At 38.6% G+C, this 60,948-nt stretch overlaps 1 protein-coding gene across 6 annotated transcripts; it reads left to right on the forward strand.

The window, feature by feature from the left end:
* The first annotated feature begins 12,674 nt into the window (after positions 1 to 12,674).
* On the forward strand, positions 12,675 to 60,676 carry TAB3 (TGF-beta activated kinase 1 (MAP3K7) binding protein 3). 6 transcript variants are annotated; one of them, XM_080377624.1, is made up of 9 exons: positions 12,684 to 13,135; positions 24,564 to 24,644; positions 40,623 to 40,813; positions 43,803 to 44,937; positions 45,082 to 45,255; positions 48,397 to 48,557; positions 51,770 to 51,863; positions 53,442 to 53,525; positions 56,128 to 60,676. In XM_080377624.1, the coding sequence occupies exons 3-9, from the start codon at positions 40,712 to 40,714 to the stop codon at positions 56,274 to 56,276; spliced, it is 1,899 nt and encodes a 632-aa protein (XP_080233750.1). In that variant the 5' UTR covers positions 12,684 to 13,135; positions 24,564 to 24,644; positions 40,623 to 40,711; the 3' UTR covers positions 56,277 to 60,676. The 6 variants fall into 6 exon arrangements, 5 of the variants coding, with proteins under 5 accessions (XP_080233750.1, XP_080233751.1, XP_080233749.1 ...); XM_080377625.1 differs by having other exon boundaries at positions 12,685 to 13,135; positions 45,118 to 45,255; XM_080377623.1 differs by lacking the exon at positions 24,564 to 24,644 and adding an exon at positions 13,693 to 13,785 and having other exon boundaries at positions 12,689 to 13,135; positions 43,803 to 45,255.
* The last annotated feature ends 272 nt before the right edge of the window (positions 60,677 to 60,948 follow it).

Below are 60,948 nucleotides of genomic sequence, written 5' to 3' on the forward strand. Positions count from 1 at the left end.
TACAGCCCATGACCCCCTTCTTGTGGATAAAATGCACTATTATGTCTCCAGTCTTTGTCAGAATAGTCATAAACTGGTAGAAATCAAAAGAAGAGAACCTAGTTGCCAGGAGACTCTTGGAGGTGACAAATAAACAAAAAACAATCTTTCCTTCCTGCAAACATTTAAAATCTCCAAGACAGATGTCTCTCTCACAATATATAGGAGGATGGTATTTCAGCCTCTTCCTTTTCACTGGAAGCCTGGCTAATCTCTTGGGCACTGCTCCTCCAATTCTCTTCAAAACCTCCTCGACTAATACTTCAAGTTTTTGATCACTGAGATACGGTGAATTAGAAAGAACAAGGAAAGAAACATATGTGTGTAGGAACTAATGTGACAGAGGAACTCAGAAAAGATGTGATTATGATAACTTAAGAAGGATCCAATTGCTTTGCTACACAATCACATGGAAGAGAAAGCCAAATTCACAGATTTCTTAAAGCAGAGACAAAATGACCACTGGACAAAGAAGTGGCACAGCATTTATCTACCATGATCTATCCTAAGAAAGAAAAATTGAGTAAAGCCAAGAAGAGTAAGAAGGTTTACTGAAATGACTCATAAGTATCAAATCATCTGACGTGCCAGGAGCTGGCACAGAGTGTAAGACATTTTTGGAGGGTCATGGCTGAAATAATTTTGAGGTGCCATACACAAATGGCCTTCTCTCCTCTTCTGGGCAACACAGTTCACCTCAATGAATTATCAAAAACATAACCAAAAGTAATTAATCCCCATCACAAAAGCATTTGACATTAGTGCCAAGCTCTGCTGCATTTCAGCCATCTGAATTTTATACAGTTATGACTTTAAACCCTTGAGCAAGCAGACCCATTCAAACCCAGACAGCATGGGGACAGCATGAAAATACTTTTGTCCACATTATTCCCTGTTGGAACCTCATGCCAGGCTAAATACTCAATATGGCCCACCGTTCTACATGACGTGAATTAGATTTGTTAACCAACCTGATGTTCACTTAGGAAACATGTTCTTATTGAAAGTATTTATGTTAAAACAGTAAGACAGAAACAATGTAAATATGTTAACATATGAACTACTTTTTGTCTGCATTCACCTTACAATTTTATCAGAAAATGGATGCTAATATCTCAACAGCTTACTTATAATACTGGTTTTTTTAATGAAAATTATCAAACTGCATTTTTTGTTTTCATGTAACACATTAGAATGCAGTGGCTGCTCATTACTTAGAAGTCCATTCTGCAGAGCCAAACCTGCACACTGTTTTAGATTCATGCAGCACACTGGCAATAAAACTACCATGGCTTACTAGGGGTAGTGAAAGGCAGGGTTTTTTTCAGAGAATATACAGAAACCCATGATGGGAAGAACAGAAGTGTCAATATTCGACGCTTTCTGTAAAGCTGTGAAAAAAGATACACACGGCTCTGTCTTCACTTGCTTCCTTTTGCTAGGAAGCAATGACCATGGAATTGCTCCCTTTTGGTGTGCAATCTATAAATTGAGGGCTGTGTTGCTGTGCTGGAGGTTTAGCCCTAAGGATAGTGTGTTTTCTAAGTCCTATAAAGGATTTCAGTGAGCAAAGGGTACTCAAAGCTGTGAATCCGCCTGAATTTGTCTGTTTAGCCTTGTGACTAATTGAGCATCTCACAAAAGGAAGGCAACTGAGGGAAGGCAGTACCAACTAGGCATGGAAATTAAATTGCTACAAAGACATGTGTGGAACAACTTAAAATAAAATGAATCACATTACTATGAAAAATTATAGGCTGTACAATTACACAGACTAAAGATGCTTCTAATTACCCAGTGTTAATTATCTACTTAAAACACTTTGGGAAGGATGAATGAATAGGAGATCTGTTAGAAACTAAATTTCTGCTGTTTATTGTTCACAAAGCAATCATAGCATATGAGCGAAACTGTCTGTTTTAAATGAACACTTAAGAGCAAAATAAAAGTCTTGTATCTTGGAAAGTAAATGTCTTAGTATAACTATATTTTAACTGTTCTGGCAAAATCACATGTAAGACAAAATTCAAACTACCTCACCATTTCTAGGCAAAATTCAGGACTTGGTGATATATTATGAATGCCCTGGTGTCACTGAAGGTGCAGAGATGTAACTGAGGCAGGTACTTTTCACAATATTTAAAGAAAAAACATCCTGTGTAGTTATTTTTGCCAGTGTCAAATGGCTATGAAATGCTATTCCAGCCCAGTGTCCCCTACACACACTTTAACCCTGTTCTTCACTGTTACAAATGATGAGACGTGGTGCAAGGTAGTAAGTGCTTACATGCATTGCATGTCAGTGTACTGACCCTTCCACAGCTGATAGACATCAACATTAATAAAACATTACTTATCTTAGAAACAGCTGCAGAACAGAATTAGGATCTAACAAAATTTAGCGAGATGCTAAGGTCTCGCAGAAAGCAGCAGGAACTGTGCAGGAGCAACAGTTTGCACAGGAGTGGAGATTTCTGTATCATGGCAGTAGTGTAATGTAGAAAACATAAATGGTCAAAGATGAGAAAGGTAAGACACAATTCAGGCAAAAACCAAGAGTTTGGAGAAAGTTATGTATATAGGAAGAAGATATTAGACTGGAGCTACCATTTCAGTTTTAATTTTGAAGCTCATCCTGTAACCACTTACCTAAACCGTGCTGACAGCGCCTTTATTTCAGTTAGGACTCCAAGTTATCATGCTGCATGCATGACGGCAAAAGGACAGTGATCGAAACAGATGTAATTATAGACTTTTCCTGTTCTTTGGCTACATGGAATCAAACTTCAAACAATTTAGCCTCTGGTAATCCTGACCTGGAAAGCAACTGCTTTTCTGTTCTGCTAACAATCTTTAATGAGGGTATTGCCCTTCTAAGAGACCCTGGGTAGTCACTTGGTTTCAGGGGTATTAGGCTGCCATAGTAAATCTAGATAGGACTCTCAGCTTACACGGACAACAGAGAGGACTCAAATGGAAATACAAATTGACAGTAGAGGTTTCTCTGATGTCTGGGGATCCTGTCATTAACAACTACACAGCAACGAAAATTTGCATATTGTCCGAAGTCATGGAAAAGAAAGGCCAGGGAAAAAAAAACAAAAACAAAACCCCCAAAAACTTACAGGAAGAAAGATATGCATGTTAAATTCTCTTTCAACTGAGTATGTCTTCCTCTTTATTTTCTTCTCAGACGTTAAGGGTCTGAGCCTGTGTACACCTGCTCAGGGGAAAATCTTCTAGCTACATTAGGTTTAAGTGCACTCCTTAAAATCTAAAAATCAAACCAGCTGTGATGGGTTTAAGAGTTAATTTCTGTATGCTATATATTTTTATATGGTTACTTGAAAAATAAAAAAAATCAATGCTCATCCTATTTGATTATTGTCCTAAAATCTGTCTCATGCTTAAACAAAACCAAACCAAACTAAACAACGGCTCACACAGCTTTTATATGTCCTTGCAAGCTTATTGACTTCAGTAACGTTTTTGTCTGAGTGAAGTTGCAGGGCTGACAGAATTCAATAGCACAAACTCACTCCTGGAACCATACCAGCTCCCTCTATGTACACCTTGGCAGATACATCTTCTGGCTGAAAGACTGCAATGAGATAGGAAATAGAAGCAGCAAAAATCAGCGTCCCCTACGCTCATGGGCCCCAGAAGATTTATGGTGTTGCTAAGAAAGGCAGAGGGCCAGGAATCCTACAAACCCTCCACTCCGGGGATACTAGTGGAGTTTTGTCTGTGCTTTGAATCTGGCTGCCTTCCCATGCAAACAGTGCGTAAGGATTAGCTTCTGTGCCAAAGTAAAAGCAAATAATCTTGCCTTGACTTGAATGTTAACAAGTAGCAGACCCTCTGTAAGTGAGGTTTGAAAGATAATTTTAAAAAGCAGCTACGTCTTTAAGCTTCACCGTACCTTCTAATTACTGTAAAGCTGAACGGCTTTCACTTGAAACCAGATTCAATATAGCCTGATAACTTCAGGTGACAGTTTTGGAGTGGGGTCCTTGTTTCCAAGGTTGAATAACATCATTCCAGCTATCATATTGTTGAAGGTACATTTTCACAGGCATATGTAGACTCTGAAACAAAACATTTTCTTGGGGACAAGGCAGAAAAGTAAGTAACTTGCCATACCTGCAGACCATTTAAAGCACAATCTTCAACAGCAGTGCTATTAGCCGCCATCTATTGTGAAAAATGTAACCCATGTCAATAACCTGCTTCTGTGTTTTACTGCAATAAAGGATCATGTGGCTCTCTTGTGGCAACATAAATTAAAAACACACAGCTATCTGGGTTTGGAAATGAGTAGCCACCTCACTTTACATATAGTTGAAAGTGAGTGTGAAGAAAACAATTCTAGGGAGAGGTTGAAAAGTATGATTCTTTATAGTGACACTACCATTAATTAGTGAAGTATTTACCTTAATTTGTTTACCATTTCATCTAGCTCCCTGATATTATTTGTCTGAAATATGGAGTATTCAATTTCTCTTCTCCATTAATTTCAATGTAATAATGAACATTTTCATTCTTTTTAACTTGCATTCACTGTTTTTACTTACTGTTGTGTTGGAACAGACTTTGACACAAAGGAAAATATGTTGCTTGGAAAGGACATTCCATTTCTCCAATGGAAAGCTGCATGTCAGATTAAAGGGTTATCTAAAAGGTTTTAGTTCCCCAAGTAGTTCCCAGAGTTATGTCTTTCTGATACTCAGCATTCAGGGTTTTTTTTCCCTCCTTCCCCCCTGTGAAGTTTGCCTTGCTTTTCAAACTAGTGGCCTGAAGGAAACCACCCACCCTGATTTCACCTGGTCATATAGCTCAGGAGAATTGCTAGAATTATCTTTCCTTCCTCTTGCTTGCTCTTATTCCTGCACTACCTGACAAAAGGTACAAAAGGTTAGTCAGAACTTTTTTCCACACTCTTCTAACCTGTGTAGAGAAAAATACACAAGGCTGGACTGTGACAGTCTCGAATAGTACAGAACAAATGTATCTAAGCCATGCATTTTAGAATACTTGCCCAACTCTATAAATAAGTCCTCCACACAAAACCAGCAGCAATAAGTTCTTCCTTGTCTTCTGAGAATCTACTTCTTTTCATTAAGGAGAAAAATGGTGGACTAAGTTTGATAAGTGTTTAGCTTTAAAGAAGTGGAAGGTGTTGAATCTTTATTGCAAGTGTCTCAATGAAAAGAATTTTCCATAGGAATACTCAACATTCATCTAATTCTGCCTGGTGACAGCAGTGTTTGTCTCCAGTTTTCATATGCTTTATATTAGGTTCTGTAACTAGCTTTCCCTAAACAACCCGTGGTCAGTGGATCAAACCAGAATCATAGATACTTGATGTTGTGTGGCTTGATGCATTAATTGCTTTGAAGTTATTAGCAAGGAATATGTAGCAGCTAGCAAAAGGACCTCAGCAGTGAGACAAATGTAAGGAGAAGTGAAAACTTTTTTTGCATCAGCTGTCTTCACATTTCACTTCAATTAGAGTAAACCACATTGGAAGCACCCGCTACTATTGACCACAGCATCAGGTACAAAGAAGGGACAATGCTTTTCATCTAGCTGGGGCTGAAAGAAGTCCCACTTGGAAACTAATACAACTCAGCAAGCAAGTTTACCAACAACTCAAACACCAGGTATGACCTGGTATGACTGACAAATAGAAGCTGTGCCCCTAGTTGTACATGAGGCAAGTTTGTAAGTGACAGCAAAATCACATGGCTGCATACAACAGTCCATAGTGCCAAAGCTGCAGAAGGACATGGTATTACAAACACTGAAGGCATAATGTGCATAATGTTCCTTGGGAACCACCAACAGTCTTGTGCTCTGCTCTGACCTTAGATTATCATCAGAACTTTACAATATTCACAGACATCAAAGGCTGCTGGGAGTTTAGTACTTTACTGATCATTGTCCTGAGGTCCTGAGGTGGAAGATCGGAACAAGGAATGCAGTCACAGATACCTTCAGAGTTAAGTGTTAGCTTCCCAAGAACTATTTCAATAAAGTATTGCAGCACAAACCAGGATTTAAAAAAAATCTTGGCCTCTGCTCTCCCTGAACTACCCATGCTCTTCAAGAATGCCACCCCTCCCCTACAAGTTGTGCTGCTGACTTACAGAACTACTCTGGCTGTAAGGTGTTATGCAGGACTAGCAAGATAATCATACACTGAAAAACAATGATCAAGACATTTTAAAATATTTAATTATGGGGATCTACCTTAAAGCTTCCTTTTCAAGGCCCAAGAAGTTACAGGCTTTATCTACTGACCTGAGACAAAATCCTCTGTTACTACATAGTGACATATGCAGGTCATAAATTACATTAATCTCTGGCTACCAACCCAGGCTATGTACGATGACACCACCACAGCCCCTGTGCAAACATCTCCGCAACAAGAGTTGGTTGTAGTGTACCTGAGCATGCTCATGCTAACTTTTGTCCAGCTAGAAACAGCAACAGGAGTAATACAGACTCAGCAGCACACACTTCATCACTGACTGTACAAACCTGCAGAAAACCCTGCGTATCTATCCAGCTATCTATCTGTAAGTGCTAGCTCAATAGACTGAATGCTAACAGTGTTTTCTGCATATCTTATGCCCTTCTAAAGCAGTCTTACTGCTGTCCCAAAATATTGGGACTGCTGAAACTAAATATTCCATAGTAGGCTGTAAAATACAATCCAAGCAATCACAGAATGAGATCTATTGTATTGTAGTTAATGAGTAGGAAACCTCCCAAATATCATTTAAGTATTTGTGTTTTATTTGTACCCTGCAGCGCAGTTGCAACTTTCTGCAGTATTACAGAGTATGGCTTGAAAATAATTTTCCATTATACTTTCCAGGAGTAACAAGAGGTATCAAAAGGAAGCATTTGCATCACAGTAAAAACACATGCTCCTCCCCTCTGGAACAACCCACACAGCTCTAACACCCTTTATGTCTCTCTTACTCAACAGATGTGAGTAGGAAAGCAAGAAAGAAAGTAAGAAACGTGATCCTCAGGTAGCAGTGCTTTCTATATGTTGCACAGAATTCTTATGCATTCCCATAAGGCTGTGTATTTCATTTCTACAGATTGGGGTGTTTTGGCCAATCATTCTGACTGCTTTTACCAGCAACAATATCTAATATGATGTGGTAATCTGCTATCTGCCTGTATTCCTGTTCACAGGATAAGCTGACACTGAGCAATGACTGGGCCACTGACAGTATGTGATGCTGAGTTTAGAGAAGCAGCCAGTACAATTCAGAAGTACTATCTCCCTTTCAAATGTCACACCTCAGTGAAAAATCTGGGAACTGGAAATACCACCCTGATACTAACAGATCTGATTACAGGAATCATGACAAAAAAATTACTGTCATCTTGAACGGATTGCAAAACACCAAATCATCCGAAGTTAAGAAAAGCACATGTGATCTTCTATCATGGTAACTTATAAATGTATCCCTTTCATCCCTAAGAATTTTTAAACCCTTAAAAAGCAATTTTACAAATAACCTACCAATCTAGGTATAGCTATGTAACACATGAGGTTGTAAACAGTAAAATGGATTTACACCACAGTCATTGTGTCCACTGCGGAAGTACAGCCACACCTAAGATTAAAAACTACAGCTAATTTTATAGAATACAGTAGTCCCACACAATAGCACTGGCACAGAAGGAGCAAATGACATCATTAATTTAAATTCCTGCTACCACAGGGAAACTCTGGGTATTTAGAAACTGGAATTGACCAGAGCATCAAAGTTACTTGTAATGAAAATTGCCCCCACATGAATCAATTATATATATTGAATTATATAAATTATATATATAAAAATCCAAAATATTAATACGGTCTTCATGTTGCTTTAGAAAAAAAAATAAAATCACAAATCTTCCTTGAGTTGTATTATTAAAGCCTTTGAATCCTAACAACAAAAATGCATAAAGGCATACATGCAAGCATATCTTCTCACTTCTCTCACACTACATATCCTACTCAAAAATTCAGAAAACATGCCATAACACCTACTGTACATGTTATTACCGATTTGTTTCATCAGTCTTTCAGCACCATGTAGCTCTAGTGACAATGACTATGCCAGGCCTGCAGCAGTTAAGACTCTGCAAAGGAACACTTGAAACTTTTCATAACTTTTTAAGCATGCTTATAGAGACCTGTATTTCTTACATGTAGCATCTAGTTCTTCCAAGTCACAGGCTAGAAATTTGTAAAGCGGCAAACAGCTATGGAAATTGCAAACAGAAAAATGGGGACTGCTCCATAGCTTTTGTTCAAGGAGAGTGAAAGCCAACTAAACAGTGCATGCTGGCGTGAGCTCTACTGCTCTTCCCAGTGTCTGCATCGTACTTTGTCAAAAGACAAAAGCAGCAGCCGAGTTCTGTCCCTGCTCACTCAGCTCACTCCCAGAACTTGAGAACACAAAGGCACACCTTGACACCTTGAAAACATTCTGGTGTATACAGATGTGATCATAGTGTTGTACTTCTGAAGTGGAGAACACCAGACACAGAACAGCTAATAGTGAGGGATACCACCTTCTCATTTACCGGGCACCATGTACATAATTATGTACACTTGTACATAACCAACAGGTTCCCCAAACTGTGTTAGGTAGCCCTTCAGAGGATGTAATCACTGACAGTTGCTTAGATCTACACTTCATAAGGTAGAAGAGATTCCATCTTAGGACAAAGTAGTAATATTTTTTGAGTGCTCTCAGGAATCTTTTCCATTTTCTCTGAGATTTATCTTCACTTCTCAACTTGTGCATACTCGTAAGTTCCAAGATGTCTTCATTTTTACCTCAACTAGTTGATCTGTGATCCCTATTAAAACAATAAACATTTTATACTATTCTCTCAGAGTCATGTGGCTGACACCAGTTTGAAATGGAAAAATACTTAGGGTACCTAAGTAGAGTCAAAACCGCTTTACTGCAAAAGGAAAACTACAAAGGGTGATGCATAGGTCCAAAACATTTTGACTAAATTTGGAATCTAGTAGATGAATTGTGCTCTAGAAATTGTTTTTCAGGGCACAGAATTCACCTTCAGATGAGGAAAGGCCAAGGATACATTCCTTAAAATGTAATTAAAGACAGAGAATTGAGGTGTTCTCATAAACCCATGACACAGGATTTATTACAGAATAGCTGGACAATTTGAGAAGTTCAAACTGACATATCAGGACTAAATCCTATAGGCAGAATTAAAGTTGTTATAGAAAAAGATATCCTTCACTGTGAGCTCTGGTTCTATAGGCTTCCATCTAAATAACTCTGCTTAGATCCTTAAGTCTGCAACTTCTTGACACAAGTAGACTATCACAGGAGTCAGCAGGATCTCACACCAACACAAGATACTACTACAGGCCTATAGATGACTCTGCTTAGACTTCATCCCAGGTCAATTTCCTTTCATATAGAAAATGATATGAAAAAATGGTATTTCCTTACTCTAGACACACATTCCTGGCTTTTTGATAATGATGCTCATTAAGTACACAAAGACCAAAAAAATGTTACTATTTTTTGTAACAAAATCTGTGACCAATGGATGCATACTGAGTTCTACTTTATGCATCACCAAATAAAACCACTAGGCATATTTCAGTGACAAGACACACATTACTGACCACAGTGTAACAAAGAGAAAGAACTCAGTTTTGACTTTTTAGAATCAAGACTCAGTTTATAGTGCTTACATTGAAAAGTTATGGTTTTGATTGGTAAATGGAACCAGCTCAGTATAGGAACTATTCAGACAGAAAACATGTGGAATACTAGAGGGTTGCTTTATCAAGATACTTTTCTGGCTGCAGTTCTTAGGCACAAACATGCAGAAAATTGTGTTCTTCCAAAACAGGAAAATGGGTCTCTTAGGTTGCTGTTCACAAAGCAAAAAGGGGAGCAGAAAAAAGTACATTTTTTTCTGCCTAAAAATGAATGTAGCCGGGAATTTCAATCCCAACCTGAGGCCTTTCAAAGATGGGTAGTAATAACTGCCATAAACATTAAATTAGGGGGAAAAAAAGATCACGCAAAACCCAGGGGCATTTTCATCTAGAAGTTATTACAGAAAGGGATTTAACAATGAATACGATTCTACTTTAAGTTACTGTCTGAGCTGCAAGTATTGAGGGCTAGTTTTCAAATTTTTCATTGCATATATTGCATTTTTTAAAATACAGAAAATGGTGATGTATTTCAGAGCCTTGATACACTGGTTCTCACACAGCTGTCTAAGAACTGCCCTGATTACTCAGTGCCAGCTCTCCTGGTTTCCAGCTGCTAAAACCCATTAGAAGCAGCTAAAAATACATTAAATCCTAATATTACTTTTCCATATAATCAATTGCTGTAGCTGTCATACGGGTAAGAGGAGACAAAAGAACTGAATGAGCAATAAAATGAACTCCTTTCATAGATTTCTTCAGCAAAGTTAAAACATATACAATCTTTGATTTCTAGGGTAATCAGGCACCTAATACCCATAAGGATATTTTTTCTAAATTCTTGAACAGAGCACTGGCTTTGCTACGATTAATTGTGAAGTTTCAAGACTGATTAATTTGCCAGTAGCATAATCCTGCTCTCAAACCTATGACTAGCTACAGGCAGATGAAAAATACAAAGTCTCTGCAATTTCTGTTAGAACACTCCTGCTTTGAAAGTGGGATGGGTGCAGATAAATCAACCAATTGCTAGATGACAGTCCACCACGGCAGTCCATTGCAGAGGAAAAGCATCATTTCCAAACAAAGATAAAGGATTGGTTGCTGCCAAGCTGAGATGGAGCCATGGAGCTCACTTGTATGATGAATGTACTATACTGGTTAGCCGAGACATGCTGGAGCTGTAGTACAGGGAGTTTACCAAGAGTCAGTGAGAAACAGTAGAGGGAAAGGTTTGTCTCGGATGTTAAATTTGAAAGATCTGGAAGCAACAAATGACAGAATGAATGAAGATAGTAGCTAGACATCATAAAAAATGCTGAACAAGCCAGAGCCAGTATGTGTAATTCAGGGCACAGCACAGAGACTCTAATGTGCATAAGGATCAACAACTATACAAAAAGGGCCGTTCCTTACGTTTTAAGAAAGTGGGAGACTAGATAGAGCTACTGGAACTATTCATTGGGTCCAAAAGCACATACTTGTATTTGGAAATTATGGATTTTTTCTGAGGAATGTGTATTTGGCATCTTGATATTAATTCCAATCACAGGATAAGAATCAGTATCTGTTAGAAAACAGCATTGATGCAGCAAGATCCTGTTTACTTCTGGTTTTGCAACTTGCCTCTCCAGAAATGCCAGTCAGGTTTGGCTTGTTTCCAATACAGGGATTGGAATACAGGAATTCCTTAATTAAATTCATGCAACTTCTGACACAGGAGCCAAGGCCTCCACATACAGAAGATAACATGGATGAGTGAGTAATGGCACTACAAGATACATGCCCCCTCTTTTCACCCCTTCATGCCTGCACCTCCCAGCTCTCTACCAGAGTGAGATAGGTCATTAGAGGAACTCTGCATCTGCTTTGATTAATTTCAGTGCAATAGTGTTTCTGTGGCTCTGATGAAGACCAGTAAGTAAGAAGAAAAAAAAATAAAATCTACGCAAGACAGATGCTAGCTAGAAAAAAAAAATAGTATTTGAACACACACATCCACACACACACACCCCAAAATACAAATCATGGTCTTTACTTGGGAGGAGATGCTTTAGACCAGCTTACACCAGCATTCAAACAGAAGAACACAATCTCAAACTAAGGCCCAGCCTGTGGATGAAAAATCAGTGTACACCCACTAAACCGTCTGCAAGGCTCTGCCTCAACGCGAAGATCACAGCCTCTGCTGACGTCAATGAAAAGTCCACATTGGATCAATCTGTATCATTACAACTGCCTGAAGCCTGTCCTGCAAGCAAGGGACACAAAACCACTGCTTATAACGGCACAGGGTGATGACAGCTCCGGGCAGGAGCGCAGCACATGGGCATTTTTACGCCGGTAGTGATCCCCTTCTACTCGAGTTAAGCACTGTGCTGTGCACTTTGCTTCCACACACCTTACTGTTGCTGTCAATATCCAGAATATACAACGCCCAAGTTTCGCTAAGCACCTACCCATGCTCGGGGAAGCACCTAACCTGCCCAGGGCAGGAAGCCCTCACCCTCAGGGCGGGCCCCTCCCGCCCGCCCGCTGCCTCCGGCTCCGGGGCCGCGGGTGCCGGCCCGGCAGCCCGACGTCTCCTCCGTCCCCGCCAGGCTGCGCCGCAGCACGGCGGCCCGCCCGCGGTCACCGCTCGCGTGGGCGCTGCCACGCACCCCTCTGGCGCGCCGCTCGTGCACCACATACGGCTGGCAGCGCCCTCACCAGCCCCCGGGGCCGGCAGCCAGCCCTCGCGGCCCCCAAAGGCCCCGGGACGCCGTGGGGGACGGGGATACAAGGGGTCCCCCGGCCGAGCGCCCCCCCGCCCCGCACCGCCGCCCGCACTGCCCCCGCTACCGTCCGCTACCGCGCGCGTTCAAACCCCCGCCCCGCCCCGCGCCGCCAAATCTCGCGAGGGTGTGGGGGCGGCCGGCGCGCGGGCCGCGCCATGTCGGAGCCTGGTCGGCGCAGGCCGGGCCCCTCCCCCCGCCGCGCGCCCGGCGGCCTCAGCGCCCCGCACTGAGCGTGCGGCGCGTCCCGCCTATCCCGGAAGCGCTTCCCGGCCGCGCGGCGCGCTCCGGGCCCCCTCCCCCTCTCCCCCCTCCCCTCTCGCGGAAAGCCGGTGCCGCCCGGCGAACGCCCCCCCCCGCCCCGCGCCTCCGCGCGCCCTCACCGGGGGGGGCACCCGCCTCTCTCCCCCCTCCTCCCCCCCCAACCGGTTCGTGCCCAGGAGGAGCGGGGGGGCCCGCGCGGGGCGCCTCCCGTGTGTCCCCCCGCTCCCCCGGTACGGTCGCCGTCCCGGAGGCCCGGGGCAGAGCCGAGGGGCCGGGCGGGCGGGTGGGCATGCAGCCGCCGCCGCTGAAGCCGAGCCCCCAGCGCAGCACGGTGAGGGGGCAGGCCCCGGGGCGGGGGAGGGGGGACGGGACGGGGACACGGGCGAGGGGGAGGTATTCGGGGGCGGGCAGGGCTGCCCCGCTGCCGGGGGCGCCCCGTCAGGGAGGGAGGCTCCGGGCGGAGTAGGGGGGTGACACCTCCGTGCCCCCCCCCCAGCCCCGTTGGGGTGACCCCTAACCCCCCCGGCCGAGGGAGAGGCGGGGTGGGAGCGGGCTGGAGCCGGCGGCCGCCCCGTCGGCGGTGCGGGGGGAGACGGGCTGCCCCGGGAGCGGGGTGGGGGGCTCCGCCGGGCGCGGGCTGCGCGGGGGCGGGGGTGTGGTGACGGGAGGCTGCCCGTGTTGATCCTGCCGCTTGTTTTGCTGCCGCACTCCCACGCACCGAGCGGAGAAAACTTTGGGGTTTGTTTCTGGAGCCCTTCGGGAGAGGGGGGCGGGTTGGCTGCCCGGGGATCCCGTGCGGGCGGCCGATCGGCAGCGGCTGCGGTGTCTGCTGGGCCACAGATGCAGCCCTTGCTGTGTGAAAAATAAAAGCAGCAAATAATTTCACAGGTGAAAGAGCTGCCGCTGCCTCTTTGACGTGTTGTCTGCAGTATGATGCTGCTGCTGTTGTGGCTTGGCTCTGGAGATAGAAGGCCCCCAAAGGTAGCGAGGCCTTAGTTGTGCTCTGGCCAGAGTCTTGTCTTCGGGTCAGGTTTGAGATCTTACCGATTGCTTGTGTTGGCTGCCGGCAAGAACAGCTCGGATTTTCTTTTGGTTTGTTTTTTAATGTCGGTGAATATGGTGGAAGGATGCTACTCTTATTTATGGTTTGATACTGTTCCAGTGTTAGCATTTGACTATGCAGTTGGTGTGTTTTCCCCTCATTCAAACATGATGTGTAACGTGATGTTGGCTGCTCTTTCCCTTGCTTTAGCAAGGAGAAAGCAGGGAGATGAAAGCAATTGCTTACATGGCTTGACACTAACTATATTTTGGAGTTTGCTAGGGAATCCCTGTCACCAAAAAAAATGGAATGTCCCAGGTATGCCACACTGGAAGTTAATTGAAAAACTTTGAGCAAGACACTACGTTCAGGCAAATATGCTTAAACTGTCTTAGAAGGTTTCAGTGGTAACTAATGTGAAGATGCTGTTGGTAGTCTGTTAATATCTTTATAGCTGATGAATACAGTAAATATTAGCTAAATAAACAAACTGACTAAAAAGATGGCTATTTGTAATGCTTTTATAATTACATTTCAAGATTTTTCAGCTTAATGTTGTAGGGTAGCTTTCCTTTCTCTCTCTTCATCCATTCTAAATAAATACTGAGAGTGGATAGGCCAACCCAGTTCTGCTGATGTATTGATAGGCATCTGTTATTTTTAGTGCTGGTGTTCACTGGCATAAAATTGAGTCGTAGTTGTTTATAGGCTTATGTTCTGTAGTAGGTCCACTTGACCAGTTCTGATTTCAGAGGGCTTAGTATCAAAGAACTCCTAAAACTTACAGGTAAAGCCTTCATGGTTGAAGGTCAGTGTCTGTTCTGATAGCTTTGTTTTCCCAGATGTGTGAGAAGAGCAGTACTTTCTTCTGCCCCTTCTCAAGTATATTTTCAGTTAACATATTTCATTTAAAAAGAAGAAATGTTAAATTCATTTCCTCTTAGTACTGAGAGAGGAACAGGCTTCTTAAAAATAAAGTATTTCACAACATTTGTTAAAGCCTGCCCTTTGTCCTGTCTTGTGAATGGTGTCAGTTGATAACAGCAATCTGAAAAATGCCGTAACAGCCTCTATTAATGTATACATAGACTGTCTCAGTTCATCCATAAAATTACTAACGTATCACATTTTACACGCATTAGTAAAGGATAATAAAGACAGCATTTAAGTCTGCCTTTAACCTTAAATCGTTTAGGTACAGTGAGTTGGGTGTGATTGATGCTTATTTTGAAACTATACTTTTATGATGTATTTTTATCTGGCTTGGGTCATAACCTTTAGTGTAAGTGATTACAGTTAAATGTAAAGAGGGTATTGTGAGTTCTGTGTCCACTCTCTTGTTGTTTCCTGGATCTCATCGAGGCTCCTTTTTCCTTCCATTAGTTGTTATCTTGATGAAGACAAGATGGGTTGAATAGGTGTTGTGAAAGTGTGTCCTCTTTTCCACCCAACTTTGGTGGTATTTCTGTGCTGATGTCTGTCCATTGAGTTGCAAAGGAGTAATGGTAAATGATAAACCTAGTGGTAAAGGGTTTCTTTCATGTCATCCAAGAGAATAATACATTAATGTGATTCTTAAGGTTATCTGGTACTAGCTTGTCTGTTTCTGTCCCCCTTCAAAAATCATGTAGTACTTAAATGAAGTTAAGTTTTTGGTTGCACTGGTCTGTAGATACCTTCTCCTGACTTTAAACCTGTGATGATTCATTTTGTATGTTATTTTAAATAGCATAAGTAGCCTGAAAGTATGACCTGCAGAAGTATTCTTGGTTAGGGTCAGAGTTAGGTTTTTTAATGTACTGCAATACGTAATAAATACGCAACTTAAGATGTTTTATTGAGTTATTTTTCAAAGAGCTGTATCCTCAAGTGGAATGATAGTTCAGCTTTTTACTTTTACAGTGGCAATGTTGTAGCAAAATTGCTAACAATACAAGCAAAAGGCTTTGATTTACTTCTTTAACGCAAAAAGTATTTTAGCGATGATCCAAACATTAAGTAAATTATCAAATCTAATAAAGTTTGGATAATGTCAAGTCTCTTATGTATGTGTAGTCATTCAACTCAACTATAGTATGACATTTTGTTCTAGGAGTGTCTGTAGATTGCTCTTTCCACTGCTGTGAGCTGAAGTAGGTGCAGTGCCTGGTGTGTGTGTGTACCTATGTTGCCCACATGAATGGAAGTAAAGGTATTTGCAGTGAAAAAGTTATTTTTGTTACATGGTACATTTAAAAGGCAGGTGACACATGGAGAGTGAAACTAAGAGAGAGTTTATGCAAAGCCTCAAACTTTTTCGTAAGCACGTTTTGGACTACTTTGCAAGTGTTTTTAAGTTACAAGGTAGAAATATGTGACTTGTGGTTTTGCAATATTTTTTCCTGTCCCTATTACTGTTTTACTGAAACAGAAAAATAAAGCTAAACTGGAAATTGGTGGTGCTGCCCAGTGCAATAAACTGATATTAGGATATTACTTTCAAATCCCTGCCAAACATTTCTGGTATTATTTGGCCCTTTTTGCAAGTTGGAGCTCTCCTTCAGTTATCTATATAATGTACATTTTCTGTAAAATGTTTTTTCTCTATGGGCACAGTAGACTAAAATGTTGTCTGAAGGGTGATATCAGCTGTCATGTTCTTGTGAAAGACCAGGAATCGTTTTGTTGAGATTGAATGTGTGGTGATGTCATGGTGCCAATTCACATGTGTGGAGCATTCTTTCTAAATGGAAGGATGAGAGTTTTGAAATACTTGTTTAGACTCATGTATGCAAATGTTGAAGGTGTTGGTTGAAAACATTCTAGAATAGGTTCTTGTACTCTGCCAAACCTTGAAGTATCGAAGTTGTCCTTTGAAAGGCTTTCAATTTGTGCATATGCTAGTAATACTATGCAAATTTGTCTCTGCAGCTTCAGACAAATGATGTAAATCTGACCTGAAAGTGCAGATGGTTCTGTGGTACTGAGTATCCGTTCCACGTATCTCTTACTCTGTATGAGGTGGATAATTGGTCAGTGACTTTGGTGGTGTGTCAGTCAGTGCTGAAAAGGTGGCACTGTGGTATTAGTATCCAGGAGACTCATGTGCACAACTACCAGAAAAAACATCACTAATACCTTTTTATCAACATGAGAAGCTGAAATACATCTGGCAAAATTCAGTATGTACAAGACGGTGAAACAAAGTTACAATACCACTAATAAACCAGACTGATCAAGATGGGCAGCAAGTTCTTAATGGTTGGGTTTTTCCTTGTTCTTTTTCTCTTTTTGAAGATTAATTATGCTGGATAGATCACACTCTGTGTCTGTCTCAGCTTAATGTCGGACTGGAATTACCATTTCAGTATTCTTACACCCCATTGATTACTACATTGAATGTTCTTCAAGTACTCTTTCATAACAGCCAGCATAGCACTACAGTATAAAAGTGGAAAATCTCTGTAAGGTTATATACAGCTTTGTGTTCTCAATAAGCATTAGTTCTCGAATTCCAGGTGGGGTTTGTTTTATTCAGGGCCTGAATTTAAAGTAGTGGTGTTTTAAAAACACCTTCAGTGCATTACCAGGTTTCTTCCTAACCTAGCTCTATTGTAAGGAAAACTATTTCTCCCTTTGCTCTTTTCAGAGGGTTGTATAAAGCAGGGTGGCTTTGTAAGCAGAGTGAAGATAAAGAACAAAGAATAGAGATAAAGGTCCTTCTGCTATAATAGTATTCAGCAACCTGATTGTCAGAGCTTAATTATAGATGTTTACCTACCTGCATGTGGGCTTGCTGGTGGATAATTAAGAATGTTTTCTTAAAAACACCTTTCATCAGATTATGTTAAACCAGTCATGTTCTAGATGCAGTATGTTTTCAAATCAAATTGCATATCCACAAAATGTATATTAATTTGAAAAGTGGATCAATTTCTGTGAAATCATGGTGGTTCTAGGGATACTTTTAGAAAAAAAAATGATACTGTCAGTATTTTCTTGGATGTTGTGGCAGAAAAAAATTGGATGCCTTGATTGTTTATCAGATTCGATAACAAGATCCACAGCAGTGCTAGTATTTCAATCTCACTGCAACTTTCCCTTCCTTGGTTATGCTCTGAGGTAATTTGTCCTGAAGTCACATCTGTTTGAACAATTTGTACTGGTTTACAATGTCACAACTTCCTGAATACAGCTGGTGAAAGGCTTGTTTTGTTCTATGTATGTCATAGCAATTGTTACATTTGTATAAACCTTGAAGTATAATTCTTATTGTTCTGTGGGAGCTTTATGTACTTTGGCTTGACTCAAGCTGTGGACATTTATTCCTAACACTTGAAAGAGTAATGGTCTTGTTTTCTTTGGGTTTTGGCATTGGGCATGGGATCAATAACAGTTCAGAGCAAGTAGAGGGGGTTGTTGGGTTTTGGTTGGTTGTTGGGTTTGGGTTTGATAGTGGTGGTAGAGGTGTTTTTTTTTTTTTACCTGGACGTTGTGCAAGTTATGAAGGAAATGTAGAACTTGGGTTTCATGTTGATGTTCTTGAAGATCAGCTTGCAGAAGTAGTAAGACAGGTGCTAGGTCTTTTGTAGAGTATTGCTGTTGAAATGTATCTGCTGCCCTTCTTTCATTAAATTCTTAAGATTATCTTGACGGAATAGTAATTTTCATTGTAATCCTGTTGATGTCAGATCAGAAATTGCATGTCCAGATAAGGCAAAGTGTTAATTTGGCACAATTTCACTCAGTTGCTTCATACTTGATCAAAAAATGTTGTTAGGATAAATTTCTACTAGCAAGCTTTTCTACATCAAGTACCATTTTTCTTCTTAGCTCTGACCTGAAGGTGGTAAAAACTATTATTTTCTGGGTAGTTCTGCTGAAATGCCACTCACTATATGCCCTTTTCTGGTACAAATCGGGTTTTAGTTGCTAGGTGATCTGGTAGTGTACAGATGTGACTTGAATAATCTTGGAATTGCTGAGTAAGTGTAACTGAACTCAGAACACTCATATGAAATTGTGTTCAGAAAGAGACATATTTGTCAGTGCTTTTTTAGATGAGCGTGGGTTTTGCAATTCATTTGTAAGTTTCAAATGGATACCATGGGGTAAGAGTTACTTTAGTTCGGATCTCTGCCTGGTTTCCTGCTGTTAGGACAGCATTTTGAAAATGTGGTTATAAAACCTTGTTTGGTGTTCCTTCTTTCATGAGCATCAATGTTTTATACAGGTGTTTCAAAACAGATCTCACTGTTGGTCTGAAAATGCTTCATGTGTTATTAGTTTTTTGAATAATTGTGCAGGATGATGTATACAGTTTTGTACTTTCTCTTGCTTTTATACTGAAGATGTTAGCCTTCAATGTGTACTGGTTTCAGTAGCAGGTGGTGACTGTGAGGTAAGTCCCTGTTCACATCCAGTTTCCTTCTATGTTGGTTTGAGCTTATTAGCACTTTCTGTAATAAATATATTCTTTTACTATTTACTTGGAATATCCAGTTTAAAGGAAGAGAAAGGGAAAGCAGTTTCTACGATATCTGTTGCAGCAGAGTTAAGTTTATAAATGGCAGAATGTAGACCCCCTTAAATGAAATCTGCCCCTGCTTTTGAAGCCCTTTCTCTAGATACAGTAAATGTTTTTGCTTTAGAGAAAGTTCCAAGTCAAGTAAATGTCCTACCTGCCAGTCCTTTTCCAGATTCGGGAGTTGAGGTAAATGAGGCTGAAGGTAGCCTTAGGCCTAAGAGAGACTGAAATAAGATCAGCTTTTGCAATCTGTCTTCAGAAATTATCTACTATATTTAAAAAAAAGTAAAAAACTCACGCAAGTGTTGAAATAGAGTTCATTCATCTAGGAAGCAGGGGTCTATGAGAAGGAGATGAATTAGTGGCTTCTGTAGAGGACAGCTTTAAGTTTTTTCAAAGACAAACACGAAAATTGCTCTCAGCAGCTCTGTACAGGAGGCCTTGATATTTTTAGTACCATTAACTGGTTGACAGCTTCTTATAGTAATGTGGACATTGAGGGATCTTCACTGATCTTTCCTATTGTTACTCAGCGAGGTGCTAGTACCAACAACACAGACATTGCTGGTACTGTGATGAACAGGACTTCCGTTTCTGGAGCAACACCCAGTCACTTGAAAGCTGCTTTTCCCTAACTGAAACCACTTTCTGCAAAAGTTGTAGCAAAAATATATGACAGGTCTCCTAAGAGCATATGTTACCAAGATGTCATCAGAGCATGGAGGCATGTGTTGTTTGTTTCCTATTTGTACAGTCCAGTTCTGGACTTCTAATTTTCAGAAGTCCTGATGCAGTTTGTTCTCATGTACATCTGCTTAGTAAGAGGTCAAAACACAGCATTAGTGGACTGGTGTTTCCAGTCTGATAGAGAATTCCCCTCCTAGAAACAACAGAAAAGGGGAGGGGAGAGCTCCTACTTCTCTCACCTTTTAAGGAATCCATATCTTCTCAAAGAGAAGATCATTCCGCTTACTCTTCTGGTGGTTGAGGAAGGTGGACAGAGCTTTTTATTGCTAGTCTTGGACTCACTGAAGCAGTCCCTGTGTGGATTGTTGTTCACAGACTTCATACCTCTAAGAACTGGATGAAAGGGAAGTGGTGTTAGGGAACTGGCAGGAAAATTTCAAAAGCTGTTCGGCTCTATTCTTCTCTGAATTCAGTTAAAAAAAGCCCACAAAACCAAACTAGAAAAAACCCCCAGTCTTTTCCCCTTCTGTCTTGTCCCCCACCCCTCCTTCTTCCCTGTTAAAATCTACATCATAGATCATTGTTTAGTCCGTCTTTCTCTAAAAGAAGTCTGAAAAGTTCTTTCAGTGTCTTTTGGGTTTTGAAAGGTCCAAAAGGTAAGGGTTTCATAAATACTTAGAGGGCCAAAAAAAGAGGCGGGGGAAAAAAAAAAAGAGAGAAGGTTTTAGTATTTTTCTTTGATTCATAGTCTTTCATTCAGGAGGGAAAAAAGTAGTCATGACATAACATTTTAGTATCTCTTTTTGTTATGTTTTTATTATGTGATAGAACACAGATTGAAGAAAGTACAAACGTGTCTCACAGTAAAAGTTTTGGTCTCATGACAGTGGCAAATTTCTGCTTTGGGGCTACTCTGAATAAATTTGCCTGCCTATAATCATTAGTTTACTGTATCCACTTGTCCATTTGTAGAATATTTGAGTTTAAACTTTTTAGTAGTAGATTACAGTAAAAGCTACTGATATTTTGAATTAGACTCTAAATGCTGCTTTCTGAGTGGAACATGTTTATATACTACTTGTGTCACCGTTGGTTGAATTGCCATCAGTAAAAACGGTTAAGATGACTGCCATGTGCTTATGCAAGCCGCACTAATTTTTAAATGAAACTATTTATGGTACAGGCTATTTAGTCTGTTCAGAAAATGAAAACTCTACATGTTTAGGGGGAATGCATTTGGACTTGCTTAAGCCTTTCTTTTGTCTGTTTGTTGTTTTTTTTTCTACTGCACTTTGGTTTTTTTGGGAGTTTGTTTTGGTTTTGCAGCAAGTGTATGGTATACTTGTAGGGCAAGCTATTTCTTTGTATAGTGAAATTTGTGAATTATGTAAACATGTTACATAATTGTAAAATTTAATTTTTTTACCAAACTAGAAGAAATGTCAAACAATTAGAAGAACTCGATGTTTTGGATTATTTGTTCGTGAGTAGCAATGATCCCCTGTTATGTAGTATGGGCATCTTAAGTTGCTTGTTTACCTGGTAGTATGTATAGCATGACAGAATGCTACTAGAAAGACTATCCATTAGATAGGTACTCTAAAAAATTGCTAGATGTTTTGCAATATTCTGAAAGTATTGTGGTTATTTCAGGAGTGTGTTCATAAAAAGCAGTAAAATAGTTGTATTGCATTTGTATTAAACAGTATTTAACTAGGGGTACTTTAATGGTTAGTTACATTGCTAGCTATGAAAAAAATGCTTAAACATTAAATGAGTTTACTAAGGTGTAAACCTCAAGATTGAATTATAGGCCATTATTATGCATGTATTTGAGTACATGTAATTTGTGTTAGTTTTATGAAGTGAGTCACAGATATTCTAAGATGAATAACTCCTGAATATATTAATGTAATTGTAAAACATTCTGCTGAATAACTTTTCAGGAGGGATCTGTGAGGATTGCAGACTTCTTTTTAGGTGTGTGTTTGAATTCTTTCGTGACACCAGAATAAATTCATATAATTCCTGTGCATCTCATATTAAAATACTAGCGTTATTCAAGCACAGTATAGGCATTTCGCATTGTTTGCCCTGTTATTTGGGTCATTTGGACCCATAGCTTTGTTTTTCCTGTGATCAAGGCTAAGAACTCTTTGTAATTCTTCCAAATAAAAAAGAATATGAAGAATCAGGAAGGTTTTCAGGGAAGCTGGGAACAATCAGTCGTTCTCCAGGATTTAGGTTCCTGGCTTGCTTGAATGTAGATCATTTGGATTTCACAGGGATACTGATTGTTTTTTATCATTTGATCTTGAAAAGAAGACTTCCAGAAATGTCACCTGTTTTTCTTCAATGTCTAAAACATTAGGTATCACCAACCAGATAACGTTGGTTGCAACCAGAGCTATTGGTTGCATGGTTGGTTGCAACTGTGAGGTGCCTGTGTGTCCCAGAAGGAAATATGCTAAATGACATCAAACTTGAAGTGCTTTTATAATGGCATAGTCTTAATTTGTAATAGCCACTTCTGTCTTACCTGAAGGGAGAGTCTGCTTTTGAGATCTTCCTGATGAGATCTCATCATGACATTTTGATCTAACATTTCTGTCTCTCGCCTCTGGTGGCCTATGTCTCAATGTTGTGTATCTGATTACAGCACAAGGTTTCATGGGGTTTTGAGGTGAATCAAGGAGCTGATCCAGACTGAGCTAGTATTTAGAGTTTGTAAATCAAAGTTTAGCTTCAGTAGTGTTCAGTTTGCCATTCGGTCCCTAAACATTTGTGCTAGTGCATTGGGAGGAGCAAGCATTCAAAGGAAAGGAGAAGCAAATTCTTTTTTCAGAATTACTGTATTTTTGCTGGTTTGAAGTGATTATGAAAGAGTCAGATGAGACTTCCTATGTGATAATTTTTCCTTGTGGAAACACCCAGAGTTTGTTCTGTATAGCTGAGCATTTTGTACTGATAAATACTGCCCTGGATAAAGAGGGGTTTTTTTTCCCTCCAAAACTGATTTCCTGAAGTTAAGGGATTTTTGTGCCTAATGCTTACTTGTTTCGATTTTCAGTGTTTTTCAGAGTTCAACAACATCAGCAAACCCCCTTTCTTTTTTTTAGCTATTACTATTGTTTGTTTGGTGTTTTCAGTTGTTACAACATATGTCGGAGAAAAAATGGATGGATTTGGATGTTCTATATTTCTTTTGCCTTGTAACTACATATTTCTGTGTATCTGCATAGAAGGGAAGTAGACTGCAGCCCAGGCTCACTGTTAAAAAATTTATAAGAAGTTTGATATTTGGGTATAGTTATGTTGTAATTTTTGGTGTGGTGGTTGTTTTTTTTTTTCCTTCTCTGAATTATTTTGTGCTTGTGATGTTTAAAGATTTCTTCTGCCTGGTTTTTTTTTCTGGAAATAACATTTAATACCACCTTAATCAGAAGTTCTAATATTACAGAATTTACTAGTAAGTTCAGTCTTTCTCCTGACTTCCAGCCTAGCCTAGGTTATGTCTATTCTATTATATAGTCTTCTCTAAAGAGACGTATTTGTTTTACACTAGTAATTTGAAACCTGAGTTGAAATGTAAAATACATTTGCAAGTGCAATTTTATTTTGGTAAAAGCAGTTGTATGAACAATTCTGTAAATTGGGGGAACATGTCATTTTGAATTCTAGTAATGAGGTTTCATTTAATTCTTCAGCTTCTATTTGAAAGTAATCATTTGAAATTTAGAAGTTGCTTTTTGTAATAAATAATTAAAAATCCTCGTCCAATTTAAGCATGCTTGTTATGATTCTTTCATGATGGTGTTCAATCATTGATAAGTTTGGTATAGATGTGAATACTTTGACATAAATAAATAGATAGTCAGTACTACAGTGTTTGAACTTGTACCTTAAATGTATGTTTTTCTTTATGTGCAGTCTCTGTTCTGGAATCAGTTCAGTTGAATTGAGCATGTATAACTAAGTAAATAATGTCTTTACTCTTACATGTACTTGTAAATTTGTTTATTATAAAGGCAGTGTCTTATTAGAAGATAATTTTGTCTGTGTCCGGTTAATTTACTTTTCAAATATGTAGAAAGTTGCTCTTCTGATCAAAGTGAGCGGTTGAGTGTAGAAACCTGACAAACTACCAAAGTGATAGAGATCCCGTATTTGAGCAATTATGAACAGAGTTGAATGAACATTTTCTTTTAGAAGTGTTCAAATTTGTGTGAAATTTATTTTCAATTAACTTGAAAATGAGACTAAATATGTAATAAGGTAGCTGAATTAAGAGTAACTCCATAGATTAAACTCTGTAGACAGTAATGGTGAACTAGTGGGCCTCCAGTATCCAAGGTCTTGTGTCTACCCTCAATGGAACCTAGTAATCCTACCTGGCGGAAAAGTTTGCTAAAATGCTGTACTACTATATAAATCTGGTAACAAGATTCTTGTGATTGTGGTTCTCAGGTAAATACTGTTTTAAAAATATTACATTCTTTTTTTTTTTTTTTTTTTTTTTTTTAGCCAAGAAAACCCCCAGAATTTAAACAGTACTGAATTTAGTTTACTATAATGGAAAACTGGTGACGTGAAATAGTTGTTAAGGTAAGAGTCATTGACCTTTGTATTATAGGGTTTTTTAAAAAGATAAAGTATCTTTGTTTTTTAAACCTGATGCTGAATCAAAGGAACTAGCCATCTTATAGTAGATATCTGACTGCTTAATTTGCATGTTTCCCCAGCAATTGGAAGGAACAAAGAATCTGCCTGTGGTATGTAGTCTAATTTAACAGGTCTGTTACAGTATTGCTCAGCTCATCTGGCCATTCAGGTACTGAAAAATAAGTTTTAAATACACAGTCCTATTTAGCAGGATTATTCTTAAAATGTGCATATTCATGCATTTTAGAAGTATGTTTATATCTAATTTTCAGGTAGATTTGAATTCTGTTTCAAAATAAAGTAATAGTGTTTAATTGTCCAGAAGTGTAGCTGTTTTCTGTTCTGTAAGGGAAGAATGATGCAAAACCCAAAATACATACTCTTCTGAATAAGATTTGTGCTTTAGCAGTAGTATAAATGTCAAAGATTCTCAGCTCTGTCCCTCTTCTCTAAAAACAGAGAAAACCCAAATCATATGCTTGAGTCCAAGACATGAAAATGCTTAGAGCTGTGATTTGTTTCTGTTTAATGCTTGTGAAAAATCTGAGGAAGTCATTGGGCTGTTTGGTTAAGCAAAGAGTGTGACTGCTTGCGCTATGATTTCAGAATCAAGGCATCAGATTACAGTGTTATTTTAACGTTTTTACTTTTAACTTTTTTTTTTATTCTGAAAGGTACAAATCTGTCACTTTGTGCTGCTTGTGTCTAGGGCAGACACTTGTCTTGTTAGTTACTGGCCTCAGGGGAATATGATGGCAGCGTGTGTGGCTGGCAGGGGGATGACTGCAAATTATTTTAAACTTCAGATTTTTCTGCTGTCTAACCTCCTGTTGTATACAAGACTGCATTTGATTTGCAGGGAGACAAATAACTTGATTGTCTTGCTCTGTTGTCTTGGCATATGGTGCTCTTCCAAGACCCCAGGGAGTTAGACCAAAAGACCAGTGTTTCAGATTGATATTCTTAAGTGTCTAAATGAACAGCTGGGCGTGCTCTTTATTACTATCTACAAAGCATGTGGCCACTGGCACTTCTTTACAGTATAGAAATTGGGAGATTGGTGAAAGAACTAACTTAATACCACACCTCCTCCTTTGCTGCAGCATCTAAGCAAAGAAACCTCTGTACCATATCAGGTGAAAGAAACACATTTTTGTAGCTTGCATCTGCAACTACTCAGACTATTGAATGGGTTATCTGTTGCACCCTTCTGTTCTTGTGAAGGTGAATAGCACTGAGTGCAGCACAAATGCTAGAGCAATTTTAGTGTAGCGTAAAGAAAGTTTCAAGTAGTTCTTTTGCTACTGTTTTACGAAGTTATCCACAAGGCCTATATAATCCCGTAAGAACAGAGAGGTCTGGTAAAATAAAAAAGGACAGCACTTTTAGAAGATGCACCTACCCTGAGCTGCTGGACAGCATCTTCTTGTTTTGGAGAAGTGAAATAATCCAAACCTCTTTAAGAGTAGAATGAGTTAGTAACTATTTTAAGTTGAAGCTGTCTTTGAGCCCCCCTCTTTTTTTTATTCTTCTAAAGCAGGATTATGAGGATAGCTTCCTAAAAGGGAAATGAAATCAGCACAGATTATCCTACCAACCTTAATGGACTACAGTAGGGCAGGGCAGTGTGGAAATGATCTGGTTTTAGAGAGATGCTGATTGCTTTAAGTGTTTAACATGCGTGTTGAACTTCCCTTTTGAAGAATATCTGTCATATAGAATAAATGTAAGGTATTTTAAAAACTGAAATTGTGTATACGTATACAGATTTTAGGGTGAAATGCTTTGAAAAGCCAAATACTACTTATTCCTGAAAGTTTCAGAAAGTGTGTTTCATTCATTTTGTGTCATGTTTAGATTTATACCATATTTTTTTCTGTAGCTCTACCTGATGAAAGTGAAATTTGCTTATAACTTTGTCATCAGGCAGCCATGCAGTGTCGACTGTGGAAAGACTGGCTAGTAGTAAAAGACTTCATTCCCTTTAATTTTTATACTGTAAGCCTGATTTTATAAAGCCACAAAGTTGTTTAATGTGTTCCTGCTATAGTTTGTGATCACAGGCTCTGTGAAAGAGGGCTGCATCATCACAAAACTGGCCTTTTTATATCATCTGTATGTAAAAGTCATGCATGCTCCAGCCAGGAATTGTGTTAATCTCACCGCTTGGATCTGAAATTTTCTGGCCTGGTACCAGACCAACAAAAATAAACAAATGTTATGACTGATGACCTGAATACTGACAACCTGCCTTTGCAGACAATGTCATTGAGTAACCAAGGTGTCAGGAATGCAAAAACAGTTTTCCCTTAACCTACCAAAGTCATGACTGAAAGCATGTCGTAAAGTGTGGTCTTTAGAATTGGTTTGTGCTGTTATATAGCTGTGAATGACCAAGTGATTGTAATTCATAAAGGTTCTAATTTAATGTTAAATCATTAGAAAAATCATGAGAGTTATTTGGCAATATGAAGTAGAAATGTCATGTGTGGAAAAGTTCAGTGTCGGTGGCTGCCCTTTTACTTCTGCTATCTGTACTTTCTTAGCCTGCCCTCTCAGGTATTAAAACACCTGATTTGGTGCCAGGCTCTCTGTAAGGAAGAGGACACTCTAAAGCTTTTAACAAGTAAAGCTACTGGATATTGTTCAAGTCCTTTGAATTTTGGCAGGAATGTATCAATGTATCTTAGGATGAAAATTTGTATTCATATTCTGGTCTTCCCATTATCTGTTTGGCCTTGTCCTGTTTCTGGCCTAAGATTATGGAACGAGTGGGTCTGAAGTATCTAGACTTCCTCATGGAGCTTTGCCATTGAAGCAGTTCTACAGATAGGGCATCTACAGCTTTATCTGAGTGTTAGTTGCTTAAACATTACCTTATACTACCATCATTTCTTGCTGCAACAGGTATAACGTAGACATTACTTACGGAAAGAGGAAAACTTACGGCTTTTCTTCCACCAGACTTTTTATGTGTTCTATTAGTATTCTTTGTAGAGAATGCTGAAGCCAGTGCAAAACAAAAACGTTTCAAAAGGTCTGCATTGTGTAGTATCTAAGGCACATCTCCCCAGACAATCAGTCTGGGGCTAAACTGAGATAAAATTTTTCATCTTAAAATAATGTTAGTAGAACACAAATGTGTCCTTAAAAGAAAACAAATCGTGTTGCAGAAACAAAAATCTAATTTTAAGGCATGCTTCCCTCCCTGCCCCCAAAAGCAAAAGTAGTGGGTGGGGAGGGGGGAGGAAAGGCTCAGTCTAGGGCTTATATGACTTGTATATATACATAGAAAAATAGCTATGTACACATACATGTGTGTGGCAGGTGATGTTTTTATTTTAAGATAATCTTTTCTGTTTTGCTAGGAAATTGTGTATAGCAATTCCTCAACTATGGCACATATTGAAGCATCTATAGATGCACATGCATGATTATAGATAACCTCAATGTGTTAATAAGTTATACTGGAATAAACACATGTAGATAAAATTAATATAATGTTATATGTAACCTCTTAATATGACCTGTTCTTGTGGCACCCTTATGGGTGGGTATTCATGTAAAGACTTGCCAGAAGATACCACAAAGCAGGCAAGGTTCACGTTATGGTTCCTTAGCTTAACAAATTCTCCTGCAAGAATAGAAAAGACAGGCATGCTGTGTAACATGTCTGCTGTATTTTGTAGCAGTTAATCACGTCAAGGAAATTTACAGAGTCAGGCCACCAAAGCTTAATTCAAAACTTCAAAAGTGAAAGTTGATTTCTGTTGTGTAGGAAGTATATGGTATTTCTATGTATTATTGATATCTTTTGCATTGCTCTGTATTGATTCCTGTCTCTTCCTTGTTTTTTCTGTATCTGCTCTCTCCTTATTTCTGTCTTCTTTCTTGTTCCTGTTTACATGTGCCTGTCTGTTTCCCTCCTTTGTGTAGAGTCATATCCTCCATCAGTGTGTTTGCCAGGGACCCTGAAATGAGATTTTTCTCATCCCCTTGCTCAGCTCCACTTCTTTCTAATCAAGAGTTTTTCTTCTGGTTTAAGGTGGCCAAAGTGAGGAGGGGTTAGCAGTAAGTAGACTGACTAAAACCAGTGATGCATCGGTGTTCGCACTTCCCAGTACTGTTTTCTTTTCTTTTTTCAACTGGTCATCTTGGGTATAAATGTTGTAGTGAATGTAGTGTGCAGGCAGTCTTTGCAGTAGATGTTGCTTTTGCACTGTTGTCAGTTGCATGGGTTGCTAATAAATGCACATAGGTCATTTCAATTGTAATTAATGCTATTTAGTATCTCCTTTTATCTCTATGGGAAAATGAATGCTTCTTTACAGGTGTAAATATGTTTTGCAATCACTTCTTCATTGATGCAGAAAAAAGTTAATACAGGGTGTGTTACAGAAATTGCCTGCATCCTATGCTGTAACACTCTTCCATATATGCAGTTACCAACAAAACAGAAATCTTTGATTCAGTCGGTGTATTCAATATAGAGTATTTTCAAGGTTTGTCTGTCATCAGAGACTTAACAGAGAATTCATTTTTAACTATTGTTTACAACACTGTTAGCCATCACAAAAAGTCTGTCAGGAGCAGGAAAACTGATGTTTAAGCAGTTGATTTAGAACTTTTTTCTCCTCTTCGTACCTTAAGAATGGCTTAAATCAAATAGTTCAACTTTTCTTTGGTAGCATAAACAATTACATTTTATTTTTTTAGGTTTCTGTTGTCATAAATCACTCGTCCTATTGCTAATTCATAGCATGGCTGACTAAAAAGAGTGAATTTTCTACAAGTTCTGTAGATCTTGTGCAACATCAGATAACTCTGAGAGGATGGTCAAGCTTTTACTTCACCATGAAATTGTTTGCTGAGCCAGCCCAGTAAATCAAATAACCGGTTAATAATACAAATAGTATAGCCCTAATGCATGAAGTACAGTAGCGTGCCTTTTACGGAAATATCAGCAAGCTCAGATGACTAATGTGATTTTGCTGCTTTTAATCTGTAAATGGTCAATGGTCTATTTCAAATTTATTGCTAGCAATTTATTTATTCAGAGCAAACATTTTTAGTAGGGAGAAGCCCAAATCAAAGTGAGAAGGTGAAGAAAAATGAGGGAGACATTTAGGCCTATTATGAGAATAGCTATTTGAATGTGTAATAGTTGATCTATGAGTATAGTTAAATCTGAAATTTTACAAGCTATGTGTGGGTAAAACAAATGACAATTTGGTTCATATTTTCTTAAAATCATAACTGTTGTCTTCAGACTTCTTGGAACTTCTGGCTTTAGTGAGTACTTACTGCTCTGAACTCGTGCAAAAGCAAGTACAGTGTTTGATTTTGTGAAGTTTCTTCTGGAAGGGCTCATTGTTTTTTTGACTAGCGTAAATGTATCTTGTAACAAAGCCTGTTCTGAATGTCTTCGAAACAAATTCTAAATGTGGCAATGAATTTGTGATGTAGGAGCAGGAGCTAATGCTGAGAATCACTTACCTTGTGTAGGAGCTATGAAAGATCTCTTAGGCTGGAACAGCATTAAATTCCTGTTGAGCTGGTTGAGGTTCAGATTGGTGAGTTGCAGGTAACACTGTCCATTGCAATATGCAGAGACATTACTTCTTTGAGAAATGTTAATCTCAGACTTCGGAGAAGGAAGCTCACTTTCCGGAACAACTTGTGTATTGAACAATAGTCCAGTATTTTTTGTTAGCTCCATTTCCTTCTAGTATAAACCTCAGCTTCTAGTAATTGTTAAACCTGGAAATATGAATAGGCGACTGTACTTTAAAAAAGCTGAAGTTTATGATCCATAGATTTGCAAGTAGACATTTTCCCATGCTTTATGTATATATATGCACTTTAATGTTTTCTTGTATCCTTTCTGGCTCATTTTGATTCCCAAAATAGGATATAATGATCAAAAAAATTTTATATCATTTTAAAACTGCCTTTTGCAGGGCCAACACTTAGAATTTATGGATTAGGAAATCTGACAGTGTGCTAGTTCACAGAGGGTTTTTTTCCAGCCACAGTCTGTATTTCATAAACTTTCTGTCAATTGTAGATCGTATGTCTTGGTAAGAAAGCCAATTCATCATCCTCATAGCTTTTGGTACTAAACATGATTCTTGTGGTAGTCTCAGGATTTTCTGCGAGGCATACAAACTCACTTGTGTTTTACAACTTCTAATTGCACCTAGTATTCCACGGAACTCTTCTGGAAATTAGTATTTGTTGCATAGTAGCATCATTCCTGAACTATCTCACTGCCTTAAAAACTTAATTTTCTTGTAACTTTGTTCTGTAGCAAGAGCTCCTTCTGGTTGTGCGATGGAGTGAGACACAGGTTTTTGAGAAAGGCAGGGGGAGACTTTTTACCAAGGCCTGTAGTGACAGGATGAGGGGCAGAGGTTTTAAACTGAAAGATGGTAGGTTTGGGTTGGACATAAGGAAAAAATTTCTTGTGAGACACTGGAACAGGCTGGTCAGAGAAGTGGATACCTCCTCGTTAGAAGTGTTCAAGGCCAGGTTGGATGGGGCTTTGAGCAATCTGGGGTAGTGGAAGGTGTCCCTGCCCTCAGCAGGAGGGCTGGAATTAGATGATCTTTAAAGCTACCTTCAAACCCAAACATTCTATGATTCTGTGATGTACTTGGTGGGGAATTACTGGCCAAGAACCTCTTAACCACTTGCTAGAATGGGTGTAATTATTCCAGTTAAGCAGTCTTCAGTTTTTAATATCTTGTGGTGCAAAGTATCATGTAGTTATTAAAAGTAAATTCTGCTTTGTGAAGGTTTGACTTGTATATAGGGTAGGGATGACTTTCACTCCTTTTACTTCCAGAGCAGTGGAATAAATATGGTCTCTTATTCTCAAATACTAGTCCTACCTTTAAGGGACAGACATTTAATCATGACCAAGGTTATTAAATAATGTGTGAGTTGTTTCGCAAATGTTAGATCTTTAGATCTAACAGAGCAATACTTCTGGCTTGTTTTCCACCTCACAACTTGCTGTCTCAGTGCCTGATATTTTGGGGTTTTTTGATCTGTGTAAACACTGCATTGCTTACATTGTTCCTGTGACTTTTTTTTTTTTTTTTTTTTTTTGTCTTATAGATGGCAGAAGAAACCCAGTAAATAGCTAACACTAATCCATTTAGATGTTGGTGGCTCAGAAGGATGGTAGACTGTGATGGAGAAAAGAAAAGCAAATGTCACACAAAGCAACACAAAATTCATGCCTAAGAGGGAATAGTGATTGATTATGACTTTTTGATTTTTAGCAAGAACCTGTGTCATAACATGCTTGCCCACAGACCACAGATGAAACCTTATTGTGCTTGAGTCCTGTTCCTAGGCAGTGTCACTGTTGTGGCAAAAATGGTTTTCCTCCATCCAGGTGCCTCTTACCTCAGAGTTGCACACTGCTTTTGCGTGATGAAGACACACAACATTGTATCACAATATTCCTCATTTATGGAATCTGTGGAGTTTCAAACGTGGATAAAACTGATTATTGCTTAAGTTTAAACTAATGAAAATAAAACACAAGAGAAGGAATGTCTTCGTTGCTCTACACTCCCATTTCATCAGTGTGAGATAACAGTATTCTCATTGTGCTGGCTTTAATGATTTACATTCCATTTTAGTACTCAAAGATGTTCTAGGCCATCATCTGTGTAACTACCGTATGGCTAAATGGACAGGGGTATTGAACCAGGAACTGTCAGGTGAGCCTGTATAACTGTACCATAATATGAGAGACCAGTGGTCAGCAGCAATAGCTTGTCAGCTTTATTTTTAGTTTTCTGTATACCCCTTTATTGTGCTTCACATTGCCTTCGTACTCTCCAGAAGCTTTATGAACCTGTTGATCTTTTATGCAAGTGAATGAGTGGTCATCATAAGACAGCTTGCCAAACCATGGAGTTGTGTTGTGTTCTTAGTGACATAGCCAGGCATTCAGAGCAGCGACAGCAGCCTGCTGAGCTCAACTTTAGATATTGCCTGCTTTTCTTTTGCTTTGTTGAACTTAATACATCTGTATGAACCGACAGAATGTCTTTAAACTCTATTGTACGTGTCTTTCCTACTCTGTGAAGCAATAGAGTCCCAAAGCTGTGGGATATCTCACCCTGTAAATAATAAAAGCTTCTGTAACAAATGGTTATTGTGATTTGTGAAGTGGGAGAGTTGTTCTTAGCTATATGTAATCATAGTTGCAAGGAAAAGTTATCCTTGGTTTTTTTGTCATACATCATGTTTAAACAGTGCGAGTGGGCGACTGAAGATGGTTGTGAGTAAAAATTGATCTCTTCACACTTATAACAGTTTGGTTTCTCTTATCTTTGAGAATTTAAGATCTTCCAGCTAGCAAATCTTTACAAAGGTGTCACATTACCATAAAAGTGGTGCCTTTGCTGCAAGAGCAATCTGAAGTCAGCTGGACTGATGTGTGTTCTGACATATATGGGATGAGTTAATTGCTTTTCTTTATTTGAATGGTTAAATAAATGGAAATAGTGTACAAAATTGTTCTCTATTATTCCCAGTGTCAGAATAGCATGATGACTTTAAACTATTACAGTCAGTTTAACATTCTGTGTGGGCACCTTTGAATTTAAGCCAACAGTGGTTCCAGAGGCTGCTCAAGGATTAGAGTTGAGATTACTTGATTGCATCTGCGGCCAGGTCATGTACCAGGCATGTTTACAAGGCTATAATTGGGTGCAAATGCCGATTTAATAGTAGGTATGTGTGGGTTGGGATGTTAAAAAAAAATATGTTTTTGTTTAGTTAATCTTGTGTTTGAAGCAACTTAATTTGAATCGTCATCTTCAGATTTCATGGTTTTACACAAGCTTATTTACAAAATGTGGCTATTTAGCAGTCTCTTTTTGTGTTTGCAGTTGCATTGTAGGAAGCACCGCAGTAATTATACACCTTTACATCTGCTTGAGTATTGAAATACGGAAGTGGAATTGGGCTGTGGTCACGTAGTAATGTAGACTTCGGCTGAAATCATATTTATCTGTTAAAACCACAGTGTTAGGTTAAAACTAAAAGATATTAATACCTTGTCTAACAAAGTACTTCCTAAATCTGTTGGCTGAACTAATTCCTTTGTTGTCTTCTCATGTTTTACTGTTAGCATGCAGTGTATGGAGGGTATTGTAGCCTTTGGAAGCACGTAACCGATGTGTCAACAGAGATGTGGAAAGTATAGCTCTGTCAGTGATAAGGAACTGGCTGCCTATAATCAGTTGGCCCATCACAGTTTTCAGAAAGATTTTTTTGTAGAGAACAGCATTGCATGGCCTGTGGGGAAGCGACATGGAGGTTGAAGTACAGTTTCAGTTCAGACCTCTTGCTGGTGGTGTGTGTACCTTCTGAGCTCAGCTGACAGCTTTCTTGCAGCGCCACAGTCATGTTCTCTAACTCCAGTACTGACAACACTTGGCAAAATCCCCATCCTGATGTAGTGCTGTTCATACAAGAACAGCTTCGGTTCTTGTGTTCTAACTCTGCTTCAGGTGAAAGTGCATTTTTGTTACGGCTTTAACTCATCAGCTGGCTTACCTGTGCTCAAGAGAGAGAGGTGTTGCTCCTGGTCCTGTATCCCTTTCCCCTTTTTACCATTCTAAATTCCTTTCCACATTGGTGTGTTATTCAGTGAGCCATCCATTGTGCAGGGTAGGCTTATTAAACTATTTTTTTTTCTTTTTTAACTGTTTTAGCAGGTTTGGTTAGTTCAGCTGAGTTGACTGGAGTGGGAAGAAAGGTAGAGAAAGCTGCTCAGTTGTGTATGAGTTGTAATTCACTACAACTGATCTCACTGCTTTTTCATGCTGCCCCATATGCACCAAATCTTGGCATCCTTGGAGAATTGTAACCAGATCTGTAGATGGCTCTGGAGGCAGTGGAAGTTTGTCCACATCTATTCTAGAAGTAAATTGACATTACCCCCTAAGCAGTCCTTGCTTATAGGGTAACTTCATTCAAGAAACTGCAACTAACATGTAATTCACTGAATAGTTTTGAATTTATATACATGTATGTGTAAATAAAAACTTGAAATCCTTTTGCAGTAAGAGAGTTTCTAGGGACTTAACTTGCTCAAGATTTTTTTTTATTCCCAAACAATTATAAATGCTTTGGACTAGTTAAATTTGAGTGCTGAAGATGAAATAGATGATATTTTACTTTTGTGAGAGGTAGAATGTTTTCATCATCTTTCTTGGGCCATATAAATAATGTTTTTATACATTATAGGTATAAATATAGGGTTTAATAAAGATACTTCTCGTACGTAGGCTATAGTTTCAAATACAGCTTAAATCTTTGTGTTGTAGTAGTACAATGAAATAATTCTCACAGTTGGGAAAATAATAGATTATTTTGAGAATCTCTTATGCACTGTGCCTGGTAAAGAGGAACACTGGAGTTCAATACCTGGATGACATTTTGGTAGGATTATTTCCATACTATAAGACATCTTGAATTTAGGAATACGGAAGTAAGTAGTCACAAAACATAAATGTCCTAATACATGTTCTTAATAAGCAACTAATTTTTTTAAATTATATAGATACAAAAGTCATGATCTATATAAAACTGTCATACTTCCTAAGCACTCTGTGTATTCTTGTTTGCTGTATACTTTAGTAATACTACTTTGTAGAACAAGCCTAGTAATGCTAAGGTTTTTTGTGCTTTGAGCATGAACGGTCTGTGTTCTTCTAAAAGGCTTTTCAGACTAGAGCAGATGATTTTTTTCTTTTTTTCTTTTTTTCTCCAGAAAAGATGGAATAACTTATTCTTGAGACCAACTTCAGCAAATAAATGAGTAGGAAAAAGGCAATGACAAAACTGAAAAAGTAATTTCAACTGTAGCTAACGTTACCTCAAGAAGGAATATAATTCATAAGATTCACTCACAATTCTTTCCATTTAATAAATGCATTTAGAATAAAAAATCTAAAATGTCACTCAGATTCAGAGCTCATGCTGTCCAGCCAGTTAGTCTGGCATGGCTTTGAAAACAAAATGTTATATTTTAGTAAAGTTACTACAAATGAGCGTTAGGCTTTTATTATTATTCTTCCATTTAAAGAACACCATATTTTTCTTTTGGACACGATCTCATTTTTATTTAGCCTGCCGTTTTTATTGAAAGTAAAATTCTGTACTGATCTAGATTAATGAAACTGAATTTTATATTTTCCTATCTTGTTCTGGTTCCTCAATTTGTGTGCTCGCTCTTCACAGTTCTCCCTCTATTGGTTACCAGAAAAATAAGGAAAATTGCTGTTCAGGGGAGGTATTCATGCTGATACTGCTCTTCTGTTTGGCTCAGAACAGGAATGAAGTTCTGAGTAGCATTGATACCAGTGTTACTTAAAACTTTTCTGCCTGAATGCTGGTAGCAAATATAAGCAGGAATGAGTTGTTGGTATTGGCAAATGATGTTTAAACAGGTAACAATTAGGAATTGCTGTCATGAGTTTGGATTGTATAAGTGTTCATTGGAGTTGCTAGTTCATATTCACTGCAAATGAGTTTAAATGGCTCTAAAGTCAAAATCACTTTTGCTGGGTGGAGATGTTATGCATGTTGATTTTTCTTTTCAGCTTCCTGATTTGTGTTAATTTTGTTTTTTTCTGTTCTGAAGATTTCATAATTAAGAAGTTGATAGTGTTTTACCGTTTTGTCCACCTGAATTTCATGGTATCTTCATACTCCAGTTCCTGCAATGTTTAGACAGAATAGAGCATCCAGCTTTGCTAGCTTTCCCTGAATCCTTTTCTACCTCTTGGCTAAAAGCCTGTCAGTCCAGTGCAAGTGTTTGAAGGAATTGCCTTATGAGTGCTTAAGTAAAAAATTTGTGCTGCGTTTATGAATCTGGAGACCAAAATTCTGCTTCAACACTTCGATCAAACAAGGTTAACAAGGAAGAAGAAAATTGATTAATTTAAAAATATTGGGTTGAGTTCATACGACCATCATTCAGTAAATCCACTTTTTATCTGTAGACATCAGCATGCATTTGTTTAGAAGCCAGGACAGTGAAATTTAAGGATTACATTTGTGTTGTGTTCAGAGGAAAAACTAAGGTTCTTTATGTGACTGTACTTAAATCCATCTGTGTTTTCTTATCCTTGTAATCTAAAAATTTAAATAATAATCTTTTAAGATGAAAGAGTTTACGCAAGACATATAGAAGCACGATGCCTATGAAGTGTTAATTTTATAAACTGATTTATTTATTACTATGTTTTGTGGTGGGTTTTTCCTCTGATCTTTCAAAGTGCAGCTGCTGTTATAAAACTCTTTAACAATTAACTTGCAATTGATGAGGCCTGAAAAACTCTTCCAGGTAACCTGTTTTCTGGAAATTCACTCAGGAATTATTTTAGTTGCTGCAGACATTGTGCTTGCGTAAGTGTGCATCAGTACATAATTTATAAACTCCTGGATAGTGCATATTGACCTGTTATTTTTCAATTGTATCTCATCACTGATGATTCATGTATCTTTAAGTGATTTAGTGCTTCAAAAATATCAGTAGTGAGATGGTTTTCCTTTTGTGTATATATATTTATATACAGAATGCTATCTGTGGGGAGTATCAACACCATAGTAGTTCTAATTTTTTACTCATTCTTTCAGAAAAGAGGCATCAGTTGATAGATGGAACTTTTTTGTAATGACTTTTGAATTTGCAGGGTATGCAGATGGCTTAAGGAAGGAAGATTAAAAGATACTGTTTTTCTGTACATATAATTTGGGTGTGTAAAAAGTGTGGAAAACTGAGTAGTGCACTTGTTTAGGACTTGAGTCATGCTTTGCATAATCCCCAGGATTCAGTAGTGGCTCCCAAGGTCATCTGTGCGTTAACACAGCAGAACAAATTCTGCAACAATACCCTTTGGTTTTTCTGTTAGAACTGCTGTGTATGTATCAATGTAAATTAATTCCATGCTGGTGAAATACTCTTCAAGTAGAGTTTGGGTGTCCTCATCTTTGAAAGTTACAGATGAAGCTCCTTGCTTTCATTGTGACTTTGGGTTGGTTTTTGATGTGTTCTGCTCTGTAAACTTTCAGTATTTGTAAGGCTGGTAGTGTAGTGCACCTCAGCATGTGCCTTAGCCTGTGCATGCTGTGAAAGAAAGAAGCTTTGAAGTATTGCTTTCTTAGGCTCTTGTGGCTCAGCGGGAGTTCTTGTTGTCTGAGCATCTTAGCTGTATAGCCTGTGCTGTAAGCTCTTGGCTCTCTGAACAACTTGCTTCTCCACCTGCCCGCTGCTATGGAGCAACATGGGAAGCAAGTATTGTATTCCAGCCAGTTTGTGTCTGCTTAGAGTGGAAAATGTGCAGTGAGTTGTGGGCAGGTCAAGCAGAATAGGCAGGACAAAATGCTGGGCTCCTAGATGCAGCAGGAGTGGATGTTGTGGTATTGACTGAAAAATAATAAATTTCCACAGTAGTGTAGCCATACAATCCAAGGAGTTCTGAATGATTGTGTGTTCGTACTTCTCAAGACAATTATTTTGTGTTTCTTATAGACTTTTCAAGGATCTGTGTAACTGTAAAGGCTAGAAGCTTCAACTCTTTAAAATGAGAAGGGAAATTTGTTTTCCATTTTTTGTGTTTAGACGAGAACTCTGATAAAATTTGTAGTTGGCCAATAGGTGCAAATTACTTTGAGTGTTCCATCTCTACTCACCACACATGATCAGGAATTGTTAGAAAAGCATAGAAGAAATTATTTATTTAGATTGTAAAAGTATTGTAGAAAAACATTGTAGGTATTGATGATGGATCTTCAGTCTGCTCACCCATGAATTTTCATTTGAAGAGAGGTGATGCGAAGGGCTTTGCTCATTTAAATTAAATTCTTAAAATTACTATCTTTTATTTCAGATTTTTGGATACTGTCATTTGTTATTCCACAGGGGGGTTAACTGCAGTTTATTCTGGTAGTGGTTCTCCTCCGTTACTGCTCTTCATTTCCTGCCTCCTGGGAAAAGGAGAGTTGTCTAGAAACACGTACAACTTGATTGCTGTCAGGTTTTCTTTGAGAATGCTAGTGGTAGATTGTTTATCAAAGCATGATATTTGTCATTTATGAAAAGTATGTTTTACAGAAGATCCTGTACTGTGAGTGTAGATGTAGATAATGAAGTTTCAGCTGGCTCTTGTAGTCTGTGAAAATTAATTTCCTTTTAAAATAAAAGGGATCTGCAGCATTACTGTAGTGGACAGAACTGCACTGGGATTGTACAGTGTAAGTTTATTGCAGTATTTCTTAAATCACAGCAGCACTGCTTAAACTTGTCTCATCTTGAGAAAGAGTGTGATCTGACAGATTTAATACTGGATACTAGAATATATCAGATAGGACGTAGAGCAACCCTTCCTGTAAGCGTATGTGTTACTTAATCGGTGCTAATGTCAGTTAAGAGCTGTCCACATACATAGTAGCCAGATAGTGGAGTGGACTTGACTTCTGCTTTTGTTGTGGTCATAGTTTTTGGTTTGCTCCTTTTCAGAGAAAGGAAGTACTACTTAGAAAAACATGAGAAAAGAAAGGCATGGTTATTAAATACTCAAAATCAAAATGGAAGAAAAAACAAAACAAAACAAAGCAAAGCTTTTTACCTTAAACCTGACACTTCATATTTCTTTGAAGATATATGTTCTATTTTCTTGCCTACGAAAACTAAGAGACTTTCTTAGGAAAGATACAGGAAACTGTTGGAGTTTATTAGCACATAAGGGTATGTGTATGTTCTGATCTGTTGTAAATTTGTTGCAGTCTGCTTTAGACTGCTATTGGAAGTTGAGCTAACAAGTGAAAAGCTGATTGGAATACTTGTACTGTGTGACACCCTCAACTGCACTGAGGTTGACATAAACATGATTTAAACTTGGAAGTTTGAGTAGCTACCAAATTGCTTGAACACCAGCTCTGCTGACATATGACTTTCAATTCTGTTTTTGAACACAGGATTACATTCTCTGCAGGGAAGAATTCAACTGAGTAGTAACGTTGGAAAGGCTTTTGAAGCTTAGCAATAACAGATGTGTTACAGGGCCTATGTCATGCACCACCTTCACGCAAAGTCTTTGTGAATCTTTACTTAGACTTTACTGCCTCTTGATAACTGCTGTGATCATGAGCCACAAGTGGGAAAAGTATTTGTTGTCTCGGGTTGTGTTTGCCTTCTAGTAGTCCTGGAGTACTAAAGTTCAGATAGAATCTTTTTGCTGTTGAATACAAGAATCCTGAAAAGAAAAGAGTTTTTTTTGATCACTAATCATGTTTCTATGAATATAAAAGGTGCTTTACAAAAATCTTGAATAGATGCTTATCGTAGTCCTAAAAAGGTCTTTTAAAATTCTGTTTAAACCTTGTTGTGTTTGACAAAAATCGTTTCCAACTTCTTGGATTGGTAGTGATGTAATGTGTTTAAACCCTGTTACTAGAGGAGTATTTTTGGGTAATTGTGCTACTTAGTTTTCCAGCCTGTTATTTTTAGCATGTTGTAAATAACAAAGACATGGGTGCTTTGTAATAACTTCAGACTTTTCTACAGACTGTTCAGAATTTCCACTTGGAGTAAATGTGTAACAGTTCCATTTTGGGCAGGTCAGATTAAGTTATGCCTACTTGGTACCACTAATGGGGCTGTGTAAAGACCTAAATGAGTACATTCCAGTGAAATGTCATGTAAACATAACTGAGGTATATGAAGTGTTTTAACATTAGGATTTGAGACATGGTGATTCCCACTTTTGTGTTTAAGCCTTGTCTCTCTTGATATCTAGGTCTAAAAATTCTTTCACACATGCAGCTGAGGAAGGGGGAGAAGTTGTTGTGATAGCTTAAAGGATTGTGCTTTCTTTCTTCCAGAAAATGCCAGAAGCCTCAGAAGACCATAATCATTGGAAGGCCTGTTGACTTCCATTTTTTTTGGTAGTCTGGAACATCATCAGTCTGGCATGGCGCAGGGCAGTCAACAACTCGACATGCAGGTTCTCCATGATCTCCGACAACGTTTCCCTGAGATACCTGAAGGGGTGGTATCTCAGTGCATGCTTCAGGTACGGTAAAGAGTTTTTAAGAGTCTTTGTATTTTATTTTTGTAGTATGAAGATTCCTTTTAGTAGTATATATGGAGCACAGATTTTCATTGTTCTGATTTTATTTTGAAAGGGTAGAAGACTCCGCTACTTGCATTTTTGTCCTGTCTTTTACAGGAGGTGTGTACAAAGATTTTTTCAGTCTTCACTTGTTTCCCACGTTGGTATTTTTCCCACTGACTGTTCCTCCTCGTCTGTGTGAGCTGTGACTGTATGCGTACAGGGAATAAGGAAAGTGGCTAATGGGATGATTGTTGATGATAGCTACGTAAATAACATACATACACTGGAGGAGATTTTGGCAAACAATGACTCCAATGACTCATTCTTTCAAAATAGGAACTGGCCTTAGCTAGGAACCTAAAAGTTTTCTGTCTTCATGGCATCTTTCTGCCACAGCTGTCCAAAATTTTTAATTTTACTTTTCTGTTTCCAAGTCAGGTGGCATTTCTTTTCTTCCCTACCCCTGCTTTCCGTTCCTTCTTTCCACCTTCATATAAAATCACAAATTGGAAGTGATGATAAGTGACCACACATAATAATTTTTCAAAGTCGTGGTCATCTGGGAATACCTTCTGTTAATGGGACGATTCAGGAGTGCAACAGAAACATGTAAGATCTGGTTTGGCCTTGTGTGACCGTGGCTAAGGTGGAGCCCAATGCAATAAACAGCTTCCTGTGAGACTATCAAAGCTGTCTTTGTATCCTACATGTCCCTGGCAGAAGAGTAGATTTACTTATAGCTGTGGCTGTAGTTTCTGTATTGTGTCTTCTAAACCATGCCGATACAAATTAATTGCTTTCATACAAATGTAAAGCAGGAGAAGCACTGCAATGCAAAGCTTTACTTACCCTGACAGTCATCTGTGCTGTACTGTTAAGTACATGGTCCTTTCGATGAACTTTGTCAGACATCTTTAAACTGATAAAAATGAAGAACCCTTAATGCTGCAGAAGCATATGGTGTTCTATATCTATAACATGGCATTCTGGATAGCTAGTTAACGTTACATGGCAAACATATGTCATTTTTTCAAGTGCTGAATTTGTTTCCAAACCAGTTTATATTTTGAGATATGTGAGCTGGTTTCCATTAACCTTTTGCTATACATACTCTAGATTTAAACCAGTATGAGTTTTGGACCCATCAAAAATTGAGGGTCCTTTGAAATGACAAATACTTCCCATACCCTGAGAAAATCAGATTAGGACCTGTCCTGTCTACATTCTCTCTACCTCCACCCTGATGAAGTGAGCTAAGGAAGCTAAGGACTCTATGAAATTCTGTCTAGATGGCAAGTGGCTGATGGTAGCCGTCAACTTTTTTGAGACTGCTGTCTTGGCACAGTGGGGATGGTTACTATTACAAGGTCTGGTTTCCACATGTTCTGGTTTTTACATTTTTCTGTGATACTCCTGGATATTCCCATTGACCACTGGGGTCTAGAAGGGGAGCTTGGCATGAAGGGGAAATAGTCAGGGAGGGTATCCATAGTGAGAGCCATACATAATTAAGCGCTGAACTCTTCTATCATGTTTAGTAGTAAGTCTTCATCTGAGAAGATGCTGAATATGTGTGTTTATCTGATAGTGAAATCATACAAAATATTGGGAAAGATATTTTCACTTTAGTATTAAGACTGACAAGGTATTAGTCCTTTAGAAAAGAAATGCCAATGTGACTTTTCCACCAGTGGACAGGCTGTTGAAAATCATATTGCAAGGCTACATGAGTGTTAATATGTATGCAAAATTTATATAGTGATAGTGTTTAAAATTGAAGCAAAACCATTATTAATGTATATTCCTTAGAGTGGTACTCTTAGCACACTAAGGAAGGCGGGGGTGTTTTGTGTGTATATATAAATATGTACGCAATTTTTCTGGTAGGAGGTGCTGTATACCAGTCTTGGATCACATGTAACACAGTTCGTGTGCTGAGGGCCAGAGGTAGTTGAACTTAAAGTGAAATTTTTTAATTTGACTACTGCTTAAATTAAAAACTGAACCACAGCTGATGCAGGCTGTTGCATGAGAAACTGAGGAGAAAAAAAAAATCCACAATCTGGAATGCTTTTTAGTGATTTTACTCTTTTGGAAAAGCTATCATTCATGTTCTTTTAACAAGACTAGATTAAGCTAAAATTAGTGGAGTGGGAAAGAAGGGAAAGGGAATTCCCTGTTACACTTCTGATTTGTTTCATAATTTATTGACTGTATAGTTTCAGCTGCTGACACCACAGAAAAATCAAACATTTACAGTATTTATTCCTCACTGATGTATGAATGAAACTTTTTTTAGCCTTGAAGCTGAAATTCTTAAAAGGCAGTTGAAATTATTTCAGAATTGTAAAGTTCTTTATGGAATTGCCACTACTTTTTTAAGCAGTACTTACTCTGACTTCATTTTTAAGGCACTAAATTCTGTTCTACGAAGAGAAGCTGATTTAAAATGTTGGGTTTTTAAACTTTCAGGTAAAGAGATACTCAGGTAAACAGTATAATAAAGGTGAAAGCAGTAAGCACTTAGGTAAACTTCAAAATGTCATCTGCATTTATGTTTTGACTTTCCAGAGTTTGCAATTTTGATCTAGTTTAATTTGATTAGTCTTGTTACTAGAAGTAGTTAATTGTACATAACTGTTCCTTGCAGAAGATGCCAAGAGTTCTAACTATTGCTTTCCCGAAAACTGAACTTGATTTTTTTTTTTAATATGTCATACTGTAGCTAGTGTTACTGTACCATTTTGCTAGATGCAACATGAGCTACTTGCATACTGTGATTCACAGGGTATTACCTTTTATTTCAAAATTCATGTCTGTGAAATGTTATCCCTAGTAGCGTTATCCCTAGGCCAGACTGCAGCTTCAGTTGAATGCTTGTTGAATGCTGAGCAGTGGTGTTTGCTTTTGCTATTTGACAGTAATAGGTGCCCATTCTTATTCCTAGAACAACAACAACCTAGATGCCTGTTGTCGAGCCCTTGCACAGGAGAGCAACAAATACTTATATATGGAGTACCATAGCCCTGATGACACCAGAATGAATAGAAATAGCCTTTTGCACATTAATCTGGGTATTCATCCTCATACCAGCTATCATGTAGGGGATGGAGCTCAACTTAATGGTGGTCGTACACTGGTACACAGTTCAAGTGATGGACATATTGATCCACAACGCACAGCAGGTAAACAGCTGATATGCTTAGTTCAAGAACCACATTCTGCTCCCGCTGTTGTGGCAGCTTCTCCTAGTTACAATCCATTTTTTGTGAATGACCAGAATAGAAATGCAGCTACTCCTCCTCCACAGCCACCTCCACAGCCATCTTCCATACAACCAGGAATGAACACGTCTGCTATGCAAGGCCCTCCTCCTACGTATATGCACATACCTCGGTACAGTACAAATCCCATTACTGTTACAGTATCGCAAAACCTCCCCTCTGGACAGAGTGTACCCAGAGCTCTACAAATTCTTCCACAGATTCCAAGCAATCTTTATGGGACTCCTGGCTCTATTTATATAAGGCAAACATCTCAGAGTTCTTCAGGACGACAGACTCCTCAGAATACACAGTGGCATTCATCGCCACAGGGCCCAGTTCCACATTATACTCCCCGTCCTTTACCTGTATATCCACATCAACAGAACTACCAACCTTCTCAGTATTCTCCTAAACAAGCCCAGATCCCTCAGTCAGCTTTTCGATCACCACCGGCATCCCAGTGTCCCTCACCTTTTGGTTCTCCTCAACACCAAGTTCAGACTCCTCAGTTGGGTCATCAGAGTTCACATGTTTTCATGCCTCCTAGTCCTTCAACTGTCCCACCCCATCCATATCAGCAAGCATCCCAGACTTTTCAAAAACAAGGTGGTCACTCTGTGCCGTATCTTCCTCCTTTTGCTGGACCTAGTTTATCCAAAGGTTCCATGAATAAAATAGAAATTACAGTCGAGCCACCACAAAGACCTGGGACTGCAATGAACAGAAGTCCTTCACCAATAAGTAATCAACCATCTCAACGAAACCAGCACTCACTGTATGCAGCCACTACTCCTCCTTCAAGCTCTCCATCAAGAGGTATGTCGAGTCAACCCAAACCTCCATTTAGTGTTAATCCAGTATATATTACCTACACTCAACCAACTGGACCTACAGGTGCACCAACACAGTCTCCTCGGGTAATGGTATCTCAGCCAAACCCAACCATTTTTAAAATCACAGTAGGTCGAGCACCGACTGAGAATCTTTTAAATTTAGTGGACCAAGAAGAGCGTTCTGCAGCACCAGAACCTATTCAGCCTATTTCTGTAATCCCAGGATCTGGAGGAGAAAAAGGAAGCCATAAGTATCAGAGAAGTTCTAGTTCTGGATCAGATGACTATGCTTACACTCAAGGTAAATGTTTCACCCTGCAAATTGTATTATTATAAAGTGCATTTTCAGCTTGATTTTGCTACTATTAAGTAAGAATTTTTAAACGTGTACAGAGAATAGAAATTGCACCACACATCATCTGCAAAGAGAGTTTGTTCTAATTTCTGAAAAATTTTGCCATACATCAGTCTAATACATAAATAATTTCTGAGGTTCTTGAAGTTGGTATGCTTTTGAAGTTAGGGGAATTTATTAAAAATAAAGCACTGCAGCTAACAATTAAGTAGTTTGTTCATATACTGTGTGTCCAGTTTGTTAAATTCTGCATTGAAGAACTGTCTCATAAATTTACATGTGGGTTTTAATTTTTTATATCTTTTCCATACTTGGGGTGCTTTATAAAACCTGAAGCACAAACTTCTGCAAGAGATTTGAATTCAATTTGTTTGGTTTAGATTGAAGAGTATTAAGTGAAATAGGAGGGGGAGATAGGATTGCAGCTAAAAATACTTTGGGTATCAATACAAATATTTTTTTTGAAAGATACTAAAATAATTATTTTGAAGAACTTACTCAAAAGTTCACTTCTTAGATTTTTCAAAGAGGAGGAAGACATTGGCAGACAGATTTTAAGATGTGTGTTCTGCTTTGTAGGTTTAGAAGTAGTTAGTCTTCATGCCATGTATAAATGAAGAATTGAGTAATTTAGTAAATAAAATTCTTTAAAAAGCTGAAATCTAACCTTCAGCTGAAAACTGCTTTTCCAAGTAATCTGCTTTATAGATTTGAAACATTTAAAATTGAGCAAATGAATCAGTCTGCCAGCATTTAAACCAATCATTTGGGGTAACGACAGGATGATAATTGGCAGCAATTATTTAAAGAATGTGCTTGTTTCTGGATTCGTGTTTGGAAAAGAGTCTATTTGTCCATTGCTCCTTCTAGCCTTCCTTTCACTTTAGAGAACTGAAATAGTGGTTATAATGCTGCCCTGTAGTTCTTGACTTCTTATTTTGCTTTGTGTCTTTTGAGCTATTCTAACTCATCAACAGAGAGCTGTTCTGTACCTGGTAGACCCGATTAGAAATGCTATTTAGAGAGAATGAACGCTAGTAGGCCTGTAACTCCTAGGCCATATGCTTTGTGTGGTGGTGTTCCTATTACAGCTTCATTACAGATTGTCAGTTACGTGAGAAAACTACAAGTAGCTTCATATAACTGAGAAAAACATTCTGAAATACAGAAATCTGGTTTTGCCTTTGTATCTTTGAATACATTTCTGTATCTGGAAAACAAAACTAATGAAACTAGTTAATATGTGCTTTTCAGGGCAGTACCTACCACTGCTGGGACTTTATTACAGCCTTTGGTATTGCTGTACTCTGAACTCATTATATAAATACATTGTAGAAGAATAAATGTTACATTCTTTACTACCACAAAGGAGTCCTAAAGAGGAGTATATTTAACAGCTTAATATAGGGAACAAGTGTATTTAGTTTTCTTTTGAATATGAACCATTGTGAAAAGTGTTACCAAAAATCTGTTCTGGTGTCTGTACTTCCACTTTCTCCTTGCGGTGTGAGTCATGTTTGATGAGTTGTACTAGAGTCTAATGTGAAGCTATGTAATGTAGTCATATCAGATAGACCATTTGGGTAGTAGTAGTGGAAAATCATACAGCTTGGTATCTGTAATTTTTTTTTCCAAGTTTGTGATCTCAGACTCTACTTGGATGACTTATGCTACTTCAAAAAGTAGAGAAGAATTTTTTTCAGTAATACTGGTGCCTGTATTGTAAAAAAATATGGTATTATTCATGGATAGGATTTTCAGTGTCTATTCTTTGGCCGCGAATTGGTGGATCCATACAAAATCCAATGCGTAGTACTACATTTTTGCACAGAATACTGGCATCTGATAAACAACACTGTCATTTTTATGCTCCTGACTGAGGAGGTTTTTTGCCCTCCTCCAGTAAGCTTGTCATTGCTTATTTTTCTAAGGTTTTTTTTAGATAGTATATAAGTATTCTTGAGATATTATGTGTTTTTTCTTTGCTTGTGCTGGATAGGGGTGAAGAAAAGGGCTGGTACTTTGTATGAAGTAGCATTTTGCAGATTCTACAATGTCTTCATACATTTGAACCGTTTGCTGGAACATTGTTATATGAGTGGCACGCTTGCCTGAATACACACAGTGAATTTTTCTTATTTTTCTCTGTCCTGGTAAACTTTTATTGGGTAAAACCAGCCAGATCAGAAAGTGCTAAGCATCAGACTAATAAACTTGGCCAGTTTTGCATCGTGATGAAATACCAATAAACATTCTTCCTGCAAAAACTGAATATTATTTTCTGCCTAGACAAAATTCTTTCTTTGGCTGCTCTGAGAACCAACATCATCTTGTGACTGAGAGTCATAAATTTCAGTACCATGACAAAAATATGAGAGAATGATTAACAGCAGAGAGAGGTTATAGGACGATGAATCAGCTCTATTGTAGAATTACACATGCTGAGGCACTTGAGCTGCCCCCAGCTTTTATTTTCTGGGCTCTCTAGTCTGTTTTATTGAGATTCTATAGTTTTACCTTTGAACACTGGGGAACTTATAGTATGGAGACTCATCATACTCTCCGAAATGCTAAGACTACTTAAAGTTGTTACAGCATAATCTGTAATAGTGAAAAAACAATGCAGGACTGACATTTGGTTGATGTCACAAGGCTAGTGTGTCAGATGCTATTGAGCAGCAGATATGAAGTGTGTGTTACCTTCTGATCTTACCTCTGGTATTTTTATTTTTTTTTTGTCAGTACAATATTAATATAACTAGGTTGCTGTTTCATCCTGAGAAGCTGTCTCCTTGTACAGGTGCCTTTGTATTTTTGAGACGAGAAAGACCAAATGCAAAAAAAGAAGCTTTGACCAAAATGGTAATATCAACTTCAAGTTACTGTCTAAAATATGTTTTTATTCTGGAAGAACTTAGTTCTAAATTGTAGTTCATTTGGCATGAAAGCATCTTCACACTGATACTTGGTTGCATGTTTATGATCACTTTTTTTTTCCAGAAAGGTCACTCATGAATCTTAAGCATAAGAATTTGGTTTTCCAGGTTTTTGTGTATTAGTAACTATTTCTTCCATATAAAACATTAGCCTTGCTGTTACATCAACGAGCAAGGATGGAGAGATTAGCAAAGGAACTGAAGCTTGAGAAAGAAGAGCTTGAACGCCTGAAAGCTGAAGTCAATGGTATGGAGCACGATCTAATGCAGAGGCGGCTTCGGAGAGTTAGCTGTACAACTGCAATTCCAACAGTAAGCAATTTGTTAGTATTTTAATTCAAGATACATTTTTTTTTTATGTTTTCATGAACTAAAGTATTGTACAAAAATATTTTGGAATATAAAATCTTCAGTGGAGGTGATTATTTTTTGAGAGTTCTTGGCTTGTTGTTCTTACAATTTAAGAAACAGACATGAGTCCAGCTTGCTTAGTGTTCACAACAGAATTTCTGAAACTTGTATACGTTCTTTTCTGGGCCACAGAACTGAATAGATAGTTACTTTTCTAACAACCTAAAAAAGAGTATGTCCAAGTCTATTTAAAGAGCCCAAGCCGTGTACAGCTTGGTGTTCATGCAGCAAGTTTTCACCTTTTTTTTAAAGGTATTTTGTTTGAGTAATTGCATAGTAGTTGCAATAAATTATGTTTCCCATTTGATATGTGCAGGATGTACCAAGTAAGTTTTCAGTGGCGGTGTTAGCTCAAATAGTTGACGCCTCTCTCCTCTTTTCCTCATTGGTTCTTCCTATTTGTATGACTTCCACCTGCAAGCAACTCTAGCCCAAACATCTGTATGGCTCTGATAAGAGAATTCATCTGACTGAAAAAGAACTTCCACTTTGTGCAGTTGTTAGCCAAAATCAGTTCAGACTTACTGTGTTGACATAAGCAATGCACAGATGTAGGCTGGAAGGCATAGTACAGGCTGTTAGCTGCTTGACTAGTATGGCTACTGTGTGTCTCGCCTGTCTCAGGGCAGCATCTGGCAGGTGTGTTCCTGGGAGGAATACAGAGGCACAGTCCAAGTGTGCAAGGATGAGGTTAGGAAAGGCAAAGCCCAAATGGAGTTGAATGTGGCGTCAGATGTCAAAGACAAAAAGGGCTTCTATTAGTACCTAGGTAACAAAAGCAAGGCTAGTGAAAGTGTGGGACGATCGCTTACAGGGGACCTGGTTACATAGGAAATAGAAAAGGCTAAGATACTGAATGCCTTGTTTGCCTCAGTCTTTATAGGCCTTCAGGAATCCCAAGTCCCAGAGACCCTGGGAAGAGTCTGAAGCAAGGAAGGTACACCCTTGGTGGAAAAGGATCAGGTCAGGGAATGCTTAAGCAAAGTGGACATACATGAGTTCGTGGTCCTGAATAGCATGCACCCATGAGTGCTGAGGGAGCTGGCTGATGTCACTGTGAGGCTATTCTAGATAATCTTTGATTGATCATGGTGTTTGGGAGAAGTGCCTGAAGACTAGAGGAGAGCAAATGTCACTTCTGTCTTCAGAAAGGAGGACCCAGGGAGCTACAGGCTGGTCAGCCTTGTCTTGATGCCTGGGAAAGTGATGGAGCAGCTAGTCCTGGAGACCATTTCCAGGCACGTGAAGGACAAGAAAGTGATCAGCAGTAGTCAGCATGGGTTCATCAAGGGGAAGTCAAGTTTGACCAATCTGATAAACCTCTAGGATGACAAAAGTGTCTTGGTACATTAGGGGAGAGCAGTGGTTATTGTCTACCTAGACTTTGGTAAGACTTTTCATGAACTAAAACGTTTTCTCCTGTAAGATCTTCACAGAGAAGCTGATAAAGTATGGGCTGGATGAGCAGGTAGTAAGGTGGATTGAAAACTGGCTGAACAGCCAGGCCAAGAGTATGGTAGTCAGTGGCACAAAGGCTGGTTGGAGGCCAGTAGCTAGCGGTGTACCACAGGGGTCAGTACTGGGTCTGATCCTATTTAACATCGTCTTTAATGATATAGATGACGGGGCAGATGGTACACTCAACAAGTTTGCTGATGACAAAAAACTGGCAGAGTTGTGCTGCCATTCAGAGGGACCTCAAAAAGCTGAAGAGATGAGCTGGCAGGAACCTTACGCCGTTTAGCAAGGGGAAGTACTAAGTCCTGCACTTGGGGAGGAGCAACCCCATGCACCAGTATAAGCAGGGAGCCAACCAGCTGGAAAGCAATTTTGCAGAAAAGGCCCTGGTGAAGACTAAGCTGAAAATGAGCCAATGATGTGGCAAAGAAGGCTAATGATACCCTGAGCTGTGTTAGGAGCATTGCCGGCAAGGGGGGAGAGGTTACTCCAACCTTTTATTCAGCACTGGGGAGGTCAAACTTGGAGTATGGTGTCCAAGAGATAGGCATGGTCATACTGGAGAGTCCAGTGAAGGGCCACAAAGATGATTAAGCATCTCTCGTGTGAGGACAGACTAAGACAGCTAGGACTGTTCAGCATGGAGAAGAGCAGGCTCAGAAGGGGTCTTATCAATATATATATAAATACCTGAAGGGAGTGTGCAAAGAGGATGGAGCCAGGCTTTTTCCATTTGTGCCCAGTGACAGGACCAGAGGCAGTGGGCACACAGTGAAGCACAGGAGGGTCCCTCTGAACATCAGGAACCACTTTTTTACTGTGTTGTTGACTGAGTGCTGGCACAGGTTGCCCAGGGAGGTTGTGGAGTCTTCATCTTTGGAGATACTCAAAAGCTGTCTGCTATCTGGGCAAAGAGTTGGACCAGATGACCTCCAGAGGTCCCTTCTGACCTTAAACATTCTGTAATTCTGTGACTGCGATGCTGGAATATATCCTAGGATAAGGTAGTTATTTCTACATATATGTTAATAACTGCTGCTGCTAGCATTAGGAACGCTTTGTATTCCAGTAACGGGTTTTTTAAATGATATGCAAATATATGGACTTAAATAACTGGTTATTTTGTGAAAAATAATTACTGTCTTGCAGCACTGAACAATTTAAACATAATTGGCTAGAATGTTTGGCATGTTGGAACTCTTTAGAGTGATGCAAATCAATAAATTTCTGACTTCATTCAGTTATAATCAAGTAATAATTAACATGAGCCTGCACTTTGTATTCTCTTTCCTGATCATCTTGATGTAAACTCACGTAGCAAGTCATCAATTTATACAGAATTTTATAAGGTATATGGTTTTGTAAACTTGAGCTCAGCTATGTCTTCTTACTAACAAGCTTTAATATTAAAGGAACTTGTTCATTTTTGTTGGTTTGGTTTGTTTTCTTCCCCAAATGCCAATAGAAGAATGGGTTTTGAGGGAATAGGTTGGGTAGCGGGAACAGGACAGAAGGTAGAATCTTGGGGTTTTTTTCAGTGCTTTATCTATACTCAAGTCTAATAAAGCTGTTAACAGAGATATATCAATGTTATTTCTATGCCAGATAAGATGCTGATTTTCCCACAATTATTATTTTGGGTTGTTTCTTTCTAGCCTGAGGAAATGACCAGATTAAGAAGCCTCAACAGACAGCTCCAGATAAATGTTGACTGTACACTGAAAGAAGTTGATCTCCTTCAGTCTAGAGGTATAGATTTGATAATTGTTGGGTTTTTTTTAAAAAAATAGAAATGGGTGGGAGTATCTATCTGCTTGAGGGTAGAAAAGCTCTACAGAGGGATCTGGACAGGCTGGATTGATGGTCCGAGGCCAATTGTATGAGGTTCAACAAGGAGAAGCGCCGGGTCCTGCACCTGGGTCGCAGCAACCCCACGCAACGCTACAGACTTGGGGCAGAGTGGCTGGAAAGCTGCCTGGGGGAAAAGTACTTGGGGAGTACTGGTCGACAGCTGGCTGAACATGAGCCAGCAGTGTCCCAGGTGACCAAGGTGGCCACAGCATCCTGGCTTGTACCAGAAACAGTGTGGCCAGCAGGACAAGGGAAGGGATCGTCCCCCTGTAGTGGGCACTGGTGAGGCCACACCTTGAATACTGTGTTCAGTTTTGGGCCCCTCACTGCAAGAGAGACATTTTGGTGCTAGAGTGTGTCCAAAGTAGGGCAAGAAAGTGAGGGCCTAGAGAACAGGTTTTATGAGGGGCAGGTGAGGGAACTGGACTTGTTTAGCCTGGAGGAAAGGAGGCTCAGGCTTATTGCTCTCTACAACTACCTGAAAGGAGGTTGGAGGCATGGGGGGTGTGGGTCTCTTCTCCCAAGTAACAAGCGATAGGACAAGAGGAAATGGCCTCAAGTTGCGCCAGGGGAGGTTTAGATTGGATCTTAGGAAGAATTTCTTCACTGAAAGGGTTGTCAAGCATTAGAGCAAGCTGCCCAGGAAAGCGGTGGTTACCATCCCTGGAGGTATTTAGAAGACTTGTAGATGTGTGGAGCTTAGGGACATGGTTTAGTGATGGACTTACAGTTGGACTCAGTGATCTTACTGATCTTTTCCAACCTGAATGATTCTATGACTCTAATATAATATATGCCTAAATGTGAATATTTGGACTCTTTAAAATGCAATTTTGATTATCAATAACAAATTATCTCTAAAAGGTGTCTCTTTCAGTTTCAACCTGATGAACTTGACTTGCTAATATTTCTGTTGGCCAAGTTAAATTACATTACCAAGAAAGTGGTGACTTAAAAGTGACTTTGTCAAGAGCAAATAATTAAAAATACTCCTTAGAGAAGGTTCTTTCTTCTAAATTTTTAACCTTTTGCTGACAAAGGCTCTGACCAAATAATGCAAACCAGAACTACAGATTGCAACCAAAAAGTTGGCAAACAGAAATCTACTTAAGTCTTTAAAAATCCTCTTCCTGCCACAGAAACTTGACATAAATAAATCAAATAAACTAGAATATGCGTAGTCCTCCTTTTTTTACCAAGAATGCATCCTACAGAAAGATTTAAGTTTTCACATATTTTTAAAGCAATACAGAACATTGAGCTGGAGATGATTCTTCAATATGGGATTAGCCTGCTTAAAAATTACTAGAATCAACACAAACCTGAAAATATGTGATAAAAAAACTGCTCAGGAAAAAGTTAATATATAATGTCATAATAAAAAAAATGTATAAAATCTGAAGCCTCTAGATGTTCATATTACTGGCATAGGCATGCAAATAACCTCTGAGTTATGCTTTCTTACTTTTCTGACAGGGAACTTTGATCCGAAAGCCGCATGTAATTTCTATGATAACATAGAGCCTGGTCCTGTTGTGCCACCAAAGCCATATAAAAAGGGTAGGTCAATAACTTTTCTTTATGTATAAACCAAACCAGAACATTTTTATATAAGTGCAATAATCCTGGCTACAACTTGTTTTCCTCTGGCAGGTCATTGCAAATGAATGTTCTGATAATATTTGTTTGTAAATACTGTTATTCACTAGTAATTTCAACTAGAAAGAATTGAAAGTATACAAACATGTTAACTTGAGGTTCCTAATTATGCTTTTTAAAAATGCTTCTGGGTTAAAAGCTGTGTGTCATGTTTCTTCAGCTGTCTTCTAATATGTGGTGGTAGGATTTATAGTTTAGTTGAGGTCTCTTATGCAAGTGCAGTTGGTCACAGCAGCTTTTTAAAATTTGCATTTATATTTTTAATTGTATTTTAACTCGACTGGTCACACATTTTTTGTGCAGACTGAATTTCACAGTAGCCCTGAAGTTTTAGCACAGCAAGAGCTTCAGACAATTTCAGGACCGAGACAGAACACATTCCTTCACATTGGTCTAAAGAGATAACAGCGACCCACTTGTACAAGTTCATTACTGGTTTTGAAAATTTTCTGTGCTAATTGTATAGTATCCAGCTGAGGACACTTAAGTTTTACGTAAGCACAGGAGCTATGTATTTAGTCTCACTTTTTGTCCAGTGGCGATTCAGTTAGTACATCCCAGAGTGACTCAGCTTATCAGTGACTTAAGCAGACACCTGGTTGCTGTGTAACTCAGTAGCTCTCTAACTTCACCACGTTCAGTAGTGATTTTGGAGCAGAGTCATACCTTTTGGCTCAGGTGGGTTTGGACCTTTTTTTTTTTTCTTTTACAACCTGAAATCTGCATTTCACAAAGGTTTTTGCAGTTGAATTCTGAATTCATAGAAGGAAATTGTCCCCCCTCTTTTGAAGCCAGTATTTTACCCTTCAGTGTAATGAAGTGCTTAGTATGTGGAGATTTAAAAGAAAGAGAAGGCCCAGGACTATTGCTGGTGTTCAAAAAACAGACAGAAAATACTGGGATGAGTTCTCTGCATATGTGGTAGTGTTCAGGAGAGACAGTAGCAGCAGCTGAGAAGTGGCATAAAGACAGCTGCCTGGATTCATGTTAAATTTCAGTGGTCATGTGGTTGATTTAAGGCACTGCTGCTTGTGATGGTTGAAGAGATTCTCTTTATTAGACTAGCCTGTTTGATCCATCATTTCAAAGCAAAATAATGTGCAAAACTTGCATGAAAGAAGTTATTTTATTTGGCAGTTAGAAAGATAGTGTCTTACAAGAATTTGTACAACTTTGATGATTAGCTTCCTGGTTTTGTCTGTCAACTTATTAGAGATCCACTTTAGGGCTGGTGTACGGTATTCTGAGTTTGGGTTTTAACATGGAGTTGTCAAATTATTTTTTTTTTCCCCTTAAAACTTCCATTTTCTTAATATTCAACTGTTGAAAGCATGGGCAGACAAGGTTCTGCTCGGTGCTGCTGGCTGGCTAGTCAACATGAATGCAGTCTAGTGCCCACTATTTGCTTGCTTAGAAGGAATTTGTTGAGGCCAAGCACTGTTAATGTGACTACGCAACCTCTGGTCTAGAGGGGGTTTACATCTAAGCAAGGAGTTTACTTTTATTTTCTTTACATATGTCACTGAAGACAAACCTAAGGGCTATTTGCACTGTTATCGGCCATCTGCTAGATTTCTTAGCAGATGATAACAATGTGTGCACTTTGAATTACAAATTGCAGTCCATTTTTACAACACAAGTTTTATTTTAATTAAGATGTTCTACAGATGTTTGTTAACAGATGGGTATCTTAACCTTACCTTCTAGGTCTGCATGCTAATGTTGTTTCAAATAACATTTTGTAAAATACTGTTTCCACGTCCTAGGAGTATTTGTCACTTTTAGTAGATAACCTGGGGTTTTGAAGTGGTGGTAGGAGACATCAGAAAATGGAGTCTTTCCATGGATTAATACCTAATACGCGATTTGCATACATACTGATTTTATGAATGGAAACAGACTTAAGTGCTGCTTCAGATACACACATCTCTGCTGCAAAGCCTTGAGGAAGAAAAACAATCTTCTTGTTTTGAAATAGGCCTATCGTGTTATTTTTATGTTGTTTTTTCTTCAGCCTGGATAAGTGCTAAAAAAATGCAGACAATATATTTTCTGTCAGGCTGAAGGAAGTAAGTTAAACTCATCTTTCACTTCAGGTAAAGTAGGTTTATTGGAATTTAGAATTTGAGGCTGCTGTGTGTACATCTATGAAGTCATTGTTTAACAGGATGGTGTTGCAGTGCCAGTAACAAACTTCTCAGTATTATAAGCTATTAAACCTTTTGCAATATCAGTGACCTAACAGTGCTGACTGCTGTTCCTGTTTTTAATGTAGTGTGGTTAAGTGACTCTTGTACAGAAGTGAAATACTTTCTGTATTCAGGTTTCACAAACTGAACTGGAAGTGCTTCAGCAAAGACCTTTAATGTTACCTACGTGGAAAGTTTTCCACATTCATTTTAAGATGCAGTGTTTATCGAGGTGACAAACTAGTAGTATGATCTTGCCTATCATCCTTCTCTTCTGAAATAAGAAAAGAATGTTTTCCTTTGGCTTTTTTCAGAACATCAAAACAGCTCCAAACAGACTCCACGGACTCAGCCAAGAGATGAAGACTTCGAAGGGGCTCCATGGAATTGTGATAGCTGCACCTTTCTAAATCATCCAGCACTAAATCGTTGTGAGCAGTGTGAAATGCCACGATACACCTGAAAATCAGGAAGGGGCTGCATTGGGTTGAAAACAGGCTTTCAAGCCATCAGCTGTAGGAGAAGGAAACACGGGGAACCTTTCAGTCCATCTACCCAGCCTTTGCCAGTCCACAGTCTTCATATTGCAAGGGGTGGGAGTAATGTGTTAAGATGTTTCTGCTTATGCTACACTAAAAATAAGCAAATTAAGAGTGAAATTCTTTCTTATCCCATTGTAGTGTGCAAAGCAGAACATGAAACCTGAAAATGTAAAAGGATTAATTTGGGGAAGAATGTATACAGGAAAGCAAGTAACTACTGGTGTTTAGTCCTGTGGTTATAGTTACTGCTTAGTGGCTCTAAAAACAAGCAAACAAACAGGTTTTTTTAAAAAACATATAGGACTCTTAATAATGGTGTGAAATGTTACACTTAACCAGAAAAACTGAAGAGCCAGAGCTGACTTAACCTGGCCACAGCTAGCTGGCAAGCAAAGGCTCCCTGTGCTTCTAGATTGTAAGCTACTGAAAAAGAAGACAGGTAAATACAATGATAAATTTTGCAATGTATAAAAAACAAGGAGAAGGGTATTTGTAATTGCTGCTTTTTTTCAGGGTAACTTATGTCTACAAAAAATTGCTGTTTGAAATAGTAACCTAAGGTGACTAAATGAGATACCGTATGAGTGTTACAGAGAGTTTAATCAGAGGTAATTTTTTACAATCCCTTTTGCTTGTACAGTGCTCACCTGGCTGTGTCAACACTGGTAATAAACTAAGAATGATTCTACCGTATTACGGATGAAAATACTGCTGCATGCTTTCATTAGGCCGTCGTGTTTCAAAGCTAAAAGTATGCTTTTATGTACAACAATCTTCTAAGCCTGTGCTGTGTAGCAGCACAGTAACATGCCAAACACAGACTACTCCAAATTTGGTTTGGAAGACTTGAGCTCAGCCATGGTTGTGTATGAGAAGAGTTTGTACCCAGTTCCTTAGGCCTTTTCAGCTTCCAATTTGTGAAGAATTCATGATGTTTACAGCACAGAAGGTACTTTGTGCCCCAGTTCAAAGTTAGCTGAAAAATAATCAATTAGCTCTTCAGTAAAGGTTTATTTGCACATTGTTAATAAACTGGCCTGTATAAAATAGCAGATGCCAGATCCTGAAAAATTACACACTGCATTCTTTTCATTTTGGTCAGGAAATATTTGCCATGGGTTGAAGAACACAGTACTTGCAACTGAAAATCATAGTGGTACTTTTATGCATATGATACACACTGTATTATAAAGGTGATGTTCAATTTGTTTGAATGCTTCAGGTTGCTGTAATAAAGCACTCAATACTTGTGAAATCAGACTTGGGTTTGGGCAGCTGAATGATTATGTTACACAACCGTGTGACTGGGTGAGATGTTCTTGTGTACTGGTCAGAAGCTGGTACAGTGCATTTAAGCTTTTTCTGGTATAACTTTGTCAAGATTCAGATATGCAGCCAGGCACATCAGCTTAGTTACAGTAATTGACGTTGCAGCTGTGAGGCAAAATGAGCTAGCTAAATCTTACCAGAAGAGATTTAAACTACTTCATTTAAAATTGTTCTTAGCTCGTGGAAGCTGCATCCATATGGTCAATTACCACAATTCACTGGATGTGTGATAACATGTTAAGTTGTGGTAGAACAATCATGTGTCTGAATCCTTATTTAAAATAAAGCAGCGTTTGTAAGGGGTGGGTGGGCATTGCTCAATCTGGTGTCTTCTCTCCCTGGAGTTTATAAAGATAACAGTAAAAAAGAAACTGTGATCTTCTATGAGGAGCCAATGTTTTATCTGGTATTTTTCAATATGTTCTTGCACTAATTAAATCTTCAGTGTAATTTTAAATAAGCTAAGAGATCTCCAGCAATCAGTGTATACCACTGATGACCAAAACAAAGTCAAAGGCATCAGAGCTAGTTTTCCTTCCTTCCTTCCTTCCTTCCTTCCTAATGATTTATATTACTATGTGAGGAGCTCATCACGTCTGGAAAGGGGTAAAAAAATTACTGTCAAATGAAGTTAGAAGGAAAATATTTTGTTCATGTAAGTGAAGTCTGAGAAAACAGATAACTAGAAAACAGATGAGCAGAAGCATTATACCTAGGGTAAGCAGTACCATTGCTGTTATCAGCTGTATAATGAATTACTCAAAACAATACCAGGAACTTCATGACTTTTCTGTCATGATGCCTTTGTGTTATTTCCATTTTCTGTTCATTTGTACTTCTGTTGAAGTTCTAGAAGCATTTATTTTTGCTGGAATTACAAAATGATAGCAACTGAAATGACAGTCAGCAAATGAGAGTAGCTGTGTCATACATCAATACAGCTGTGCCATTTTCAGATAGAATAGATGCTACTTTTGAAGGGGGGGGGGAGGGGGGATGCATGCAGTCCAATAACTCCCTGAATTGTAATAACCGTAAATGGAGACTGCTAATCTTGGTCATAGCTTCACCAGAGGAAGAAAAGGAGGACTGCTGTGACAGCAAGATACTTTTTGGAAGACTGAGTGGGTGCTGTTAAATTGCAAATGAATTCATTTGTACCAATAATTTTACTCCAGTTTTTCAGTTACTGTCATTTGTTGTTTGTACAAAAAACCCACCCCTTCTGTTGTATTCTTTATTTGTAGATGCCCGTACTCAAACGTTAATAGTAAAGACTTTACATGGTGCTCGAATATTTCTAGTTAGAATGTAAGTTGTATTTTGATTATTGGAAGATCCATTTTCCTTCTGAAAGCAGGTGACGCTGTTCACACCCCAACTGAATTGTAGATTATGCCAAAAAGATTGGTTTATGTAATATTTATTGAATGCACATAAAACCCTAATGTCAGCTGGCATACAAAATGCACTGTATTGTATAAAACTTGTGTGTGTGTGTGAATGATGGGATGCTGATGACGTCGTGTTGAGTTAATGCACTACTTGTGTTTTCTTTCTTTCTGTAATGACTGAGCTTTCCCTCAACCATGCTACTAGATTGGTAGAATTTGTAACTGACTCGGACATTCAGATAATCAAAATGATTTCACTGTTCACTGAAATTTTATAAAGCTTATTTTATATTTACTGTGCTGTTAAGGTGAATTCCCTTTAATTATAGAATACTATTGTAGTTCTTTAAAAGTTTATTTAGAGTGGGGCTTGTGGAAAATTATTCAGAACATAGTAAACCAAAAGAAATCCTGAACTTTGGATCTACTTTTAATTTGATGTAATTATTAGTCTTTTTTTGGGTGAAGAGGAAAGGGGTGGGAAGTCAAGCAAAAAGAAGTACTTTGTAAAATGTAGTCTTAGATCAGATTGAATTGTGTATCTGTGTGTCTGTGGTGTGTGTGTGTTTCCCTTGAAATATGGGAGGTGTGGTGAAAAGGTGTAATAATTCTTAAAAGAGCTGGTCTCAGTACTTTCTGATTATGATATGCTACTAAATCACATTTAAAAAAAAAAAAACCACTTTCTTTCAGTTACTTTATCTGTCCCAGTTACACATCTCTCATTTCAATTTCTAAATACTTTTAATATTGATTGTAAAACCCTTGAAACTGAAATGAAAATACTTGAGTTGAAATGGGGACACAACTAAATGAAACCAATAAAGAATGTTTTAAAAAAGAATGTGAGAATATCAAATATGTTAAAAACAAGCTTGTCATCAGGATGATAGTTTTGTTTTAAAATGTAGTGGTTTACCCTAGAATGTGAACATGACTATCCTGATGGAAGTGGACAGTTGGACATAAACAATTCATCAGCTTGTTTGATACCACAGAATTTACATGGTCTGTACTGCAGTGACTCTAAATCCCATAAAGAGAACACATGCACAGATATCACATCTCATAGTCAGTACTTTCTCTATGTGCTGCTGCATTTGTTTCGTTTCAAAATGTCAATATTATATGAAGCTAGACATGACTGAATTTTGCCAGATTTCTTCAGTTTGGGGCTTTCATTGCTGTTTATGTCCATAAATATTAAAATATTTTTCTTGGGTTTGAATAATCAGAAGTCAATGGAGTTAATGCAATATTATAATCCTGGATTTTCAGTACCTTTGAAACAGATTTTAAAAAAATGTGTTCTTGAAACTTATTTATTTATGGTGGCACCAGTGTATCTAAATCCATATTTCCTGCTGTGTGAAACCCTGTTAAATTTTTTCATTAAAAAAAGAAGACACGATCTTGTTTAATCCTGTATATATGGTGTCTACATTCTAGATTTGTGTATGCTGTGAATGAACTTATTACTAAGAGATGAAATTGTATAAAAGCATTCAGAGGCTATGCATGCATGGTACCTCCAGAAAGTGCATACTCCGAGTTGCAGATTCCTGCAAAAATAAATTAATAAAACTAAGCAAACATCACATCCTGCATTTGTTCTTGTATGTAGTAAGAAACATGTAAAAAATAGAGCCTTTTTGCTTTCATAGTCCCAATTGTTTCTGGTCTTCCACTTGACTTCATAGCTATAGCAAATTTGTTTCAGGGCTTTTGGGGTTTTCTTTTTCGATCGGTATGATTCTCGTCAGGAAATTTCTGAATACTGAACTGGGGTCCAGATCCTGTTCCTGTGAACGTGGACAGCTTGTGTAAGAAAGAGTCCCATTTAGATGATGGGTGGGTGGTCTGTGCAGCT

The sequence above is a fragment of the Falco punctatus genome (assembly GCF_963210335.1).
Source record: "Falco punctatus genome assembly, chromosome: 2".
Taxonomy (NCBI): Eukaryota; Metazoa; Chordata; class Aves; order Falconiformes; family Falconidae; genus Falco; species Falco punctatus.

Coding starts and splice junctions, on each gene's coding strand:
- TAB3 (XM_080377623.1), top strand. CDS start 40,712: ATGGCGCAGGGCAGTCAACAACTCGACATGCAGGTTCTCCATGATCTC. Junction 40,814..43,802: donor TATCTCAGTGCATGCTTCAG/GTACGGTAAAGA, acceptor TCTTATTCCTAG/AACAACAACAACCTAGATGC. Junction 48,558..51,769: donor GTACAACTGCAATTCCAACA/GTAAGCAATTTG, acceptor GTTTCTTTCTAG/CCTGAGGAAATGACCAGATT.